The sequence below is a fragment of the Triticum aestivum genome, chromosome 3B (genome assembly GCF_018294505.1).
Source record: "Triticum aestivum cultivar Chinese Spring chromosome 3B, IWGSC CS RefSeq v2.1, whole genome shotgun sequence".
NCBI lineage: Eukaryota > Viridiplantae > Streptophyta > Magnoliopsida > Poales > Poaceae > Triticum > Triticum aestivum.
This window is the reverse complement of record NC_057801.1, coordinates 26,186,559-26,257,996: the sequence shown is the minus strand read 5'-3', so window position 1 is coordinate 26,257,996 and position 71,438 is coordinate 26,186,559. Positions and strand designations below refer to the sequence as shown.

The window sequence follows — 71,438 nt, the reverse complement described above, 5'->3', positions numbered from 1 at the left end:
CCGAAGCAAAATAAGACTAGTAGTGGCAAGAAAGTTGACAACATCTACGCCCACAACAAATTGTGTTCTACTCGTGCAAAGAGAACTACACATAGACCTAGCTCATGATGCCACTGTTGGGGAACGTTGCATAACATAAAAAATTTCCTACATTTCACCAAGATCAATCTATGAGTTCATCTAGCAACAAGAGAAAGGAGTGCATCTACATACCCTTGTAGATCGCGAGCGGAAGCGTTCAAGAGAAAGGGGTTGAAGGAGTCGTACTCGTGATCCAAATCACCGATGATCCTAGTGCTGAACGGGCAGCACCTCCGCGTTCAACACACGTACGGTTGAGGAAGACGTCTCCTCCTTCTTGATCCAGCAAGGGGGAAGGAGAGGTTAACGGAGATCCAGCAGCACGACGGCGTGGTGGTGGATGCAGCAGCAATCTCGGCAGAGCTTCGCCGAGCTTCTACGAGAGGGGGAGGTGTAGCAATGGGGATAGGGAGGCGCCAAGAGCATGGGTGTGTGGCTGCCCTTCCTCCCCCTTTATATAGGCCCCCTGGGGGCGCCGGCCCTAGGAGATGGGATCTCCAAGGGGGGGTGGCGGCCAAGGGGGTGGCTTGCCCCCCAAAGCAAGTGGAGGCGCCCCCCACCCCTAGGGTTTCCAACCCTAGGCGTAGGGGGGGCCCAAGGGGGGCGCACCAGCCCACCAGGGGCTGGTTCCCCTCCCACTTCAGCCCATGGGGCCCTCTGGAATAGGTAGCCGCACCCGGTGGACCCCCGGGACCCTTCCGGTGGTCCCGGTACAGTACCGGTGACCCCCAAAACTTTCCCGATGTCCGAAACTGCACTTCCTATATATAATTCTTCATCTCCGGACCATTTCGGAACTCCTCGTGACGTCCGGGATCTCACCCGGAACTCCGAACAACTTTCAGGTTACTGCATATTCATATCTCTACAACCCTAGCGTCACCGAACCTTAAGTGTATAGACCCTACGGGTTCGGGAGACATGCAGACATTACCGAGACGCATCTCCGGTCAATAACCAACAGCGGATCTGGATACCCATGTTGGCTCCCACATGCTCCTCGATGATCTCATCGGATGAACCACGATGTTGAGGATTCAATCAACCCCGTATACAATTCCCTTTGTTAATCGGTACGTTACTTGCCCGAGACTCGATCGTCGGTATCCCAATACCTCGTTTAATCTCGTTACCGGCATGTCACTTTACTCGTACCGTAATGCATGATCCCGTTTCCAGACACTTGGTCACATTGAGCTCATTATGATGATGCATTACCGAGTGGGCCTAGAGATACCTCTCCGTCATAGTGACAAATCCCAGTCTCGATTCATGCCAACCCAACAAACACTTTTGGAGATACCCGTAGTGCACCTTTATAGTCACCCAGTTACGTTGTGACGTTTGGCACACCCAAAGCACTCCTACGGTATCCAGGAGTTGCACAATCTCATGGTCTAAGGAAATGATACTTGACATTTGGAAAAGCTCTAGCTAAACGAACTACACGATCTTTGAGCTATGCTTAGGATTGGGTCTTGTCCATCACATCATTCTCCTAATGATGTGATCCCGTTATCAATGACATCCAATGCCCATAGTCAGGAAACCATGACTATCTGTTGATCAACGAGCTAGTCAACTAGAGGCTTACTAGGGACATGTTGTGGTCTATATATTCACACGTGTATTACGATTTCCGGATAACACAGTTATAGCATGAATAACAGACAATTATCATGAACAAAGAAATATAATAATAACCATTTTATTATTGCCTCTAGGGCATATTTCCAACAATGACATGTCGGATTTCATAGCTTGGAGCTTTACAAAGAATGGATTGTTCACAGTTCGTTCTGCTTATCTGGAGGAATGGAAAACGCAACATGGGAGGAAATTGCAACACTCAGATGGCATGGGAGGAATAAATGTCAATACTATTTGGAGCAAGATATGGAAATTATCTTGTCCAACAAAAGTGAAGATCTTTATTTGGCGTACCTTACATGGAACCCTCTTGTGTCGTGTTACACTTGCTAATAGACATATGAAAGTTTCGCTCACCTGCCCATCATGTTCGAACGGGACTGAAGATACTAAACACTTATTATTTTTGTGTCAAAAGGCAAAAGAGGTGTGGGAGAAACTGGGATTGCACAAAGCCATTAAATAAGCCTGCACGGTCGATCGTGCGGGAGAGGCAGTACTCGAATTTCTACTTTTTATGCCAGAACATGAACTATCTACAGTGGGCATACAGAATGTTCGCGAACTGATCGCTGTAACAGCCTGGTATTTATGGTGGGAAAGACGTTCGCTAGTCCATCATGGGAAGACCCAAGATGCATACCAAATTTCGATGGGAACCCGTGCTATAATGACAAACTATGTTATTGCCCAATCCTCCAAGGCAACAAATAAAATAGAGGGATGGACGAGACCCCCTCCAGGTTTTGTGAAATTAAACGTCGATGCTTCTTTCGATCAAGACATGCTTAGAGGCATAGCGGGAGATGTACCTAGAGATGATAAAGGAAGATTTATTGTTGGAGGGAATTGGAAGATGGATTGGTGTGCAGACGTTTTAACAGCGGAAGCCATGTCACTACGTTTTAGCTTATTACTTGCACAAAAGGCGAGAAGCAACCGACTTGTTGTTAACTCCGACAATATGGAAGTAATTAACACGATGAAGAATGGAGGACATACAGCGGGAGCGGCGGCAGCTGTGATTGATGATTGTTATTTTATGGCTTGTGATTTTTCATTAGTTAGATTTGAACATTGTAATAGGAAGGCAAATAAAGTTGCTCATGAAATTGCTAGAGTAGCTAAATTTTCTGAGACAAGGGATTGGTTTGAGGAACCTATGAACGATATTGTAAATTTTCTTATAGACGATGTAACCATTATTACTAATAAATAAAGATGATGTTTTATTTGAAAAAAAAGGTGCACCTTCTTTTCTGGAAGCTCATCTCCAAAGAATCTCCAGGTTAGGTGTGCTTGGCATGGGGTTACTTGAGTATTGGTGACCAACGGGAAGTTCTTCATGGGTGCGCATGAGTGATGACGAAACACACATGAAAGACTAGTTTTCTTCTATGGGGTCAGTCTAGATCCAACCAGGCGTTACACTCTGGGGCTCGGAACCTCGGCCCCCACCTGAAGCTTCACCTTTGGATCCCTCAACTTTGTTGCCGACGAGGCGGGTCGACTCTACACTGGTGCACCACCTGCCGGCCGAACTATCTTCTTTGAAGTCTGGAGTTTATCGTCGATTGATACAACAATGTACGTATCGCGTCCCTACGATACTCTAAGCATTCTAGCCGGATCCCAAGCATGGATCGGAACTCGCACCTGAAGCCCGTATTCTTGCTCCAGCCTCTTTGCCAGAGGACATCACGGACACAACATTAACCCACTTGTTCGATCTGACTTGCTTGCTCGTTATGGTGTTCATGACCTACCCGTTAAAAAATGACAACGAGTCTGGGGATTGCCTCCCTAACAATGACGCATCTGAGGGCTACTACAACTCGGCAAGATTCAACGAGGACTTCATCCGAAGGTGAGACCCCCCTCCCCCTGTGCAATCATCCTCGAACAAGTTCTTATGATGGCCCCAGGCGGAGTAGAGAACTAGGCTGGACCATGAACCCTAACGGTACCGCCAACAATAAAATTGGTGGAGATGCAGTTCTTGACCCCAAGGCCACCACTCACCGAAGCCGTGCTCTGCCTTCTAAGCACACCCTTGGTAGGCAAATAATGAACAACCAAAGCAATGGAATCGATGCGGAAGGCCACGATGGTCGTGCACCTACGGCTATAGAAAGAGAAGGAGGAAGCCTCTGCACAACAAACCCCTGATCTGAGAAACCTGGATCGTCCACCTCACCCTATGGAGAGGGGCGACCCCTCGGTGTTTCCATTAGCTAGCCAATGAACATCAGTCTGGTGCGGAAGTGACAGTGGGCCCTCTCCTTACCCATGTTGCACCGTGACTGCAGAGATGGCGGTGACCTCGATATCTCCAATCCTCATGTATGTAGAGACTCGAATTCGGCGTCCCAAAAGTTGCGGCATGAGTGGATCTGTCTGGAGGCGCGGATCTAGCAACCCGAGGTGGCTCGACGATCCTACATGGGGGGTGTTCCCATTATCCCTCATGCACATGGAGGCGCGGATCTGACAAACTAGAGGTGGCTCACATGTGCAGGCACAACCAAATCATTATGGAACAGAGGAAATCTATGAAGAGCCATCGAAATGGATATAGGAGTGGGCAAGTCTGCGCCGGGTTGAGCTTCATCAGTTGGCATAGCGACGACGTTCGGTGGCGGGTGGTCGGCACATTGATTGCCCTCGGTGTGTCGCCCCTCCTAGGAGCCTATGAGTGAAACCCCTAGCATCGGCTATGGGCACCTCACTAGTGTGGTGGCCTACACATGGATGCGGCGGAGGGCATGGGCTCGTGCTGCTCGTCCATCTCGCACGAGATGTGGACGGAAGTGGATGAGGACCCCCCCCCCCCCCCCCCCCCCCCCCCTCCGACACGCGTGGGTTAAAAACGGCGGTTATGGTGTTCATGGTCTACCCGTTAAAAATGATAACGAGTGTGGGGATTGCCTCCCTCACAATGACGCATCTGACGGCTACTACAACTCGGCTATTATAAAATGTGCATTATGTTTAGACAATTCAAACGCAAGTGATACAACTAGAAAAATAGAGCAAGAGAAGTCAACTACGCATAAGTAGGAGTATTATTTACCTTTTTTGCGGGAATAGTATTATTTACTTCAACAAGTCAAACACGCTTGGCTGATCCGGTACCCATCATTGTTTCGGTCAACTATGACTAATGAACAGCCTAGTTGTACTGATTATATTTTTTTTGAAAGAAAAATCCTCACCTTGTCGTGTTTGAAAGTGAGCTGCGCCACTGGCACATACGTTGTCAAGGGCGCCAGTTCATCTCAGGATTCAAATACTAACAGAGGGCCGGCCGGGTCTATTGATTGGGCTTGCAGGCGAGAATTGGGTCCAGTGACCTTGTAAATGTATATAACGGTAGTATAAATACTTAGGGGATGTTTGTTTCCAGGGACTTTTTGTGTAGGGACTAAAAAAAGTCCCTCTTAAAGACTTTTTTACCAAATGGGAGGAACTTTTTAGGGACTAAACTAGGCATTTGGGACTAAATGAAGAAGACTCTCAAGGAGTCTTTTTTGGAACTTTTTGGGACTTTTCCAACAATGCCCTCCATGCATTCATTAGCCCGGTATACCATGGTGTTGTTTGATTGTTATTTTTCTATATACTAGGGGCAATATGGTCATTTAATAACCTCTAGGAAGGGACTATGAACTTTTTAGTCCCTGGAAACAAACATGGAGGGACTTTTTAGGAACTAGGGACTTTTTAGTTAGGACTAGAAAAAAATCTTAGGACTTATGAACCAAACAGGGCCTTAGTTCCTAGCATCGTTCTACTAGCTCCTAGCTTCATTCTACTTGGTCAAAGAGAGACGGCCATTTGGCCGGCTTGTAATTTGATTGTTTTTTTTGGCTTGTAATTTCAACTAGATAGATGTGGAGGAGGTTGGGTGGATTTCCTCGGTGAACAAACCTAATTCTTCAGTTCGGCCATGAAATCGAGCTTTGTAGTCTAGTTTCAGCTTCAATTCGAGAGTAGCGTTGGCAGACATGGTCAGTGAACTGCGGTAGGACATTTGTTCTTCTTTTCTCAGACATGCATCCAACCGCATGTATTTTATTTTATCAGATTTGCTATTTCACATCTAGGTGTGAAATAGTTATCTCACATCTAAGTTATAAACCGTAGGATACATTGTTCAAGATTCGTGTTTTTTAAGGCGCGTTCGCGCAGCGCGCAGTTGACCTGAGATTCGTACCGGACAGTGAGTGTTTCCTGCAGCCATGTGCCTGGGCCATTTTGTCGTTTTCACCTATTGTCTGTTTGTTTCACTAGTATTTGTTCGCTGCAGCAGCTGAGTGCCTTTGCCTTTTATTTTTTTTCTCCGCAATTCTATCTTTGTGTATACATCTCCTGTGTTTTATTTCTTCACAGCCCTCGACCCCTCGTACGTTGTGCGGGCGTGGGCTGCAGTCACAATTTTTTTTTTGTTTTTTTCATCTATTTGTTTCAAATTTGCAAACTTTTAAAATACATGTTTTCTTAGTTTTTTTATTTTTAGTTTTTTGAAATTCAAGATTTTTTTCCATCGTTGTTTGTTGAGTGTCCACCACTCAATAGAGGGGTCCTTTTTTTCTTTGTTTGAGTTGCAAGTCTACCTTTAACATGCAATTGGGGCCCGATCTTCTTTTGTCACAGTTATAATCCTACCCCTCGACTTATGACTGAGCTTCGACAATTTTTTGTATCAGTTGCAAGTTCATCGTTGACACGCAACTAGGGCCCGATTTTTTTTGTCAGTTGCAAGTCCATCCTTGACTCGCAACTTAGTCTCAGTTTTTCTTTTTGTACTAGTTGCAAGTACACCCTCAACTCGCAACTAAGCCCAACATTTTTTGTCCTAACTGCAAGTCCACCCTCGACTTGTAACCGGGGCGCGATATTTTTTGTCCCACTTGCAAGTCAACCCTTGACTCGCAGCTAGGCCCTATCCTTTTATTTTGTCCCACTTGCAAGTCCATCCTCGACTTGCAATTGAGCCCAACATTTTGTGTCCTAGTTGCAAGTCCACCCTCGACTCGTAACTGAGCTCAACATGTTTTTTCTTAGTTGCAAGTTCATCCTCAACTCGCAACTGAGGTGCGGTCTTTTTTTGTCCCAGTTACAAGTCCACCCTTTACTCGCAGCTTAGCCCCACCTTTTTTTTGTTCAAGTTGCAAGTCCATCCTCGACTCGCAACTGAACCCAACAGTTTGTATCCTAGTTGCAAGTCCACCCTTGACTCGCAAATGGGGCGCGATCTTTTTTTTGCCCCAGTTAAGTCCACCCTTGACTCACAGCTGGGTCTCGACCTTTTTTTGTTCCAGTTGCAAGTACATCATCGACTCGTAACTAGGGCCCAATCTTTCTTTTTCAGTTGCAAGTCCACACTCGACTCGCAACTGGGGCCCGACCTTTTTTTGTCCCAGCTGCAATCCCATCCACAACCCACAACTAGAGACCAACCTTCTTTTTGTCCCAGTTGCAAGTCCATCATCAACTCGCAACTTCGTCGTGACTTTTTATGTCTCAATTGTAAGTCAACTCTCGACTCATAACTTGGGGTCTGGTCTTTTTTTGTCTGGGTAGCGACATAATGAGCATGTTACTTTTTCGTGTATGACTAACAAAAAACAACAAGAAAATTTGTTCTTGAAGAAATTGTTCGAATACCAAAATGTGTTCATATTTTTCAAAAAATGATCGGAATTACAAAGTTTATTCACATTTGAAAAATAACTTTTGAAATTTTAAAATTGTTTGTGTTTTCAAAAATATTCGGCATTCAAAATTGTTTATAATTTGCAAAGATGGTTTCAGAAAATATCAAGAATGTCTTCTAATCTCACCCTATACTATGCCCTTAATAAATTTCCCCCTTCCTAATCAACACTAGCTATTCGTTGTAGTGGTAGGAGCTGGTGTTCACTGCTGGTGTCGTGAGTTCGATGTGTGGGACACACAGTGTCGTTAATTTTTTTCGCGCTCAAGTCAGCCGGCCCAGTCGCATGACAACGGCTGTGCAACTTGCCAGATTGAAAAAAAACAACGACATGGCCTGGACATGCGCTGATTTGTGCTATGTCACCATTTAGATGTGAGATACTATCTCACATCTATTGTCACCATTTATATTAAGAAGGCGCTAAAAGCATCGTCAACCAAAGTCCCCAAATCTCCCATATACTTCCGGTATGACGCGGACAGTGCATGGATACGAGAGAGAGAAAAACTTATCCAACGAAAGGCACTTGTTTGGACGTTTGCAAACCTAGCCCATTTATGGGGAGAAAAACGGAATGTCCGAACACCCCGCCATGGGATCCGATCCACCCCAGACTATTTATTTTATTTTCACTTTCTATCTCCATCCCATCGATCGTTATCTAAAAATCAAGGCCCGTCCCCCGCGTCGCCTAGGAGGCGACTCGGGGGAACCCTAGCCCGCCGCGCCGCCACCCCCTCTCCCCGGCTCCCCCTGCCGCGCCGCCGCCGGAGGAAACTGCCGCGCGGCGGACGGCGGCGGCGGGGCTTCCCGCTCGTGCGCGCGGCGTCGTTCCCGACGGCGAGGGCTCCAGGTGGGGGAGGCTCGGCCTCCGGCGCTGCGGCCGTCGCGGCGCTCTCCGGCGGCCCTCTGCTCCGTCTCGCGCTCCTCCTCCGTCAGCACTTGCAGCGCCTCCTTGGCTGGCGGTTTTCTCGGCCGTCCGGCCGGTGCGGCGGCGCCGGCGAGTCCTGTACTCTCAGCGCGTCGGGGTGGGGTGGCAGCCCCCCTCCTGCTTCTGGTGGTGGGTGGAGTGGCGTGGCCTGGAGCTTGGCCGGCCGTGGCTGCGGCGTAGGCGTGCGGGTGCTTAGGCGCCAGATTTGGTCCGCGCCCGATCTGGCCCGCCGGCTTCTGTTGGCGGCGAGGTAGGTGGATCTGGCGTGGTGGTGACGCACCCTAGCGCCGCCGTCGCGCCTCCCCCTCGCCTCCCCTCCCTCTGCCGCCTCCTGAGGGCCTCCCAATGATGGTGGCGGCAGGATGGGCGCGGTGCAGCCGGCGGGCTGTGTCGGCGGGCTCGATCTGTCCCGATCCGTGCTGGCGCCGGTCCTTGGCGGCGGCCCCTCTCCCTTCCATGCATCCCTTCCCAGTCTCCGGTTCGGTTTGGATCTTGCCGGATCCACCTCCGGTGTGTTCTGGTGGAGCAGATCGGTGTCCGGGGGAAACCTTGGCTGCCTTAGGCTGACCGGCAGCGGCGACGCCGATTTTTGGCGCCGCTTTCTGTTGGGGAACGTAGCAGAAATTCAAAATTTTTCCTACGTAACACCAAGATCTATCTATGGAGAGACCAGCAACGAGTAGAAAGGGGAGTGCATCTACATATCCTTGTAGATCGCTAAGCGGAAGCGTTCAAGTGAACGGGGTTGATGGAGTCGTACTCGTCGTGATTCAGATCACCGATGATCCTAGTGCCGAACGGACGGCACCTCCGCGTTCAACACACGTACAGCTCGACGATGTCTCCCACGCCTTGATCCAGCAAGGAGAGACGGAGAGGTTGAGGAAGACTCCATCCAGCAGCAGCACAACGGCGTGGTGATGATGGAGGAGCGTGGCAATCCTGCAGGGCTTCGCCAAGCACCTACGGGAGAGAAGGAGGTGTCACGGGAGGGAGGGAGGCGCCAAGGGCTCAGGTATGGATGCCCTCCCTCCCCTCCACTATATATAGGGGCAGGGGAGAGGGGGGAGGCGCAGCCTTGCCCCCTCCTCCAAGGAAGGGGTGCGGCTAAGAGGGGGGGAGGAGTCCATCCTCCCCAAGGCACCTCGGAGGTGCCTTCCCCTTTAGGACTCTCCCCTTTTTCCTATATCTTGGCGCATGGGCCTCTAGGGACTGGTGCCCTTGGCCCATGTAGGCCAAGGCGCACCCCCTACAGCCCATGTGGCCCCCCGGGGCAGGTGGCCCCACCCGGTGGGCCCCCGGGACCCTTCCGGTGGTCCCGGTACAATACCGATGACCCCGAAACTTGTCCCGATGGCCGAAACAGGACTTCATATATATAAATCTTTACCTCCGAACCATTCCGGAACTCCTCGTGACGTCCGGGATCTCATCCGGGACTCCGAACAACATTCGGTAACCACATACAAACTTCCTTTATAACCCTAGCGTCATCAAACCTTAAGTGTGTAGACCCTACGGGTTCGGGAGACATGCAGACATGACCGAGATGTTCTCCGGTCAATAACCAACAGCGGGATCTGGATACCCATGTTGGCTCCCACATGTTCCACGATGATCTCATCGGATGAACCACGATGTCAAGGACTCAATCGATCCCGTATACAATTCCCTTTGTCTAGCGGTATGGTACTTGCCCGAGATTCGATCGTCGGTATACCGATACCTTGTTCAATCTCGTTACCGGCAAGTCTCTTTACTCGTTCCGTAACACATCATCCCGTGATCAACCCCTTGGTCACATTGTGCACATTATGATGATGTCCTACCGAGTGGGCCCAGAGATACCTCTCCATTTACACGGAGTGACAAATCCCAATTCGATTCGTGCCAACCCAACAGACACTTTCAGAGATACCCGTAGTGTACCTTTATAGCCACCCAGTTACGTTGTGACGTTTGGCACACCCAAAGCACTCCTACGGTATCCGGGAGTTGCACAATCTCATGGTCTAAGGAAATGATACTTGACATTAGAAAAGCTTTAGCATACGAACTACATGATCTTGTGCTAGGCTTAGGATTGGGTCTTGTCCATCACATCATTCTCCTAATGATGTGATCCCGTTATCAACGACATCCAATGTCCATGGTCAGGAAACCGTAACCATCTATTGATTAACGAGCTAGTCAACTAGAGGCTTACTAGGGACATTGTGTTGTCTATGTATCCACACATGTATCTGAGTTTCCTATCAATACAATTCTAGCATGGATAATAAACGATTATCATGAACAAGGAAATATAATAATAATCAATTTATTATTGCCTCTAGGGCATATTTCCAACAGTCTCCCACTTGCACTAGAGTCAATAATCTAGTTCACATCGATATGTGATTAACACTCAAGGTCACATCCCCATGTGACTAACACTCAAAGAGTTTACTAGAGTCAATAATCTAGTTCACATTTACCATGTGATTAACACTCGATGAGTTCTGGGTTTGATCATGTTATGCTTGTGAGAGAGGTTATAGTTAACGGGTCTGAACCTTTCAGATTCGTGTGTGCTTTACAAATCTCTATGTCATCTCCTAGATGCAGCTACCACGTTCTATTTGGAGCTATTCCAAATAACTTTTCTACTTGGAGCTATTCTAAATTGTTGCTCCATTATACGTATCCAGTATCTCTACTCAGAGCTATCCGGATAGGTGTTAAGCTTGCATCGACGTAACCCTTTACGACGAACTCTTTTACCACCTCCATAATTGAGAAAATTCCTTAGTCCACTAGTTACTAAGGATAACTTTGACCGCTGTCCTGTGATCCATTCTTGGATCATTCTTGTACCCCTTGACTGACTCATGGTAAAGCACACTTCAGGTGCGGTACACAGCATAGCATACTGTAGAGCCTATGTCTTAAGCATAGGGGACGACCTTCGTTCCTTTCTCTCTATTCTGCCATGGTCGAGCTTTAAGTCTTAACTTCATACCTTACAACTCAGGCAAGAACTCCTTCTTTGACTGATCCATCTTGAACACCTTCAAGATCACGTCAAGGCATGTGCTCATTTGAAAGTACTATTAAGCGTTTTGATCTATCCTTATAGATCTTGATGCTCAATGTTCAAGTAGCTTAATCCAGGTTTTCCATTGAAAACACTTTCCAAATAACCCTATATGCTTTCCAGAAATTCTACATCATTTCTGATCATTAATATGTCAACAACATATACTCATCAGAAATTCTATAGTGCTTCCACTCACTTCTTTGGAAATACAAGTTTCTCATAAACTTTGCATACACCCAAAATCTTTGATCATCATCAAAGCATACATTCCAACTCCGAGATGCTCACTCCAGTCCTCAGAAGGATTGCTGGAGCTTTGCATACTTATTAGCATATTTCAGGATAGACAAAACCTTCCGGTTGTATCACATAGAACCTTTCCTCAAGAATCGTCGAGGAAACAATGTTTTGACATCCTATCTGCAAGATTTCCTAAATAATGCAGTAATTGCTAATATAATTCCAACAGACTCTTAGCATCGCTACGAGTGAGAAAGTCTCATCGTAGTCAACTCCTTGAACTTGTCGAAAAACATCTTAACGACAAGTCGAGCTTTAATGGTGACACTTACCATCATTGTCTGTCTTCCTTTCAAAATCCATATGTACCTAACAGCCTTACGACCATCAAGTAGCTCTTCCAAAGTCTACACTTTGTTTTCATATATTGGATCCTCTCTCGGGTTTTATGGCCTTGAGCCATTTATCGGAATCCGGGCCCACCATCGCTTCTCCATAGCTCGTAGGTTCATTGTTGTCTAGCAACATGACTTCCAAGACAGGATTACGTACCACTCTGAAGTAGTACGCATCCTTGTCATCCCACGAGGTTTGGTAGTGACTCGATCCGAAGTTTCATGATCACTATCATAAGCTTCCACTTCAGTTGGTGTACGTGCCACATGAACAACTTCCTGTGCCCTGCTACACACTTGTTGAAGTGACGGTTCAATAACCTCATCAAGTCTCCACCATCCTCCCACTCAACTCTTTCGAGAGAAACCTTTCCTTGAGAAAGGACCCGATTCTATAAACAATCCCTTATTGCTTTTGGATCTGAGACAGGAGGTATACCCAACTGTTTTGGGTGTCCTATGAAGATGCATTTTATCCGCTTTGGGTTCGAGCTTAATCCTGAAACTTTTTCACATAAGCGTCGCAGCCCCAAACCTTTAAGAAACGACAACTTAGGTTTCTCTAAACCATAATTCATACGATGTCATCTCAACGGAATTATGTGGTGCCCTATTTAAAGTGAATGTGGTTGTCTTTAACGCCTAACCCATGAACGATAGTGGTAACTCGATAAGAGACATCATGGTATGCACCATATCCAATAGGGTGCAACTATGATGTTTGGACACACCATCACACTATGGTGTTCCAGGCTGTATCAGTTGTGAAACTATTTCCACAATGTCTTAATTCTGTGCCAAACTTGTAATTCAGATATTCATCTCTATGATCATATCATAGATATTTTATCCTCTTGTCACGACGATCTTTCAACTTCACCCTGAAATTACTTGAACCTTTCAATAATTCAGACTCATGATTCATCAAGCAAATGTACTCAACATCCACTCAAATTATCTGTGAAGTAAGAACATAACGATATTCACTGCATGCCTCAGCACTCATTGGACTGCACACATCAAAATGTGTTACTTCCAACAAGTTGCTATCTTGTTCCATCTTACTGAAAACGAGGCTTTTCAGTCATCTTGCCCATGTGGTATGATTTGCATGTCCCAAGTGATTCAAAATCAAGTGAGTCAAAACGGTCCATTTGCATGGAGTTTCTTCATGCATATACACCAACAGACATGGTTCGCATGTCTCAAACTTTTCAAAAACGAGTGAGCCCAAAGATCCATCAATATGGAGCTTCTTCATGCGTTTTATACCGATATGACTTACGTGGCAGTGCCACAAGTAGGTGGTATTATCATTACTATCTTTTGGCATGAACATGTGTATCACTACGATCGAGATTTAATAAACCATTCATTTTAGGTGTAAGACCATTGAAGGTATTATTCAAATAAACAGAGTAACCATTATTCTCCTTAAATGAATAACCGTATTGCGATAGACGTAATCCAATCATGTCTATGCTCAACGCAAACACCAAATAACAATTATTTAGGTTTAACACCAATCTCTTTGGTAGAGGGAGCGTGCGATGCTTGATCATATCAAGCTTGGAAAAATTTCCAACACATATCGTCAGCTCACCTTTAGCTAGTCTCCGTTTATTCCGTAGCCTTTTGTTTTGAGTTACTAACACTTAGCAACCGAACCGGTATCTAATACCCTGGTGCTACTAGGAGTACTAGCAAAGTACACATTAACACAATGTATATCCAATATACTTCTATCGACCTTGCCAGCCTTCTTATCTACCAAGTATCTAGGGTAATTCTGCTCTAGTGGTTGTTCCCCTTATTACAGAAGCACTTAGTCTCGGGTTTGGGTTTTACCTTGGGTTTCTTCACTAGAGCAGCAGCTGATTTGCCGTTTCATGAAGTATCCCTTCTTGCCCTTGCCCTTCTTGAAACTAGTGGTTTCACCAACCATCAGCAATTGATGCTCCTTCTTGATTTCTACTTTCGCGGTGTCAAACATCGCGAATACCTCAAGGATCATCATATCTATCCCTGATATGTTATAGTTCATCACGAAGCTCTAACAGCTTGGTGGCAATGACTTTGGAGAACCATCACTGTCTTATCTGGAAGATCAACTCCCACTCGATTCAAATGATTGTTGTACTCAGACAATCTGAGCACAAGCTCAACAATTGAGCTTTCTCCTTAGTTTGCAGGTTAAGAAAGTCATCGGAGGTCTTATACCTCTTGACATGGGCACGAGCCTGAAATCCCAATTTCAGCCCTCAAAACATCTCATATGTTTCGCGACGTTTCAAAAATGTCTTTGGTGCCTCAACTCTAAACCGTTTAACTGAACTATCATGTAGTTATCAAAACGTGTATGTCAGATGTTCGCAACAACCACAGACAACGTTCGAGGTTCAGCACACTGAGCGGTGCATTAAGGACATAAGCCTTCTATGAAGCAATGAGGACAATCCTCAGTTTACGGACCTAGTCCGCATAATTGCTACTATCAACTTTCAACTAATTTTTCTCTAGGAACATATCTAAACAGTAGAACTATAGCGTGAGCTACGACATAATTTGCAAAAACCTTTTGACTATGTTCAGGATAATTAAGTTCATCTTATGAACTCCCACTCAGATAGACATCCCTTTAGTCATCTAAGTGATTACATAATCCGAGTCAAACTAGGCCGTGTCCAATCATCACGTGAGACGGACTAGTCATCATCGGTGAACATCTTCATGTTGATCGTATCTTCTATACGACTCATGTTCGACCTTTCGGTCTTCTGTGTTCCGAGGCCATGTCTGTACATGCTAGGCTCGTCAAGTTAACCCTAAGTGTTTCGCGTGTGTAAATCTGTCTTACACCCGTTGTATGTGAACGTTAGAATCTAACACCCGATCATCACGTGGTGCTTCGAAACACGAACTGTCGCAACGGTGCACAGTTAGGGGAGAACACTTCTTGAAATTGTTGTAAGGGATCATCTTATTTACTACCGTCGTTCTAAGCAAATAAGATGTATAAACATGATAAACATCACATGCAATCAAATAGTGACATGATATGGCCATCATCACTTTGCTCCTTTTGATCTCCATCTTCGGGGCTCCATGATCATCATCGTCACCGGCATGACACCATGATCTCCATCATCATGATCTCCATCATCGTGTCTTCATGAAGTTGCCTCGCCAACTATTACTTCTACTACTATGGCTAACGGTTAGCAATAAAGTAAAGTAATTACATGACGTTTAAGTTGACACGCAGGTCACAAATAAATAAAGACAACTCCTATGGCTCCTTCCGGTTGTCATACTCATCGACATGCAAGTCGTGATTCCTATTACAAGAACATGATCAATCTCATACATCACATATATCATTCATCACATCCTTTTTGGCCATATCACATCACATAGCATACCCTGCAAAAACAAGTTAGACGTCCTCTAATTGTTGTTGCATGTTTTACGTGGCTGCTATGGGTTTCTAGCAAGAACGTTTCTTACCTACGCAAGACCACAACGTGATATGCCAATTGCTATTTACCCTTCATAAGGACCCTTTTCATCGAATCCGTTCCGACTAAAGTGGGAGAGACTGGCACCCGCTAGCCACCTTATGCACCAAGTGCCTGTCAATCGGTGGAACCTGTCTCACGTAAGAGTACGTGTAAGGTCGGTCCGAGCCGCTTCATCCCACAATACCGTCGAAACAAGATTGAACTAGTAACGGTAAGCATATTGAACAACATCAACGCCCACAACTACTTTGTGTTCTACTCGTGCAAAGAATCTACGCGATAGACCTAGCTCATGATGCCACTGTTGGGGAACGTAGCAGAAATTCAAATTTTTTCCTACGTAACACCAAGATCTATCTATGGAGAGACCAGCAACGAGTAGAAAGGGGAGTGCATCTACATACCCTTGTAGATCGCTAAGCGGAAGCATTCAAGTGAACGGGGTTGATGGAGTCGTACTCGTCGTGATTCAGATCACCGATGATCCTAGTGCCGAACGGACGGCACCTCCGCGTTCAACACACGTACAGCTCGACGATGTCTCCCATGCCTTGATCCAGCAAGGAGAGACGGAGAGGTTGAGGAAGACTCCATCCAGCAGCAGCACAACGGCGTGGTGATGATGGAGGAGCGTGGCAATCCTGCAGGGCTTCGCCAAGCACCTACGGAAGAGGAGGAGGTGTCACGGGAGGGAGGGAGGCGCCAAGGGCTCAGGTATGGATGCCCTCCCTCCCCTCCACTATATATAGGGGCAGGGGAGAGGGGGGAGGCGCAGCCTTGCCCCCTCCTCCAAGGAAGGGGTGCGGCTAAGAGGGGGGGAGGAGTCCATCCTCCCCAAGGCACCTCGGAGGTGCCTTCCCCTTTAGGACTCTCCCCTTTTTCCTATATCTTGGCGCATGGGCCTCTAGGGACTGGTGCCCTTGGCCCATGTAGGCCAAGGCGCACCCCCTACAGCCCATGTGGCCCCCGGGGCAGGTGGCCCCACCCGGTGGGCCCCCGGGACCCTTCCGGTGGTCCCGGTACAATACCGATGACCCCGAAACTTGTCCCGATGGCCGAAACAGGACTTCATATATATAAATCTTTACCTCCGGACCATTCCGGAACTCCTCGTGACGTCCGGGATCTCATCCGGGACTCCAAACAACATTCGGTAACCACATACAAACTTCCTTTATAACCCTAGCGTCATCAAACCTTAAGTGTGTAGACCCTACGGGTTCGGGAGACATGCAGACATGACCGAGATGTTCTCCGGTCAATAACCAACAGCGGGATCTGGATACCCATGTTGGCTCCCACATGTTCCACGATGATCTCATCGGATGAACCACGATGTCAAGGACTCAATCGATCCCGTATACAATTCCCTTTGTCTAGCGGTATGGTACTTGCCCGAGATTCGATCGTCGGTATACCGATACCTTGTTCAATCTCGTTACCGGCAAGTCTCTTTACTCGTTCCGTAACACATCATCCCGTGATCAACCCCTTGGTCACATTGTGCACATTATGATGATGTCCTACCGAGTGGGCCCAGAGATACCTCTCCATTTACACGGAGTGACAAATCCCAATCTCGATTCGTGCCAACCCAACAGACACTTTCAGAGATACCCGTAGTGTACCTTTATAGCCACCCAGTTACGTTGTGACGTTTGGCACACCTAAAGCACTCCTACGGTATCCGGGAGTTGCACAATCTCATGGTCTAAGGAAATGATACTTGACATTAGAAAAGCTTTAGCATACGAACTACATGATCTTGTGCTAGGCTTAGGATTGGGTCTTGTCCATCACATCATTCTCCTAATGATGTGGTCCCGTTATCAACGACATCCAATGTCCATGGTCAGGAAACCGTAACCATCTATTGATTAACGAGCTAGTCAACTAGAGGCTTACTAGGGACATTGTGTTGTCTATGTATCCACACATGTATCTGAGTTTCCTATCAATACAATTCTAGCATGGATAATAAACGATTATCATGAACAAGGAAATATAATAATAATCAATTTATTATTGCCTCTAGGGCATATTTCCAACACTTTCCTCCTTGGGGGCGTTGCTGAGGGCACCATCTCTCCTCTCCAACCCATGTCCGGGTGAAAGCCCAAGATCCGTTGCGGATCGGGCGTCGGCGGCGTCCTGTGCACCGTAACCTTCCTGGAGGCGACGCCAAGGACATTGGGATCGGATGGAAGGGTCTGCAGGTGAGGGGTGGGGGTGTGCTGCCTCCCTTCGGTGGAGCGGTGTTTCGTTCTACATATTCTTGACGGCGGCTCTTGGCGGCATGGAGCAGCGGAGGCTTGGCGTCAGATGTGTGGTGACAGACACGCGTAGGAGGTCGACGCTGTCTGGCGTCGTGGTGGCGTCGGCGGCAGCGAGACCGGGCAAGGCCGTTACAACAGTACGGCTCTGAAGATGGATATGTGGTAGGTGGTTGTGGCGGCCTCATACCCGGCGGGCGGCCTGGTTGAGGAGCACGCCGGACTGGTGGGTGCCCATACCCGGTAGGCGTTCAGGTTGGGACCTCAGGTCTTAGATGTTAGGTTTGGCTGCGAGGTCTGTTTGGTATTAGGCCCAGACCATCAGCGCCCCTTCATCAGTTAGATAGGAGTAGCGACAGAGGTTGCGAAGATGGTGGCTTTGGTCTTACTGTTGTACGACTTTGTAAGGTTTTGGGCTAATAATTAATAAAGTGGCTGTATGCATCGACCAGATGCAGAGGCCGGGGGTATTCCTCCTTTTCGAAGAAAAATCTCCATCCCATCGATCATATCTAGCCCATCATATGCGTGGGTCCAAATAATTTGAAGGAATACGGTCGCATGCACGGACAAATGAGGAGTCGGAGTGGACACGAAAACATTGTCTGGAATTGTCCGTGGTCAAATAGGTGTTAAATTAGGCCAATCCAGTTGAAGATGCTCAAGAAGCAACAACTTCAAGGATTTGCAATATTTTTTTTTCAAAAAAGGGGACTCCCCGGCCTCTGCATCAGAAAGATGCATACGGCCACTTAAATAAATAAAATAGGTTCAACAATGTCATAGAGTCTTGAAACAAAATAAAGGCGAGCTCACATAGAGCCTCGACGCCAAAACAAGAAAAGGCCATAAAGCCACAACCGGCTGGCAAAATAAAGATAGGAAAACTAATTGCCTATCATATTACATGACCGTCATCCAAACCGGTTGAAGATATCCCGCGCTAGCATCTCCCACCGGACAGATCCAGTAACCAAACTCTTCTTGGCCTCCGTCGGAGTAAGTAAGGACCACATACGGATCAGCGCCGTAGCACGAAATACAACCTGCAAAAAATGAATAGTAGTTATTTTGTTAAAAGCCAAATCATTTCTGCAGTTCCAAATTGCCCATAACAACGCACAAACTCCTACGCGAATATGTCTAGCTGTATCGGACTCTATCCCATCCAGCCATGTTCCAAATAACGACCCGACCGAACTCGGAGGAGTAATGTTAAAGGCAATTTGCACGGTGCGCCACAGAATTCTCGCCAACGGACACTCAAAGAAGAGATGCTTAATGGTCTCGTCCTGGTCACAGAAACTACACCTAGTAATCCTGTTCAAGGATTTGCAATATGGACACGTAGGCCAAGAGAAGAGAAAATAAGGAATATAGCCAGGACTAATAACCCCTCAACAACTGACCCAATACCACAACGGCATGAAACTCGCCTTGTCCAACTCCCAACCATGAACGGCCAACCGTGTGAAACTGCAGTGCAACTGTTTAGTGAGGTTCTTCGTGCAAGGTGTCCGTCACGTCGTTAAGCTACGAGTGTGAAGCTCCATGTCTAGACGGTTTAACTTGTTGGCATTTTTATACGGTTTTCTGCCAATTAACTTTTTGTTGATGGTGATTGTTTCCCCATTTCGGACAGGAATACAGTAAGTACATCTGAAATGGTTGCTCATGGGAAAGGCAGAAACGGTTCTAAGATCGTAGCAGGGAAACCCATTCATGATCGAGCCATAATGCAAAGAACGGGCTCATGTTCAGGTTCAGGTTCAGACTTTATGGGGGTTACTGAAGGCTTCAGAGCAGAATATGATGGCGCTGATGGCTGCTGCTGCGCCTTTGGTTTCGGTTTAAGACAACATAAAAGGAGAATGTACATCTAATTTATATGTAGGGACAGCATGATAATCACTTGAAATATATCAAAAAAAAAAGACCACTTGAAATGACCAGCAAGGCAACAAGCATTACATTTCAGAATTTGATTATTGTGGGATGTGGATACTGATCTACTCCCTTCGTTCGGAATTACTTGTCGCAGAAATAGATGTATCTAGACGTATTTTAGGTCTAGATACATCCATTTCCGAGACAAGTAATTCCGAACGGAGGGAGTAGTACGTAGTACAAAAAGCAACATGCATAGAAACCAGTCTTAGAGTTAAAGAGTTGGTAGTAGCTCACTGGTGCCACAACAAAAGCTGCACGTCTACAAAACATCTCAGCAACATGTTATATGGACTGTAGGTGCTTGATGGTCTGGAGCCAATTCCGTAATTCGGATAAGAACACATTCTAAATGTCTATTTGTTGGAAAACTGTTCCCACAACCTTTTGTAAATGGCAAGCATAACAGTGATGGCGTGAAAGCTCGGTCCTTGAATTTCGGTGAAGTGGGAGCAGAATCCAGTGCGGAGGGGCTGCAGATGAGGTGGTGGTTCGCGCGCGCGAACAGAATCCAGGACGCGCTTCTCCGGTGGCAGGCGTGCGTCAAAGAGTTGACGTTCATCATGGCGCACGCGAACTCGCATTTAGATTTGGGTGTCATCATTCAGTTACTTATTTTCTTTGCTACGTTGATATCTTCGCCAGGAGAAAGGAATAAATTCTATTCCATGACATGCTCGGCTCCCCAGAAAGAGTGAAAGACAAGTTGCAACATAGCAGGTTGTTAACCCACGACCAGCAACATACTAGCTTGTACTGATTATTGTTAACAGAAAGTGGAGTAAGACTAACTGCACCACGGTATTATAATGGCCACAAATGGAAGGGTTGAACTACTAATATAGCAAATGGCATGCACATCAATCTCAGTCAGGTCTCGTGTAACCTTCCAGGCATCATGAAAGTTTACTCGATATAACAGAACAGGTACCACATTACAATACATAAGTTAAGCTAGATATCCAGGTTGCTGAAACATAAATATTACTCCCTCCGTCCCAAAATAAGTGTCTCAACTTTGTACTAGCTCTAGTACAAATTTGTACTAAGCTCAAGACACTTACTTTAAGACGGAGGGAGTAGATCATAGGCCTTCAATAAGTAAATCAGTTGAGGCCTGAACTGACACCGGCCAAAAGTGCAACATTACTAAACATATTCAAATCGCATCAATGGGAGATCGTCCTTCATAAGAATGGATCAGGGACATGCGCACGATCCAGGTAAATAAAACGTAGGAGCCCTCATGCTGCCAAGATTAATTGAGGGACATTGAACCCTTAATAACTAGGAACAGTACAGCATCTGATCTACTTCGGCTGCTGGAAACTGAACCCTGCGTGAACCATAGAGAACACAATGAGCACATGAAAGTGCAGACTAAGACATGAGAAGGTACGGTCTATAGCAACTGGCACTGAAGTCAAGCAAATACTACATAATTAAGAAATTGTTTTGGAAGAGTGGGCCAACATACAACTTGATACTGGAAAGATGAGCTATTAAATGATCCATTTCACCTAAATAGTGAACAAATACGTCACATTGTTTATTTGCCTATTTTCCTTTTTTCACTTGCTTTGTCCTAATCCCATTTTCAGTAAAAATATGAAACTTCCTTTGGCCAAATAACATTTTCAATAAAATATATGTAACATAGATATCATACAACATTTTAAAAGACTTTTTAAATCTCTCAATTTACTAAATAGTTTAAAGTACATTAGGTTTACTTTTTGATTTTAATGACACATATGCAGACTACATAAACATCAGCAAATTTTAGTATTAGTTACTTACTGAAAGAACTCCAAGAATCATGTTTGATGCTAATTTGCGCAGAAGTTACTCCATGAATACCAAGGGTGTTCACAATTTGATTAATCCATTCATCCTCCTCGTTACAATGGATTTCAACTACCTTCAGATGCTTTGACACCAAGAAATATTCTGCTGGGTTGTAGCTTCCACTTGGTCCAGTGTCCAAATCCTGTCGAAAACATATGATTTTACTTAAATGAATCAGTTGTGCAGCCTTGCAGCAACAAAAGCTATCATATATGAAAAAACGTATACCTCGCGAGATGGAAGTTGAAGGGTAAGCTTTTCAAGAACTGGTGTGTGCTGAAGAAAGTAAAGTAGTCCAGCGAAGTTTGCACTCAGACACCAACCATTGAGCAAGACAGTTTTTAGCTTGCTAAACACAGGGCTCCATCTCAAGTCCTTTCTGAAAATCTTAACAAAGTGCATAGAATTTTAAAACAGCAAAAGTTATTACTTCTGAATACATGATTCAATAATGCTGATTTGAATAAGATTTCTTGAGTTTTTATTTCAAGTAATCAATTCTGAGCAGATAGAGAGCTACACAAACCAGATATTACAAGTTTTTGGTCTACTAAACAAACAAATATATATTAAGCTATACCTCTAAAGTGTTACATAAAATATGGCTTGCAAAATTATCTTAGTCATATGCTTATTATGTATAGTACGAGGTGAGGAGCATCAACTATCAATAAATTATAATGTACTGCCATCTTCACAACCCAATTATTGCAGATGTCACATGATGACTAAAAATAGTATATTTGTAAAAAACTTACAATTGGACATTAAGAACAAGTTCAACACTTAACATATGTGTTAGAAAAGGAGCAAACATACTGCAGAATATTCACTTATCAGCTCTAAATTCGTAGCGCCTGCTAAACCTTGAAGAAGTAAACAACGATCATCTTCACCATAGCATCCGTCACATGACCCATCACCACAATCCCCAAGGTACTCATTATGACAAGCATCTTCACAATCCATGCTAATCCTGATAAATGATGTCACCAACGATGGCAGGCTCTCAAGCAACGGAGTCCAGTCCAGACAGTCAGCTAGTTCAAAGGTAAGCAGGCCTGGAGCAGAAAGGCAATTCCGTTCTATATCCGTGGAATAAAGTCTTGAGTCTATGAGTTTCAGATGTCGTAAAGATTTGGGCAAGTTATCCCCAATGTTGATAAAACAATCACCTCTAGTACCTCACAGCTGAAAAGATCTAGAGGGCTTTCGTCAAATGCCAGATGATAAAGCTCTAGCATTGTCAAGTGCTTGGAGATGACACTGCTGTTGGGTAGCTCCAAATGAGAAGAACGCCAGTCTAGAACTCGAAGCACCGGCACTCGGCACAGGATAGCATACTGGACCCACGATTCAACATCATGGTGTGCCTCATCTTCTGCGCCCTTCTCCGGATAGGAAAAGATGTCACATTCATGAAGAGGGGATGTTCTGTCACGGTGCTCAAGCAGTCTATTAACAAAATTATTGAAAACCTGGGCACTCTCAAACTCAGAAGCATCAAGGCGCAAGGCCGGCACAGACTTCCATAGCGCGCGCCAGCGGGGCGAGCACGGACGTCCTCACGGCGTCCCGTGAGGGCAGGAACGACAGCAGAAGCTCGAGCACGGGTTCCGGGAGGTCCTCGAAGCAGTCCTTGCCGCAAGCCATGGCCGCTTTCTTGATTTTACCGGCTTCGGCCCCCTCAGCCATTTCGTCGAACGGGTGGCTCGCGCCGCAGCTGCGGAGGTGGGGGGCAGTCACAGAACGAGCAAGATCAGCATCAAACAAGCCAGGCGGAAGCGATGGACGAGAAGCTCCCAAGATCCACAAGGCGCGCGTACCTCTGTCTGGTCGCCGCGCGGAAGGCCGTCAGTGAGTGCTCCGAGCAGGCGAGCAAGAGGAGAAGAGGGAGCCCTCCCCCTACTGTTCTTGGTTGAAGGGGGGAGGAAGGCCACTACGGAGAGACAGCCTATAGTCCTCGCGGATCGATCGATGTGTGCGCACGCGCATCCTCCATTAGCGCGATCGGAGAGGAGACGAGCATAGCGAGGCCATCGAGAGCAGTCATACCAAGAAGAAGAACACACGTCATATTTTTTTTTCTCTTCAATTTTTTTTGAGCGATTTTTTTTACGCTATACCAAAGCTGCGGAAACACCAAATGGGCTGAAAGCCGCACCCCGCGTAACGAGCGCGCGCAGCTTTTGGCCCGTCAACTGATGACAGTGGGAAGTAGTCCGTCCGTCGGCTTTTTTCCCTCTATAACTAGTTAGGGTTTCCTATTCCTCCGGAGGCGACGGCGCCGCCGATGAGGTTTTGCCCTTCCCTGCCGTCGATCTCCCACGGCCTCGCTTGTTTTCCACTGCTATTCGTGGCGGCACCTGGCGGGCCTTCTCGGGCAACGACGGGCTTAGGGTTCCACCACAAAAACCCGGTTGATCTACATCGGGTTAGGAGTTTCAGTATGGCTTCAGGCGACGCATCAGGATCAGCGGATATCAGTGATGTGGACAGGATGATGAAGGAGTTGGGATTGCGTGAAGAGGATCTGGATGACGTTGTTTTCGATGAGAAAGATGCTCCACCGGCAGCTGCAAGGTGGATAGCGCTGGCTAGGGTTCACTCCCAAAAAACCTATAGTCAGACATGGTTTTTCAGAAACACGCGCTCTGCTTGGGACCTAGAGCAGGAGGTAAAGTTCAAACCGCTGGAAGAAAACCTTTACACCATCCAGTTTTCATGTTTGGGTGATTGGGAAAGAGTGATGCAAGATGGACCTTGGAACTTCCGAGGCGATGCGGTGATCATCAAGGAGTATGATGGGGTGACCAAGCCATCAACTGTTATTTTGGACACCATAGAGATATGGATCCAGATGGGAGGACCAAGCCCTGTCATCTACACTCATTTGGTTCCAGCCCTAGCGGCCAAGGTGGGAGAAGTGCTCTTTAGCGAACCCCCATCACATGATTTCACGGGTAACTTTCACCGTGTATGGGTTCGGATCAATGTTACAAAGCCGCTAAAGAATGCGGTGTCAATGGTGCGGGACTCGAAACGTCAGATTTAAAGAGTGGAGTACGAAAAACTCCCAGATTGGTGCGCTGTGTGCGGCATGTTGGGGCACCTTTTCAAGGAACACGGCACTGGGATTCATCCTCCATCGGCCTTGGTTTTTAAGGAGCTCAGAGCAGATTGGTACATGAGGACGGGATGGGGCCCAGGCAGGGGCCGAGGCCGAAGAGGAGGCCGCCGTGGAGGGAGCAGAGGTGCTGGTAACATCTCTAGAAGGGAAGATATAGAAGAAGATAGAGAAGAGGACTTGGAGGATAATCTGACTGATGCCGATATGGGAGAAATTAACAGGAAAAGGGATAGCAGCAAAGTGTTGGGAGGTCTTGGAGGCAAGGCGACGACTGGTAATGATCTGCATGATAGCCAGCTTGTGATAATCCCCCATGAATCTGCCATGGTCAGTCCACCACCAAAAAGGGAACCAAAGAGATCAAGGTCAAGTGCTGAAACTTGTGAGAACCTGATAACAATAGCAAAATACTTAGCGGGCCCACTAGAGGGGTGCCGCTGGGATCAATGAGTATCATAAGTTGGAACTGTCGTGGTGCTAGCAAACCCGCGACAGTTCATGAGCTTCGTTGTCTAACAAGGCGTTTTGCCCCCTCTATATTATGTATCCTTGAAACCCAGATAGAGGGAGTGAGAGTAGAAAATTTGGTTGGCACATTAGGTTTCAATAAAAGCTTTGCAGTTAGTAGTTCTGGTAGGAGTGGTGGACTTGGTGTATTTTGGAAAGATTCAATAAAAGCTAGAGTTATTGGTTATTCGTAGTATCATATAGACATGGAGATTGAGGATCTGGTAACTACTCCCTTTCGAGTCACCTTCGTTTATGGTGAGGCCCAAGTCCCGAAATGATATAAAACGTGGGACATGTTAAGGATCATTGTGAATGTAAGTTCGCTACCATGGGTAGCTATGGGAGATTTTAATGAAGTGCTACACGCCCACGAGCATGATGGAGTTGGTAACCGTAGCCAGGTGCAGATGGATGCATTTAGAGATGCACTAGACACCTGTGGTCTCTCGGATATAGGATACAAGGGGAACCCGCGGACTTTCGAGAAGAAGGTGGCAGGAGGGACTTTCACTCGGGTTAGGTTGGATAGATGTGTGGCCTCGGCTGATTGGGCGCTGGCAATGCCACAAGCTGAATTGCGTCATGAAACAACTGCTTCTTCTGATCATGCCCCCTTGGTTCTCAGTTTGATCGACGTGCATGCATGCACAAGTGGACCCCGACCATTTAAATATGAAGTAATGTGGGAATCGCATGAGAATCTTGCGGCAACAGTGGCGCACGGTTGGGGGCAGAACCAGGAGGGAACAGTGCAAGGGATTAAAGAAAAATTAGGGTCGCTTTCAGAGGATCTATCTGCATGGGATCGCAATGTTTTTGGGAATGTCAGGCGCGAGATCCGAAACCTGCAGAACCAACTGGCGATTTTGCGCTCAACCCCAGGGAGAATCGAACCCTCACATGCAGAGGTGAAAATATGTGACCGGCTTGTGGAGCTTTTCAACAGGGAGGAAATACTCTGGCGCCAAAGGGCACGTGTCGAGTGGCTGATACATGGCGACAAAAACACCTACTTCTTTCATCTAAGGGCAAGTAGAAGGAGAAAGAAGAACCAGATCAAGGCTCTTAGTTTGCCAGATGGGAGGGTGACTGAGGATGTTTCCGAGATGGAGGAACATGCTACAAATTTTACAGCTCCTTGTATTCATCGGAAGGAACACATGATATGCATCGGGTGCTAGACTCAGTACCCCAAAAGGTAACACCAGCTATGAACCAGATCCTTGAAGCAGAATATACAAAGGAGAAAGTCAAAGTGGCGCTTTTTCAGATGTTTCCCACAAAGGCGCCAAGCCCGGATGGTTTTCTAGCACAATTTTTCCAGCGACATTGGGATATTTGTGGGTCAGAGGTGACAGATATTGTTCTTCGCATTACAAATGGGATTGAGTCAGCAGAGTGCATAAATAATACCATCTTGGTCCTCATACCGAAGGTAAAGAACCCTACTTCGCTGACACAGTTTAGACCAATTTCTCTTTGTAATGTGCTCTACAAAATAGCGTCCAAGGTCATATCAAACAGGCTCAAGTTGGTGCTTCCTGATATCATTTCAGAGGAACAATCAGCATTTGTTCCGGGCAGGTTGATAACAGACAATATAATCACCGCTTATGAGTGCCTTCATTTTATGAAGCGTAATAGATCAAAGAGAAACAGTCATTGTGCGCTCAAACTGGACATGATGAAGGCATATGACAGAGTTGAGTGGGACTATCTCCAAGGAATAATGTTGAAATTGGGATTTACAGAACGATGGGTCAACATAGTCATGAGTATGATACGTTCTGTGAAATTCTCAGCTCTCTTTAATGGCAAAAAGTTAGATGAGTTCAGTCCTTCTCGTGGAATTCAACAGGGAGATCCTATTTCTCCATACCTATTCTTGATTGCAGCAGAGGGCCTTTCGTGCCTCCTAAAAACTATTGACGAGTCATCCAACATAGGTGGGATTCAGGTGGCGACTTCGGCACCACCAGTTAACCACTTATTATTCGCTGATGACAGCCTGCTGTTTTTCAAGGCCAGTGCAGATGGGGCGAATGAGGTAAACCGGTTGTTGAACACATACTGTCAGGCTTTGGGACAGAGGATTAACCATGAGAAGTCATCCATTTTCTTTAGTAAAAAGTGTCCTGAAAGTACAAAACAGGAGGTAAAAGCTTTGCTCTAAGTCCCAAATGAATCCCTAAGTGCTAAATATCTAGGGATGCCATCTGATGTGGGATCCTCTAAGAATGGTGCATTCCAGTATTTGAAGGATTATTTGTGGAGTAAAGTGTAGGGCTGGATTGAAAAAATGATGTCAACGGCAGGCAAGGAAGTGTTAGTCAAGTCAGTTGCACAAGCGGTTCCTGTTTTCTCTATGTCATGTTTCAAGTTTCCCAGGGGATTGTGTGAACATCTAAATATGCTAATCAGGAAGTTTTGGTGGGGCAGCAAAGATGGAAAACGCAAACCCAACTGGGTCTCGTGGGAGGCGATGACACAACCAAAGCATATGGGAGGTTTGGGATTCAAGGATTTCGAATTGTTTAACTTGGCACTCTTGGCAAAGCAGGCTTGGAGGATCCTTGTGTATCCGGAGTCATTAAGTGCCCGAATTCTCAAAAGCATCTATTTTCCTGAGTCATCCATCCTTTCAGCCGAGCTAGGCAGCCACCCGAGCCAGGTATGGCGATCTATGGTGGAAGGACGCGACGTTTTGAAACAAGGATTGATCAGGACTATTGGTAATGGCAACATGACCAATATATGGAATGAGAACTGGATCCCAAGGAAGGAGATGATGCGGCCTTTTGGAGCCAGAACAGATAATCCGCCACAGATGGTAGCCGAACTCATTGATGCCACCTCAGCTATGTGGAACATAGCAAGGTTGCAGGAAGTTTGCCTCCCGATTGATATAACAACGATCTTGGAGATACTGGTATGCACTAGCAATATTCCAGATACATGGACATGGTTCTTCGAGAAGAACGGTTGTTTCTCCGTAAGATCGGCTTACAGGATGATGGTAGAAACAAAATACAGAAGAGGAGCGTGGCTGGATGGGACAGCGGGATCTTCTAGCTCAGATAGAGAGGCTGATTCATGAAAGAAGTTGTGGAAGATCCGTGTGCCAGGCAAGATCAGAATGTTTCTCTGGAGGTTGGCCAAGCAATCCATTCCTACCGAGGATGTCTGAGCGCACAGAAATATGGCTACCTCAAGTGCATGTGGGCTTTGCGGAGCCCCAGATTCTTGGCGACACTCTCTTCTGGAGTGCTCGATGTCCCGTTGTATTTGGGCATTGGTTGATGGAGAGCTAGCTGAACATCTCTGTGCGACGACGGAACCGCATGCAAAACAGTGGTTGTTTGCCATGATTGATTCTTTATCCCATGGAGCTTTTATCCGTTTATCTGTGACACTTTGGGCTATATGGTGGGCAAGAAGGAAGGCAATTCACGAACAAATATTCCAAAGTCCGGCCGCAACTCACCAGTTCATCTCCAGGTTCATCCTTGAGCTCGACCTTTTACCAGTTCAAAGGGAGAAGGCACAGGCTGCAGCAAAACCTAAAGTGGTAAAGGCAAAAGCACCCCCTCCAGGGTATGCAAAAATACATGTAGATGCTGCAGTTTCGAAAGTGCAAAAAAGGGGAGCATCGGCGGCAGTATGTCGAGACAGTACAGGGGACTTCCTTGGCAGCTCTGCGTTGGTAGTCAATGGGATCATTGATGTGGCTACTTTGGAGGCACTGGCATGCAGAGAGGGCCTTGCACTAGCAATGGATCTTCATCTTCAGAGCTTCATCATCGCATCCGATTCCAAGCAGGTCGTATGCGATATTCAGGGTGGAAGAAGCGTAAGATATGGAGCTATTATCACAGAAATAAAGCTTTAAATTTTAATTGTAATTTCATGTTTGAAAGTAGAGCGGCAAATCACGACGCCGATAGATTAGCCAAGTTTGCTCAATCGCTGGATCAAGGGCGGCATTTGTGGATGTCAGTCCCGCACGATCCGTTTTGTATCCCACAAACTGTGGAGTTTGAATGAGTAAAGCTTGGTTTTTACCCGCAACATGTTTTTTGCCATGTTTTTTAGTGCTACATGTCAACTGTCCATTGTTAGTAGGTGGCAACTCTTAAAGTTTTCCAAATCATGATAATTGTAGTTGTCCAACATGGCAATAGCTGCAGTTGCCCAAAAATGGCACCCACACTTGACCTAAGATGACAACTGCAGTTGAGCAACCATGGCAACTGTAGTTGTCCAACATGACAACTGTAGTTCAGCAACATGGCAACTGAAGAGGGTCCGGACCATGGCAATCGCGGCGGGATGTGTGGTTACTGACACGCGGGGCGTGTGACTCGCAGGCGGGGAGGGGCGACGGCCGAGACGGGTCGTGCGGGCTGCGTGCTCGCTCGCCCGGACGTGCTCGTGCGGGGCGATCGCGCTGCACCGGACGTGCGGGCTGTGGCTGCGCGCGCCCAGACACGGTCGTGTGGGTGGGGTCGTCTCCGTGCCACACAGGACGTGCGGCACAACCACTCGATACACCACACGTGTGGCAGTTATCGGGGTCCTTTTTTTTAATAGAGAGAAGCCAGGGCATTAGCAGGCCGTGACATTTTTGGACATAATACTCACAAGTATTTGCTGTGGAATCTGCAAACTTCAATCTGAAAAACAGTTGTTTATAATATCACATCTGACATATACATCAAACACTTGCATCTTGTATTTTCTGCTAGTGCACAATGATCTAAATCATCTGGCTCAAATTATGAAGAACAGAAGACACATGTATATACAGTTATACACCAAGACCAAGGTGTGTCGCAGGGACTGACCACGAAATCCTAATACTAGTAGTCATCTGTGCAATCGTAATACACCACCTTCAACTTGCTCTTTAGGGGCAGTCGAGCGCGAGGTCTTTGCGAAATCTCCGACTGAAATCATTACAGAAAAGGTCCATGACGAGAAATTTCTTTTTTTTTGCGTATGAAAAAAAAAGAAATTTCTCGTCATGGAGTGTCTTCTTGAGGGTGAGCCTGGCTGCATATACGTGACAAAAAAAACAATGTCTTGAAAATGCTACTTGACACAGTTTTTTTATTTTTTTTGCCACGCCTTCCAAGAATGTGATCTCATGATGAAAATTTGCCAAAGTACACCACAAAAAAATCAGATTTTTTTTTGAACTCTTTTGATTTTTTTATGAATTTACTGTTCATCCGGGCTCAAATGAGCTCGAGCTCAAAAGGATACTTTCCTTAGTTAACTCTCTTCTGCACCCAATAGCAGAGCGAGCAAGAAAAATATGAATGCAGCCAGATTATTGTCTTCTTGTTTGGAACAAGAGATTCTTGTCTGCCAGTTCCGACAATTTACCAACAGAACATAACTTCCAGTGTTCAATACTCAACAAAAATACACCGAAGTGTGCTCGGAACAAGACCAGAGTTGAAAATCGCAAAAGAAAGGACGGGCGCAGAAGAGCTCGGGCGACTGGCTCACTGGCATGATGACAGGGTCGGGGGAGTAGCCGGATACGGCCTAGAGGTGGAGGGCAAAGCCGACATCAGGGTTGGCGATGACCGACATGAGAAGTAGGAGACAGCCTGAAGGATCCTAATTCAACCATTTAAACATGACCTTTTGCGAGTCACATGCATAGCCCCCCTTCCATTTGTTTGCAGAAGAATACAACATGTTCCAAGAAATTGAATTGTGTCGCCATTCAATTCTTCCTTTTCTCATCTTTTTCTTACGCTAATATCTTCCCAGGAAAGGAATAATTCTATTCCATGACATGCTTGACCCACCAAGAAAGTCCGACAAGTTTCAACACACCAGGTTGTTACTCCAAAAGCAAGCCACAACCAGCAACATAGCTTGCATTGACCATTGTTAACAGAAAATGTAGACTAATGCTACCTTGGTGTTATAATGGAAGTGTTGAACTACTTATGTATAGCTAATGGCATGCACATCAATCTCAGTCAGGTCTCGTGTAACTGAATGAACACAATTAGGAAAAATAAAACATGGTTAGCAAGTGCGGAAAACCAAAGATGTGTAAGCGAAGCAACGAACTAGATGTGTTTTATGTCATCACCACTACCACCGCCACCACCACCACAACAACAACAACAAAACTGAAACGTCAGGGCGTCATGGAAGCTACTGACTATAAAAGAACAGGGACAATGATTTATAAGTTCAACTAGATGCACAGGTTTCTAAAACAAATAAATAGAACATAGGCCTTCAAAATGTAAACCAGTTGAGGCCTGACAAGGAGTTCAGTAAATGGGTAAACGTGCAACATGACTTCATATGAATGGAAAAGGGACAAGCGCACGGTCCAGATAGCCAAAACACAGCAACCTGATGCTACCAAGATTAATTCAGGCACATGGAAGTCTGAATAATCAGGAATAGCAAACCATCTGATTTAGTCATCCAGCTCCCTCCACTCGAAACTGAAGTCTGCACAAATAATAAAACACACAGTGAGCACGTGAAGTGCAGATTAAAACACGAGAAGGTACGATCAGATAGCAAGCGGCACTGAAGTGCAGCTAATACTGTATAAGAAATTGTTTTGGAAGATTGGGTGAACATACAACTTGATCTCGTTATGCAAATATGGGAAGGATGTGCTATTAAATGATTAATTTCACCTAAATAGTGAAAATACCTCAAATTGTTATGTGCTTATTTCAACTTTTCCACTTACTTTGGCCTAATGGAATTTTCAGTAGCATATGTAAAGTGGAGATGATATAACATTCTAATTGAGTTTTTTCATTCCTAAACATACAAACAGTTCAACGTCTACTTTTCAAAATTTAAATATAATTTAAGGTTCAGTATTTGATTCCACTAACACATGCAGACTACATAAACATTGGTGAATTGTAAAATAGCTACTTACAGGGATACTAAAAAGGTTTGATGTTGATTTGTGCAGGAGTCACTCCATGAGTACAAAGGATCTTCACAATTTGACAAATCATTTTATCTTCCCTGCAACAATGGATTTCAACTACCTTGAGATGCTTCGACACCAAGAAATATTCTGATGGGTTGTAGCTTTCACTTGATTCAATGTCAAACTTCTGTCACAAACATAACATTTTACACAAATGGATCAGCTGTACAGGGTACCTTCAAGTATAAAGCTATCATATATGAAAAAACATATACCCTGTGATTTTGAAGATGAAGGGCGAGCTTTTCTAAATTTGGCGAGTGCTGAAGAAAGTGAAGTAGTCCAGTGAAGTTTGCAGTCAGACACCATTCATTGAGCAACACAGTTTTTAGCTTGCTAAACACAGGGCGCCATTTTAAGTCCTTTCTGAAAATCTTAACAAAATGTAGATAATTAAAAAACAATTAAAGTTATAACTTTAGGAGACATGAGTCAATAATGATGAGTTGAATAAGACCTCTTGAGCTTTGATCTCAAGTAACTAATTATGAGCAGATAGAGAGAAACACGAACCAGATTTTACAAGTCTTTGGTTTGCTCAAACAAGGAATGTATATTAACCCATACTGTCTAAAGTGTTGCATAAACTAAAATGGCTATCAACCATCAATAAACTGTAATGAACTCTCATCTTCAAAACCCTATTCTAGGAGATGTCTGCATAGAAAGATGATGACAAGAAAGAGTGGATTCATGAAAAACATTTAACTGGATATTAGGAACAAGTTTGACATTCATACTTTGATTATTCATTGATATTTGATACAAGGATGATGTTGGATGGCAATCAAAACAAGGCGTTAGTAAAAGATAAAACATACCATAGAATATTTGCTTATCAGCGTTAAATTCGTAGCGCCCGACAGACCTTCAAGAAGCACAGAGCAATCATCTTCTACATAGCATCCTTCACATGGCTCAACACCGCAATTCCCAAGGTACTTAAAATTATCACAATTATCTTTGCATTCAAAGCCAATAATGATAGATGATGTTGCCAATAATGGCATGCTCTCAAGAATCGGAGTCCACTCTTCACAGTGCTGTAGTTCAAACGTGACCAGACCTGGAGCAGAAAGACAATTCCGTGGCGTATGCATGGAAAGAAGGATTGAATGTACGATTTTCAGATGTCGTAAAGATTTGGGTAAGATACCCCCAGGGTTGAGACAACAACCATCTATATGTAGAACCTCTAGTGCCTGACAGCTCAAAAGATCTAGAGGGCTTTCCTCAAAGTCCACACCATAAAGCTCTAGCTTTGTCAAGTGCTCGGAGATGACGCTGTCGTTGGATAGCCCCAAATTACAATGATGATCACCCCACATCAGAACTCGAAGCACCGACACTTGGCATGAGACAGCATACTGTACCCACGATTCAACATCACGGTGTGTCTCGTCTTCTTCACCATCCAGATATGAATGGACATGGCATTCACGAAGAGGTGAGGTCTGATCACGGCACTCGAGCACCATATTCACAAAATTGTTGAAGTTCTCAGCACATCCGAACTTGGAAGAAGGACGGAAGCGCAGGACCGGCACCGACTTCCAGAGGTCGCGCCAGCGGCGAGCGAGCACGGACGTCCTCACGACATCTCGCGCGTCCAGGAACAACAGCAGCAGCTCGAGCACATGCTCCGGGAGGTCCTCGAAGCGGTCCTTGCCGCCGGCCGCAGCCACCTTCTTGCTGCCAGCCATTCCGTCGAACAGGTGGCTCGCGCCGCGGCTGCCGAGGAGATGAACGCGTAGTAAGCAAGATCGCCATCAGCTAAGAAGATGAAAAAGATGACCTCACGTACCTCTAGCCGCCGGGCCTCGTCGACGGCACACCGTGGTTCAGTGAGTTCGCACGGAACCACTCGACCGGGCACGAGCGCACAGAGTTACAGAAGGGAGCCCTCCCTAGGCCATCTCCGTTCTCGGCTTGAGGGCAGAGGAAGGCGACGGAGAGGCAGTTTATAACACAAGGTCTAGTCCTCAGTCCCCACGCATTCCTCCATTAATGCAGTCGCCTCGAGCAACGCGAAGGGATTGGAAGACGAGACGACGAGCAGCGGAAGGAGAGAGCATTCATACGTTTTTTTTAGGCAAAGAGAGCATTCATACGTGAGAACACAGCTACTAAGAGCAAGTATAATAAGTCATAATCAGCAGGCTATAAGACTTGCCATGTCATAAAAATCCTAGGTGGAAGAGAAAGAAGTGAGGAGAGAAAGCAGAACCGGCGCTTGAGTAGTCGCCCGCCTGTACGCAAGATACGAGGCACAGTAGCTCGCTTGCAGCCTGAGCTGCTAGCTGTAAACTGGCGCTCTGCCTTTCCCCCCAATCCCAGCATGCAAATATTAATTGTTAAATCCAATCCATCAGCCAACCTATAGCTATCCTATTATATGGTCTTGGCTTTATGAAGACTATAGATGACATGGACATGGCTTTAGAGCCGGCTGCTGCCTTTTTTATTAACCATGCTCTAAGCCCAACGTAAGAACGTGCATGTCGAGAAAAGCCAGTGAGCGCCTGACAAAGCAAATATTTTCTTCCAACTCTTCGATGTGCATTGGGCCTCCGGACCATATACTCTTGGGATAAATAATAAATTCAAACTTCTAAAAAATCAAATAAATAACAAACAAACTCGCAAAATTCTATGAAATGCCCAGTCCTCATGAATCGCCCATTAATGTGTTGCCTCGAGCAACGGATCGGAAACGAGACGGCGAGCATTCATACGTTTTTCTTTTTCTTTTTTTGAGAATGCGAGAGCATTCATACGTGAAAACGTGCATGTCAAAGAAAAACAGACCCGGCCTGCTGCTGAGAACAGTGAGCACCCGACAAAGCAAATCTTTTCTTCCAACTCTTCAATTTTTTTTGGCGTTTTGGGCCTCGGGGCCATATACTCCTGTGATGAATGGTATACTCAAAATAAATAACAAAGAAACTTACAAAATTCTATGTGCATGTTCTTGTTAGTGTTCAAATCATGTTTGACAATTTTCCTGTGCAATGAAATAGCTCTGTTGCACGACGGAAAAAAAAAGTTCACTGCTCTAAAAATGACATAAAAATGTCACTCAACCTTTTTTCTCACATTATTTCAGGATTTATTTCAGGATTTCCGGCGATGCCTTTCAGTGGGAGGAGACGTTCCCGTCGACTTCGAGGCGCATATAGTGACTTCGTAAATCTCAAGACGATATGCCCGCTCAGTCTATCGAAGGTGCTCATAGTAGGATGTGCGTGTGTGTCCATAGGGGTGAGTGTATGCGCGTATGTATGATCAGTTGAGCACTTGCGTCTGTACTGTGTTAAAAAAACATTTTTTTTGCGCATGTCGAAATTGTTGAACTTTTCCCCCAAAATGTTTGCATATAACATTTGGACATGGGCACGAACCAACCTATGATTGGATGGTTAGAGGGACTGTGATATCCACAGCCCACCAGGGTTCAAGTCCTGGTGCTCGCATTTATTATTCCTAGATTTATTTACAACCAGCGGCGAAGCCCACCCATGTTTCTTTACGGCAGCCAACGCTCTCTTGCTAAGAGAACCTCTTACACACCGATGAATCCAAAACGAGAGGTTTTCATCAGCGCCGACTGTGGAAACAAGGTATGATAGAAAATCTCCCCCCTTAGCAATTTGACATACAAATCTCATTGCTGACATTATGTATACATACATGCAAAAGGGAGTCTCTTGCCTTACATGGATATGTGTCGATCTCGTAATGAATCACGTAGCAAGTTGCTCCAGTACTATGATGGATCACTGAGACAACAACTAGATGAGATGCAACTCAAAAATGGTGAGATGTAAGCCCAAAACAATTAGCAGTTATTGATTAGCCTTCAGCTATTATGTTTTCTTAGTAATATGTACCCGCCTCAGTAGCATCATATCCTCTAGTTTAGGCAATTAGTAACAGTTAACCTTAAACTATTATGTTTTCTTAGTAATGTATGTGTACCTGGATCAGTAACAAAATTTCTTCTTGCGGGAGCCATTGCAGAGGTCGATGATGTTCTTATTCAATGTATAAAAAGAACTATATCCTAAAAATTACTAAATAAAAAATAGTCTACAACAAGTGAGCCTAAACGATATTAATTAAAAAGTTAGCCTACAAGTTCTAAATAATCTAGCTCAAATTATGAGCGGCGTAAATATACATCAGATTTTGAATAATAGTTGTGTATCCTCGCATCATATTTAGAACTGCCATTGATAAAATTCTAATACACCAGCTTCAACTTGCTCTTAGGGGCAGTCGAGTGTGAGGTCTTTGCAAAATCTCTGACTGAAATCATCATAAAAAAGGTCCATCATGAGAGATTTCAGTAAAGCCAGTAGCATGGACGCTTACATTAGACTCTAGAGTGTCTCTTAAGGGTGAGCCTGGCCCTGGCTGCATAGACAGCAGCAGCAGTACCATCAATGGCACATTTGCATTAGTTAACTCTCTTCTGCACCCAATAGCAGAGCAAGAAAAATATAACAAAGTGTGCTCTGCTGCCTGTGAACAAGACCCAAGCTGAAAATCTCAAAAGAAAGGATCCTACTTCAACCATTCAAACGTAACCTTTTTCAGGTCCCATGCATCTCGCCTTTCCATTAGCCTGCAGAAGAAGAATACAACTGTGCCTTTACAAGAAATCAAATTGTGCCATCATTCAATTACTTAGTTTCTCATCTCTTTTGCTACGTTGATATCTTACCCTGAAAGTCAGCCAAGTTGCAACATAGCAGGTTGTTACTCCAAAAGCAAGACACGACCAGCAACATAACTTTTAGGAGTAACAGATTGAAGCCATACTAAATGCAGTTGGGTATTATAGAGGCCACAAATTGAAGTGTTGAACTACTTATATATAGCTGATGGCATGCAGATCTATCTCATTCAGGTCTCGAAGAACCGATCTAGCAGAATGACAAACAAGCATGCTTAGCAAGTGCAGAGTGCCAAACATGTGACGTGAAGAAACCAACTAATAACAACAAAAAGACTAAAGCAGTATTCCTGGCGTCATAAATGTTTTACTCCATATAACAGAACAGGTACCATTTTACACAAGTTAAGCTAGACATACAGGTTGCTTTGCTGAAACATATAAATAGATCATAGGCCTTCAACAGGTAAATCAGTTGAGGCCCGACACCGACCAAAAGTGCAACATTACTGCAGCGACATTTGAACCTATTCAAATTGCGTCCCGATGGGCGTTCATCCTGCACATGAATGGATCAGGGACAAGCGCACGATCCAGATAGATTACACGTAGCAACCTCATGCTGGGAACATTAATTCAGGGACATCGAAGCCTGAATAACCAGGAACAGTAGACCATCTGATCTACTTCGTCTGCTGGAAACTGAACCCTGCGACAACCATAGAGAGCACAATGAGAAAATGAAAGTGCAGACTAAAACATGAGAAGGTCTACAGCAACCGGCACTAATGTCAAGCAAACATTGCATAAGAAATTGTTTTGGAACAGTGGGCCAACATACAAATTGATCTCACTATACAGATACTGGAAAGATGAGCCATTAAATGATCCATTTCAACTAAACAGTGAACAAATATCTCACATTGTTTATTTGCCTATTTTCCTTTTTTCACTTGCTTTGGCCTAATCCCATTTTCAGTAAAAATATGTCACTCGCTTTGGCCAAATCACATTTTCAATAAAATATGTAAAGTGGATATCATACAACATTCTAGTAGACTTTTTAATCTCTCAATTTACCAAATAGTTTAATGTCCATCAGGTTTACTTTTTGATTCTGATGACACATGCAGACTACATAAACATCAGCAAATTGTAGTATTAGTTACTTACTGAAAGAATTCCGAGAATCATGTTTGATGCTAATTTGCGCAGAAGTTACTCCATGAATACCAAGGATGTTCACAATTTGACAAATCCATTCATCCTCCCTGTTCCGTACAGAAGTTACTCCATGAGTGCCAAGGATGTTCACAATTTGACAAGTCCATTCATCCTCCTTGCTACAATGGATTTCAACTACCTTGAGATGCTTTGACACCAAGAAATATTCCGCTGGGCTGTAGCTTCCATTTGATCCAATGTCAAAATCCTGTCCAAAACATATGATTTTACTTAGATGAATCAGCTGTACATGTTAGCTTCAGCGACAAAAGCTATCATATATGAAAAAACATATACCTTGCAAGATGGAAGTTGAAGGGTAAGCTTTTCTAGAATTGGTGCGTGCTGAAGAAAGTAAAGTAGTCCAGTGAAGTTTGCAGTCAAACACCATTCATTGAGCAACACTGTTTTTAGCTTGCTAAACATAGGGCACCATTTCAAGTCTTTTCTGAAAATCTTAACAACGAAACAGAGAATTAAAAAAATTAAAGTTAGAACTTGAGAAGACATGATTCAGTAACACTGAGTTGAATAAGATTTCTTGGGTTCTTATTTCAAGTAATCAACAGTGAGCAGATAGAGATACACAATACGATTTTACAAGTATATATTGAGCCATACCGTATAAATTGTCGTGTAAACTAAAATGGCTTGCAAAATTATCTTAATCATATGCTTCTGTATAGCACGAGGTCAGAAGTATCAACTATCAATATACATGGAAAATGTACTGACATCTTCACAGGCCAGGTATAGAAGGTGTCCGCATAAGAACATGATGACTAAAAAGAATGGATTCGTGGAAAACATGCAACTGGAAATTAGGGACAAGTTTAACATCATAGAGGGATGCAAAATGTTGGATGGCAAGAAACACAAGGAGTTAGAGAAAGAGCAAACATACCACAGAATATTGACTTATCAGCTCTAAATTTGTAGCGCCCGCCAAACCTTCAAGAAGTAGACAATGATCCTCTTCACCATAGCATCCTTGACATGACTCATCACCACAATCCGCAAGGTACTTAATATGAGTACAAGCATCTTTACACTGCATGTTAATCCTGATAAATGATGTCACCAATGATGGCAGGCTCTCAAGAAGCGGAGTCCACTCCATACAGTCAGCTAGTTCAAAGGTAAGCATACCTGGAGCAGAAAGGCAATTCCGTGGTGTTTGCATGGAATAAAGATCCGAAACTCTGATTTTCAGATGCCGTAAAGATTTGGGTAAGTTATCCCCAATGTTGATAAAACAACAACTTATCTCTAACACCTCTAGTGCCTCACAGCTGATAAGATCTAGACGGCTTGCGCCAAATGCCAGATTATACAGCTCTAGCCTTGTCAAGTCCTTGGAGATGACACTGCTGTTGGATATCTCCAAACGAGGATAATCAGCATCCTCGTTTCGAACTCGAAGCACCGACACACGACACGAGACAGCATACTGGACCCACGATTGAACATCATGGTGTGCCTCGTCTTCTTCGCCCTCCGGATAGGGAAAGATCTCACATTCATGGAGAGGGGATGTTCTGTCACGGTGCTCAAGCAGCTTATTGACGAAATTGCTGAAAACATGGGCACTCTCAACTCAAAACCGTCAAGGCGCAAGGCTGGCACGGACTTCCATAGGGTGCGCCAGCGGCGAGCGAGCACGGACGTCCTGCGAGGGCAGGAACGACAGCAGCAGCTCGAGCACATGTTCCGGCAGGTCCTCGAAGCGGTCCTTGCTGCCAGGCATTCCGTCGAACAGGTGGCTGGCGCAGCAGCTACATGGGAGGCGACGGACAGGGAATGGGTGAGATCAGAGCCGGCCAGCGGAGGAGATGGAGAAGAAGCAAAGATTCACACCGCACATACCTCTAGCCGCCGCGCAGTTGGTTGGATCCGAAGAACTGGATCGCCTAGGCCGTCTCCGTTCTCGGCTGGAGGACGAACAGAGGGCCGCCAGTATCGCATTCCTCCGTTAATGCGTCGCCTCGAGAAACGGGACAAGACGAGACGAGACTTGGATTGGAAGGCGAGACGAGAGCATCCACATGGATAGCATTCACTCCGATAGACATGTGAACATCTACGTATATTTTTAAAATCATGAACATCTATTCTTTCAACTTGAACTAATTTATAAAAAATCCTTTTGCAATAAATACATCAATATAGGGGTCATGAATACTTTTTGTTTCTCAAAGACACGGACATTTATTTTGAAATACAAGAACAATTTTATTGCGTACGTGTATAAATATAGTACTATGACGTATACTTGATGAACAGTGTCAATCGGTAGCAAGAATGCCACAGTTTTTGAATGATTCCAGTGCTTTGGTGCCTTGGGCCTGTTTCCACCACTGACACCAAGTCTTGTGATCATTGACCACGATGTTTTTATCCTTCCCTTCCATAAAAATGTCAAACTACCATAGGCCGAATGTTCCAAATTGAACCAATTGAACATGACTTTTTCGAGTGACATGCATTGCCCCTTTCCAATTAGTTTGCCGGGCCTCGTCGACGGCATGCCGTGCTCGGCGAGTTCGCTCTGAAGCACTCGACTGGTTACTTGTTCGCGCACGAGCAGAATTATGCAGAAGGGAGCCCTCCCTTGGCCATCTCCATTATAGGTTGGAGAGCAGAGGGACGCGACAGAGAGGTAGTTTATACCCCATCGCCTAGTGCCCAGTCCCCACGGATCATCCATTAACGTGTCGCCTCGAGGACTGGGTCGAAGCAAATGCTCATGAGAAGCATGATGGGAGGAGGAATGGGAGCTGCCATGGGAGGAATGGGGGATGGAATTGGAGGAGGAATGGAAGGTGGAATGGGCGGGTACATGAATATGATGGGTGGTGCCATGAATGGTGCATTTGGTGGCATGGATGGTGGCTTAGGGCATCTCCAGCCGCGCCCCCAGGAAGGCCTCCTCAGGCGTTTTTTTCGCGCCGGCGCCGAAAAAACGGCCCAGTCGTGCCCCCAGGAGTCCGATTTTCGCCGGCTTGGGCCGAAAACAGCGTCGGCGGACCCAGCCCGAACCCGGCGCGCTGGGGGGCGCCCGGGGGCGCCGGGCGAACTGTTTTGGCACGAAAAAGCCGCGGGCCCGCCGCGTCAGCGACACGGCTCTCTTCTCGGCCCTTCGTCGTCCTCATCGCCTCATTTCCCGCGGCGAATCAATGCCAAAGCTGCCGCGCCGGTCAGCCTGCACCATTGATGCCTCACGGGCGGCGCAGTGAAGACCGGACGACGCGCGTCCCTCGCCCTCCCTCACCCGCCACGCGTACACACGGTGACACGCGCGCCTTGGCCTATATATGAAGTGCCCCGGCGCACTCGGCGACTCACACTCTCCCGCCGCCGTCGTTCCTCCCTCTCCTCTCCTCTCTTTCGCTGTCCCCAGTTCACACCCATGGCCGAGCGCTTCCCAGGCGACGGCGCGGCGGTGAACGGCTTCGGCCGCCGCCATCTTCATGAAGACGAGGCTCGCCTCCTTTACGAGGCCGAGTACCCGGTCTCGCCGGACATGCGGGTGCCCGGGACGTGGAGGATCAGCGTGGGCGGCGTGCCGGTGCCCCCGGTACCGACCGGCGCGGCGCGGCGTGCGGAGATCGCACGCATCCGCTCGAACCTGCCGCGTGCGGCGAGGGAGGGGCCATGGTACGCCCCCGGCAGCCCGCTCTGGAAACCTTACTTCCGCCGCCGTCAGGCCGAGCAGCTCGAGGCCACCAACGGCGTCGTGCCCTCCGGCAGGCTCAACGCCGCCGGCCGGCGTCTGTAGTGGGGCGTGCCCGGGCGCATGTTGGAGGCCGTCCTCGAGTACATCGAGGGCGGCAACACGCCGCGCCTCGAGTACCCCACTCCCCCTTCCTTCTCACGCCGCCGGGGAAGCTCCTGGAACCCAAGGCGCATGGAGACCGGGGGGTCCTCCTCCTCGTCCGGCGGCTCGCCCTGCCTCCGCCCCGTCAAGCCGGAGCCCCAGGACACGCCGGCCAGCGCGCGCACCCGCAGCTCCGGCGGCGCCAACGCCTCTCCACCCACCGGCCGCTTCGTCCTCGCCGAGCCCAAGACGGAGCCCGTCCTCCCCGCGAAGTACGAGGAGATAGCCCGGCGCGGCTTCTCCGACGAGGACGCCATGCGGTGGGCGCGGGACGACTACCTCCGCGACGAGATGGTCCGGCAGCGCCGGGCCCTGGAGGAGATCGCCGCCCGCAAGCGTGGGCGCAAGGACGAGCAAGGCGTCGTTGTCCTCGACAGCGACAACGACGACGACGACGCCCCCGAACCGTCCAACCCGCCGCGCCAACCGGGGGAGGGATGCAGCAGGGACGGCGGAGGCGGCGACGATGACGACGACGATGATGACGACGACGGCGGTGACTACACGTCGTTCTACCGCCTCCTCGGCATGTAGAACCGCGTGGGCGGGCGGCGAGGGAGACGGCGGGGGTAGCCCGCGGTAGTTTTTTTTTCTTTTTTTTGTAAAATATGTTTAAGTTTGAACGAACTCGCCGATGTTTGCGTTAAATTTGAGTCGTTTTTGCGACGTGTTTTACTTTTTTGACTAACCGTGAGTGCCGCGACTGGGGGCATCACGCCCCCAGTGCGCGGTTTAGCGCCGGTGCGCCCCCAGGGGGCGATTTTTTGCCCCTCCTGGGGGGCCAACGGCTGGAGGTGCCCTTAGAGCATCTCCACTAGGCTCCCCAAGAAGCCCCCCAGAGGCACTTTTTCAGTGCCGGCGTGCGAAAAACTCCCCACTCGCGCCCCCACGACCTTAAAAAACGCCGGATTTGGCCAAAAACAGAGCTAGCGGTACCAGGGCGATCCCATGCCATCGAGGGGCTGTTGGGGGCGGAAAGAGAAGATTTTGCATGTCAATGGCCCACTGTCAGCCTCCCACTCGTCTCTTCATACTTTTCCTCCTGGTCCCCATCCACGTGCTTTCCCCACATACTCGCCCCTCCTGCTGGTCGTGGCCGCCTCCTCGCCGCACGCCAGCCTCTGCCTCCTCACCGTCGCCCTCTGCTCACACAACTCCACCGTGCCGCCCTACTCACAGCGCGCCGCCGTCGCCGCCCTGCTCGTCGCGCGCCGGGCCGGGCTCGAGGAGCGGTGGCGCTGGCCGGAGCTGGCGAGGCGGGGGCGTGGCCGGAGCGCGCGTGGCCGGGGCGCAGGAGGAGCGCGCGGGGTAGTCAGAGTAGCGGCTGAAGAGGCTGCGCGCACGCTCGCTCGCTCTTGGTCGGCGTGAAGTAGGCGTCCCGCTTCGAGCTCCCCGGCTGCGACGTCGCCGAGAAGAACTGCAGGCTCTCGTACAGCTCTGTCACGAGGTCCGCTGGCAGGCGCAGCTGGTTCAGGGCCTCCGCCGCGCCCATGCCCACCGACGACGGGCTGGGCACGGACTGCTGCGCCGTCGTCGAGTCCCTGGACGGCAAGTCCGTCATTGTCGCGTAGCTCCGGTTGTTCGGCTCTTCGCGTCATCCATGTACCTCTCCTTGCTCATCCTCTCGCTGCCCGGTGTCTTTGAGCCTGCTCGTACTTGACGGACGGTGTGGCATGGGCGTGCTGTTAGCGAACGACACGACGTGGGCGTGGCCGGAGCGACGCGGACGTGGCCTGGGCGGCGCGCGCGTGGACTGGGCAGGTGTCCGGGTGGGGCGACGACTGGAAAAATCCTCACCCCCAAAGCAAAAATTTCGCCGGGGCCTCCCCAGGAGGGCAAAAAAAGCCTCCTGAGGGGCACAACGGCTGGAGATGCTCTTAGGCGGCAACATGAGCGGCATGGGAGGCTGCTTCGGCGGCAACATGATGAGTGGCATGGGAGGTGGCTTCGGCGACAACATGTTGAGTGGCATGGGAGGTGAGTTTGGCGGCAACATGATGAGTGGCATGTGGGGTGGCTTCATTGGCAACATGAGCGGCACGGGAGGTGCCAATGAAGGTGCTTCCGGTAGAGTTCGCAACAACAAGACTTCAACGCAAGAAAACATCGACAAAGATGCCATTGATGATGATCATACCACCATCCATAATGGCACTAGTGACAACGGAGAGGACGCAAATTGAGTGATGTCTATGTGTATTTTTATTTGTTGGACCAACAATTTCGTTAGAGACAATTGACCTTTGTTTGTAGGATTTAAAACTATGGTTGACGATGCATTTTGTTGCTAGAATTATGAAAATTAAATGTGCAAATGCGGCTGTGCAGTGGTTGAACAGCAGCCGCGCCGATTTTACATCTCTAGTTTGCATCTTTTGTTTTTTTTTTGCGGGAAGTCATAGGGATTTTATTCCAAGATAATAGAGTTACAATCCTCAGCGACTAAATCACTGGCACACGGAGGAGCTTGCCCCAGCCAGCATGCTGTGCTATCTCCACACCGTCCAAAGTTCGCTAAGCAATCTGCAACCCTATTTTGATAACGAGAAATTTTTACAGGAACAAAAACCCTATCACTTAAGAGAAATTTAATCTCCTGGATCATATGACCAAAAGCTGATCTATCCATAGATGCATCAAATATAGCATTAAGTGCGGACGCACAGTCTGATTGTATGATGATCGTTGAATTGGAGTGCTCCACTGTCAGTTTAATTCCTTCTAATATAGCCTGTAGCTCCGCTTCAAAGGCATCGTTGCAATGGAATAACTTTTGGTACGCAGCAAAGATTACATCACCGCTTGCGTTCCTCAAGATCATACCCGATCCAGCCGAGCCATCTGTAGCTTGAAATGAACCGTCCACTGACAGCGCCACCACACCTATCTCAGGGGGTGGCCAAGGCTCACGATGCATGGGATTTGTACTGCCCTCTTTCTCGACAACAGTTTCAATGAACACAGGAGACTTGCCCTTGATTATCTCTTCCACCCCACGTGAAATCTGACTAAACGTATTATAGTAGCTGAGAAGAAATGAGCATGATACCTCTGGTGGTGGTATGGGCTTACCATGTACCAGCTCATTCCGGAGGTGCCAAACTCTCCATAAGACCATGATAACTCTGCTCCTGATAGACTCATGTGTTTCTGCAAGGAGGTGAAACAGCCATTCCTTCCCTGTCCATTTTATTAATGATCTATTCGGCAGAGGCCAATGATTCAGCATTAAGTCCCATAGATTAGCAGCATTTGGGCAGGATATGAGTGCATGAAAAGATGATTCCTGCTCCCGATCACATAGTCTGCAATACCCACTCAGCTCGAAATGCCTTCTTCTCTTTTCAGCATCCGTTGGTAGGGCGCCTGAGGCCACTTGCCAAGCAAAGTTCTTGAGTTTTGGTGGAACCGCAGCGTTCCACACTAAACGCCATAGAGATCTATCTCCTGATGGGTGATTGATGGAGGAACCTGGACAAAACTGTTCGTAATGGTCCGCCATCGCCACATGATAAGCACTTTTAACTGTCAGCCTGCCAGATTTCTCCCAAGGCCAAGAAATAAAGTCCTCTCGTTGCCTCATAGAAGTTCTGATTTTGAGGATGGAGTCCACATCCGGCTGCTAAAAGTGTCGTTGTACTAGATCCACCTTCCAGTTACTCCGATCATCTATGAAATCACTTACTATGTTAAGGCGACAGTTTCTCTTGGGAGTAATGGGTGTATATGGCGGTCCACGTGGAATCCATGGATCCCTCCACACGCGAATATCAGCACCATTGCCAACACGCCATAACATGCCTTTCTTCACTAGTTCCAGGCCATACTCTATTCCTTTCCATACTGCCGATGAGTTTCCCGAAAACACTGTATCGACCAAGCTACCATTGGGAAAGTATTTAGCTCGAAGGAGCCTAGCACATAGAGAATCCGGTGTCATCAGGAGACGCCAAGCTTGCTTAGCAAGCAACGCCTGGTTATAAGCCCTCATATCTCTGAAAACGAGACCTCCTTTCGACTTGGGTAAAATTAGCTTATCCCAAGCAGTCCATGCCATTTTCCGCCTGCCATTCTCCACCCCCCCACCAATATTGTCTCATCATTTTTGTTAGATCATCGCACACAAAGAAAGGGAGTTTAAAAATGCTCATGACATAAACTAGGATGGCTTGTGCGACAGACTTGATTAAAACTTCTTTGCTGGCTTGTGATGAATACCTTTCGCTCCAGTCAATTAACCTCTTGCTCAATCTGGATTGCATCTTCTGTTGGAGTAGCTGTTTTACATCTTCGTTTTGTATTGTCTGTTAGAGTTGGCACTTTCTTTAAGATGCAAAAAGCATATTTTTAAAGATGTAATTTTTTAACATCTCCTACTTGCATCTTCAAAATTGGCATCTTCTATTGGAGATGCTTTAAATAGTTTATCTATTCTTTGAGGAAGGCTTCGGCGAAGATTCCCATAGCCACGCCAGTTCACAGGCATACAGTGCAGCCTCATCAAAGCGGCCAGAGACGAAGGCCATCTGACATCTGTTCGCACAGCCACGCCCGTCACATACATGCACTGTAACCTCATGAAAGCGGCCTGGCTTCCTTTCAAGCATGGCAGAACGAACGACGAAATCGACAAAACTGACCAAAGTTGAAAATTCAGCACAAAATGAGCCGTTTATTTTTGAAATCTGGATTAGGGTGCCATGGTCTGTATTATTCTGTAGCAGGCTACGGCGCCATGCAACGTAAACATGGCGTGCTGTGGGTGGGCGCCATGAAAAACTGTCAATTTTGTTCATTTTGTGCTAAACTTTTAACAAAACCATGAAAAAGGATCTCTCAACTTTTTTTTACAAAACCGATTCATTTTGTGCTAAACTTTTAACTGTAGGATAGTTTTGTCCATTTTCACCAGAAGAACTGCCAATTTTTCTTTACTAGGTGAGTAAAGCGGTCCGACTAGGGCAGCAGCAGGCAGCAACACACCACGTTCCTCCATTATGGCCTGACCGGCAGCTTGCTCTGCTCAAGCTCATCGCCATTAATTCCTCCATCAAAGACCACCAACCACTGCTGTGGACGCATCTCACATTCATGCACATACTACAGGGTCTCATTTCTCCTAGTATTGACTAGGCGTCTAGGTAGTAGTAGTACTAGGAGCTCACAGTGTCGCAGCGCTCCTCCATTATTGCCACCTCGCTCTCTGCCCCCAGGCTCAGCACCATTCCTCCATCCAACACAACCAAAACCAACAATGGCGATTGTTTAGCGGCTTCTTCTCGACTCTCGGGAGACCGGAGAAGGGACGGAGATGGCGGGGGTTGGCGCCGGGACGGGGGCGTTGAGCTCCCTCCTCGGCAAGCTCACCACATTGCTCAGCGACGAGTACAAGCTGCTCAAGGGCGTACGCAAGGACATCGCGTTCCTCGAGCGCGAGCTCCGCCGGATGCAGATCTTGGTGAACATCCTGGCGGACATGGAGAAGCTCGACAAGCTGGCCAAGGACTGGAAGGGCACCATGCGGGACCTCAGCTACGACATGGAAGACTGTATCGACCGCTTCATGGTCCGTCTCGGCAAGGGAGACGCCAAGCGTGGGTTCATGAAGAGGACCGTGCGCCGGCTCAACACTATTTTTGCTCGCCATGGCATCGGGACCCAGATCAAGGAGCTCAAGGCCCGTGTTGTGGAGGAGAGCGAGCGGCGGCAGAGGTTAAATCTCGACAACTTTGTTACAAGTACACCGAGGACCGTGGAGATAGATCCCCGGCTAGCCGCGTTCTATGAGGAGGCCGAGGGGTTGGTGGCGATGGATGTCCCCATGAACAAGGTTATGGCCTGGTTGATGGAGGATAGCCTGGAGCTGAAGGTGGTGGCCATTTTTGGAGGTGGGGGGTTGGGGAAGACGACCCTTGCCATGGAGCTAAATCGCAAGATCAAAGGGTACTTTGAGTGCCGAGCTTCTGTGTCAGTGTCGCGCACCCTTGATCTTGAAAGATGTCCTATTTCAAATCGACCCAGATGCATTTAGAGAATGCAAGAACAATGGTTGGGACAAAGAGCAACTTATCCCTGAAATTGCACGGATATTGACAAGAAAGAGGTATGCATGGTTTTAGTTTCTTCATCCATACAAGCATCAATTTCTATAACCAGTAAAATGCCGCAAACAATTTCTTAGATGAAATAAGTCTCTCACTTCCTCACCTAAATAAACTCCCTGGTTGGCATAGACAAAGTGTCACGTATACACAAAAGAGTTAGCTAAATATTACAAGTTCAGTTTTCGCAAAAAATAAAAAATAAAAAAAATTACAAGTTCAGAAAGCAAACACGAAGATTAATATTAAAAATTCACAAATAGAAAGACGAAGTTTCATACACAAAAGAGTTCGCTAAATATTACAAGTGCCACTACTTTCCCGAACACGTACGTATATACTACTAGTACAGAGTAAGTCAAGAAACTACTCTTCTTTGTCAATGTTACCATAAAGCTACACTTTCAAAACTTCAAGCAAAAGTATAATATTTATCAGAAAAAGGAAAACTATTAGAGCATGAGATACAAGACTTGAACAAACTTTATTTACTTCAAAGACAAAATAAATAATCTTTATTTCAGTGTATTTTTGTTATTCTTGTTTGTATGGTTGTACACTTCCGTTTTACAGATTTTATGAGCTATGAGTTTAACATTTACTAAATTGAAGCAAACAACACTACATTATTTTTTATCCATGGGTCAATTAGTTGCTCATGCCAAAAAAAATCATGTCGAGTGACCTGAAGGATTAACTTTTTCTGAATTTTACTATTTCTAGGTGGAATTTCTTGACATATCTAAAAATTGTTGATTTCCATGTTTATGTATCAACATATATAAATCAATAAGTTCTCTTTGAGAATAATGATAATGCCAAATGGATGAAAAGTGGCAGCAGCATTTTCTCCCAGAGGACGTAGTTTCTAATGTTCGCATATTTTTTCTTTAATAAGATATCATAATGCCTAATTACATTGAACAACCATATATTTTGTCTTTCATTAGTTGTTTGTCAGTTAATAGAGTTTCCTTTGATAAAGGTAGAAAACAAGTAAACAATGTAAACTAAAATATACTCCATCCATTCCTAAATATAATGTGTATAGATACAAGCCCACATACCAATGCATGTGTTGGCGATATGTGGCGAGAAAGCCCCAGTTGACTTGTTCCAAGTCCCATGTGCCAATGCGTCAATAAATTAGAAAATTTCCTTGCAAACAAATTAAATTAGAAAATTAGAGGGAAACTAGGCCACCCTCCCGCTATCTGGATGTCACATCTGATGTTTACGAGAGCAAATAAACAAGGGAGGGAGGCTATGTTTTTGATGGGTTGGTTGAGGGCTACTTTCGTTCAGAATTGGGTTAGGCTCAAACTACACACTACAATATGAAATTTCCCTAGAAAACTAATACGCACTATATTTAGGAACGAAGGGAGTATAAGAATCGACAATTAGTGAGTCCATCATGTGTTAACGTAGACCTGCACTGTCACATGCTGTCGAGTGAGTGTGCTTATATGGCATATTCAGACGTGATTGTTTTTCTTTTTTGATAAATGGCACTTTATTAAACTCATAAGTTAGCATCACACTGAGCTTGAACCTGGTTCTGTATAATTAGGATGCACATAGTGATGGATTATGGATGGGCTTAGGCCCATACAAGACACTAATCCCTAGTTAATCTTGAGGTCCATGTATGAGATGGCAGATGGTGGGAAGTTTAGTCCCACCTTGCTAGTGGAGAAGAGTTGAGACCCCTTTATAAGGGTTGCTCTACCACTTGCCATTGGGAGCTTCGGAAGAGGAGTGGTACACGGGCGAGACGCGGGAATGAGCGTGCTAGTATACTTAAGTATCTCTATGAGATGCCGAAAGTGCTATTGTGAGCTCGAGCTCACAGGCACCCTTTGCTACAGTACAAACAAAAAAATATTTAAAAAGTTTAAAAAAATCTGAATTTTTTTGGCAACAAACATTGACATATTTTTCACATGCGTACAAATTTTCATGACAAAATGACATTCATGCAGGTCTCAGCAAAAAAAACAAAATTGATGCTTCAAAATGCTTCCAAAAACAGTTTTTTTGGAGCATGATTTTTTTTTCTGACACCTCCACAAATGTCATTTCATCACGAAAATTGGCACGCATGTAGAAAAAACATCAAAGTTTCTTGACAAAAAAATTCAGATTTTTTTGAATTTTTTTACTATTTTTTCGGATTTTACTGTTCATCCGGGATCACTGGTGCCCGGGATCAATTCCTCCGCGTCCTATGAGATGCATACTTTTTATGCCATGCTTACTGCATATTCGTGGATTAGATTAATCGAGAAAGTGCTAATATTTCCAACACATAGCAGCACAAAAAAAAGGCACAATACAAATATACGTGACAAACTCATAGCAACGCCTAGGCAGTGGAGGGCCGATCCGTCGACCACACTGCCATTCACATGGGATAAACATATCCCTCACGGCATGCTCCAACTGTGTACATAGACCTCCGTAAATAGGATGAAAAGATGACAACAACCGAGCAAATGTGTACACCGGCAAATGACCTACAAAGAAGGAGAATTATTACCATTAAAACTAGATAATTTCTACATAGTCAAATCGACCAAATAACAACAATCACTCCCATCCTAATAAGAATTTTATACTTGTGATCTATTCAACGTAACCAGTTGCCAAATATGTTTGCAACACTACATGGCGGGTACAACTTAGAAGCCACACGGATGACTAATAATCATATAGAATGTGCAAACTTGCACTGCAAACTTAAGTGATTAATTGTCTCATCATGGTGACAAAACCCACACGATGAATTTCCATGCCAATTGCGCTTTCGTAGGTTAACCTTGGTAAGGATTACACCTTTGCAAAGGTGCCACATGATTTATTTTTTTTATTTTTAGCGGCACGTACATTTCCAGGATATTTTTCTATTACTGAGTGGTACGTCTGAGTTAAGGGTGCTCTGTGCATAGAATCCATGAGGATTTACCATTCTTATGTAGATTCCACTGAAATGCGTCAGCCCCTTGCCTCAACTGAACAAAATGCCAACCACCCAATAAGAGTGTTCCATGCTGCAAGCATGGGTCCAACTAAATCTCCCCTCGGACGTCAGATTTGGTGGATATGTCTCCAATACCACTACGATTGTTCACTCTGTGCATTTTAAAACCGAATCGAAAAACCATACCGAAAATAAACCGAACCGAACCGAATTCACGGTTTTTATGGTTTCTGGTTTCAATATGGTATACAATTTTCATACCGTTTTGAATTTTGGTTTTTATGGTATATACCGAAAAACCTAATGGTTAACCGAGTAGATCGAAATAAAAAAAATATTTCTTGAGGCAAACAACGATACAAGTAGTCATTTTTCTTGTATAAGAGTAAAATTTCCTGCAAAGAACATCCATTTTTTCTTGTAACGTAGTAATTTTTCTCTTGCAAAAATGCTAACCATGTCGTCCATAACCTTTCAAGGCATGAATTGAGGCATGCATATATACTTATATAAAGTTATATACCGTTTGTATTTAAAAAGTATGTGTTTGAATTTATAAGTTTGTAAAATATAGTATGTCATTTTCAAATTCGCGTCAACTTTGGTTATTATTGTATATACCGAAACCATACCGAAATATTTGGTATATACCGAAACCGAACCGTATTTTAATATCATACCATATAAACCGAAGTATTAATATCGTACAAACCGGAAAATCGTATAAACCGAACCATGCAAACCGAATAAACCTAACGCACCGATTGAACGATTGTATCACTCTTGTGACAGACAATATTGTAAAGATATGAATATTGTTCTTGGAGACTGGTTTTCCCTGGCCACTTATCCTCCCAAAATTTGATTTCCGAGCCGTTCTTGATAGTAAATGATCCAAAGCAGAAGAAATGTTTCTTCATCGCTACTAGACTAGCCCAAAAGTGCAAGTCCCCTGATTTCCAATATACCCGGGACAATGCCTTTGAGCCTATATACTTTTGCTCAGGAGAATTTGCCAAACTCCATCCTCGATAAGAAGTTTAAAAAGCAATTTACCAAGGAGGGGTGAATTTTTAACCTCTAGATCGCGAATACTAAGACCTCCTGATCTTTTGGACGACGGATAACGTCCCATCTAGCCAGCCTATATTTCTTTTTCTCACTGTCGCCTTGCCAAAAGAATCTCGACTAGCAATAATCCAATCTATGCAGAATTCTTTTTGGTAGTTGGAAGAATGATACTATTTACAATCCATATTACTTGTTACTGAATTAATGAACACCAGTCTCCCGCCGACAGAAAGCAATTTTCCTTGCCAATTGCTTTTCGCCTTTTCTTGAGACACTTCTCCACGTGTTCCCTTTCGGCATTTGTTAGTCTAGATAGCGGCCGCGTTTTGTGCTTCTCCAAAATAAAACATTAACTCTTATGAAACTTAATCGTAAGCCCCAATAACTGCTTGAACGTTGACATAATTAATTTCAAGTTATTATTCTTTTTGAGTATTTAACAAAAAACTACCACAATTCGTGGAACCATGCCGATAAACTACCACTATACAAATCTGTGCGGAAACCTACCATTTCTGTTCTAATCTTTGCCTAAAAACTACCAAGTCAGAAAAGTGGCCGGTTCGACTCGTTTAAGCGTGATTATGACAGGGCTGGCCCACATGTAAGCATTGACATGATAATAATAGCCAACCCCGCTAGATTGACCGTTATGTGACCGTTATGACAGATGGGACCCATGTGTTCACTGGGACATTTCTACAAACACCTTGTATGCGTAGTGTCGCCTGGCCGGCGGTGGGCGAGCTGTCGCCGCACCGCCGAGCAAGCTAGCCGTCGCGCTGGCTGGACTCCGCGTCGCCGGGCGAGCTCGACGGCGACCGCCGCGCTCGAAGCTGGCCTCCGCGCGAGCTTCCATTCCGGGCGGGCTGGCCATGGCTGCGCGCTGGCCTCCGCGACCTGGCCATGGCTGCCGCCGCGCTTGAAGCTGGCATTTGCGCCTCCGGCCGAGCTGTCCTGGGTCGTGGCGGCGGACAGATCCGTGGTCATCTGCGACGACCGCGCGCGCCATGGCCAAGGCCGGGAGTTCTGCGGCTGGTCCTTCCGCCCTTCACGCCCGACTGCATGTTCGGCCGCGATTTTACATCGAGGAAATTGGAGCTTGCTAGCTCGATTCGTCCTAAGTAAAAGTCGATTGGAGCCTGGCTATTAGAGCTAGCTAGATCAATTTGCCTGCCATTGAAAGCCACCCGAGATCTCCGTGGGGAATTTTAGAGGAAGATAGGGAATTTTAGAGGAAGAAGAAAGAACTGATGTGTGGGCCCCACATGTTAACGGTCAAAGTAATGGGGTTGACTTTTTCAGCCCCGACAGGTGGGCCCAACATGTTATAATCACGCTTAAACAATCTGAATCGGCCACTTTTCTGACTTGCTAGTTTTTAGACAAAGATTAAAACAAAAATGGTAGTTTTCTGCACAAATTTGTAAAGTGGTAGTTTGTAGGCACGATTCCACGAATTGTGATAGTTTTTTTGTTAAATACTCTTCTTTTTGAGGTAATGGTCCATAAAGAAACTCGTGGCCTCTGCATATTGAAGGATAAATAGTCCACCATCCACTAGATGTGGGACTACCTCCTCAATTTGACTGCCAATCTTGGTGCGCTCAATCATGATGGCCAACATATCTGCCATCATGCTGATTAATATGTGCAGACGTGATGAACTGTTTAAGAGCTTTATGACAGGCAACTTCTATCTACCATCACGATCACTTCCTATAATCTCTATTAACCGGCGGATATTCTTGTGTACGTTAAAAGTTTAACAAATAGTACATCCCACCCTGCATATGTATATTGTGTATAAGTGCTTATCTCCACCCTGAGTATCGCTCGAGTGTATATATGCTAGCATCCAGATTCTATATAGAGGTAAAGCCCAAGCGATGTGGCACAATCACGTCTATTTTCTAGCTCACGACTAGAGTTAATCATATCTTAGATTGGTTGTTTTGATAGATTGCCTTTGTTATTTCTAGGATTTGATCTCATAACATGTAAATAATATACTATAATACTATACTACACTAGAAGGAATATATAAATTAAAAAGAACCACTCTGAAAGAAAAATGCTCAAATAAGCAACTTTTGATGACACATGTCCTTTGGATCAATAGAATTGCAATTTATGCCAAAACTAGATTCACTCTCTATGGCTTGTCCAGTAGTCGCAAGCAATGCATTTCAAGAAAACATTTGTTTGCGTGAGTGATGCAAACATGAATGAATTGGTTTCCTGTTACTCAAGTCAAAGAAAATTTTGACATACTTGTTGAAGAGTGATATTTTCAACTAGCGATCGGTGTGAAGTGCACACTACAATATTTAGATATTTACTAGATGATGTCTTGACTTCAAAAAATACTTATCCATTATTACAAAGTGATATGCAAATTGGTGGAAAGCATTTATATCGGTGTGAAGTGCACGTTAAAATATTTGGTTATTTACTACTCCCTCCGTCTCATAATATAAGAGCGTTTTTGACATGGGCCGAGGGCGTAGATGATGTCTTAACTTCAAAAAATACTTATCGCAGTTAGATAATTACAAAGTGATATGCAAATTGGTGGAAAGCATTTATATTTGTATTTGAATGTGCTTTTCTGAATAATACATAGTTGATGATATGTTGGTTTTTCCAGACACATCTAGTTATGTGCTTGCAAAAGTAAATGTAAATTTAGTGTGGAACATGATATTTGTGTTTGAGCTTAATACTGAAACTGCAAACAGGTACTTCATTATTATTGATGATGTTTGGAAAGAGGAAGACTGGAAAATTATCAAAGCAGCTTTTACTAACAATTGTAATGGTAGCAGAATAATTGCTACCACACGCATCACCAATGTAGCTAGGTCATGTTGTTCCAACTCTGGTGATCAGCTTTATCAAATGCCAGTTCTGAATGATGTTGATTCTAGGAGATTATTCTTAAAGAGAATTTTCCAACACAACAACCCCTGCCCTCCCAAGCTAAAAACAGTTTCAGACAAGATTTTGAAAAAATGTGGTGGTCTGCCATTGGCTATAATCACAATTGCGAGTTTGCTAGCCAATAAACCTCATAATGCAGATGAATGGGAGAAACTGGAAGATTCCATTGGTAATGGTCTTTCATATGAGAATGATGGTGGTGGAACAGGGATGAAAGATATATTGCTACTTAGTTATTGGGACCTTCCGCACCACCTGAAGACTTGTTTATTATACTTGTGCATATATCCAGAAGACCAGCGTATCAATTGTGCAGATTTGAAATGGAAATGGATTGCGGAAGGATTTATTGCTGCACCATGGGGAAACCTGTGTCAAGAAGCAGAGAACTATTTCAATGAACTTGTCAATAGAAATATGATCCAGCCGGTTGATGTTGGCCGTGATGGCCTTGTACACTATTGCCAGGTTCATGATATGGTCCTTGACCTCATAATATCTCTGTCGGAAGAAGAAAACTTTGCCACTGTTTTGAACAGACGTGTCTGCAATTCTTTGCCAAGCAAGATTCGTCGGCTGTCCATGCAATCTACTGGGAAAGGAAACAAAGGGGCAATCCATGCAGTCACAACAAGCAAGTTGCATGTTCGCTCACTAAATGTGTTTGGAGAAACGGAGCCGGTACCCCCACTTGTGGACTTCCATTCCTTGCGAGTGTTGGATTTTGATAGCTGCAATTGGCTGGAAAAGGAGCACATAAAAAATATTGGAAGTTGTTCCCAGCTTAGGTATTTGCGAATTAGCGGCACACAAATCACTGAGCTTCCTGGAGAAATAGGGAAGCTGCAGTTCTTAGAAACTCTGGATCTGCAGGGCTGTGGTGACCTTATAACACTGCCATCAACGATGGTTCAGCTACAGAAACTGGCGCGCCTACTTATTCACCACCACATTTGGTTGCCTGCCGGTGTGATTGGGAGCCTGCACGCCTTGGAGGAAATATCACATATCTATCGAGTTGACAACCCAGTGAAATTTGCGGAGGAGCTCAGGCACCTAACAAAACTGAGAAAGCTCTCTATGAATTGTTATCCAGATATTTGCAGTGATTATCTAGAAAGATATTTGGAAGTTTTGCAATCATCTCTAAGTGAATTGTGCAAATTCAACCTTCGATATCTTCATACCAGTGAGGAAATAGGAGATTATCTGCTGGGGGGTCGAAGACTCAGGTTCCCACACCTCCATCTTGTAAAATCGGTTTTTACACATGAGACTCGTTTTGAAAGGATTCCCATGGGAATGGCTTCCATAAATGATCTCGTCCATTTAGACATAGAAGTTAAGTGGTTTGATGAGAAAGGTCTCCATCTTCTCATGGGCATGCCTTGTCTGACCCACCTCCAGTTAAGTGTGATCGCTGCAGAGGATTCGACATGGGGACCCTATTTTCCGGGATACGGATTTACACCGGTGACTGTCGGTAGTAACGGATTCAAGTTTCTAAAGGTGTTCTGCTTCACATTGAAGGATTACACAGGAATTGGAATAACATTTGCACCAGGTGCTATGCCAGCACTCGGGAGGCTCCATCTTTGCTGGAAAGCACGGGATGTTATGCACAAAGATCCTGGCGCTGGCATGGGCATCGAGCATCTTTCAGGCCTTGCGCACCTCCAGGTGGTAACTGATTGTTCGTATGCAACTGTGGCCGAGGTGGAGGCTGTGGAGGGAAAAGCGACCCCCTTGCATCCCAACCGCCACACTCTTCAAGTCCATCTCCATAGAAAAAACAAGAAAGGTATGTTCAAGGATGACAAGGAGAGGGACAGGGAGCGGGACCACTACGATTACGTCCAGTATATTGGCAACATGTAAGAGGTAAACATCGCATGCTTAGTTAAAACGCTATTTGTCGGAAGTTGTAATAAGCTATTGCCCGGATCATGTGAGCTATCTTGTCCTTTACTGTGGATCATTTGTTGTCCTGTAAAATATTCCTGGATCATTTTAGCTATTTCCTAAACCCGCAACTGCAGTTTTTCTTTGACCGCTTCTGCTGCTAGTTCACCATCCGGATATGCATAGATATGTCATGCATGAAGAGGCGAGGTTCGGCCACGGTGCTCAAGCAGCTTGTTACCGAAATTGTTGAATGCCTGGACGCTCCCGAACTGAGAAGGATGAAAGCGCAGGGCTGGCAAGGACTTCCATAGCGTGCGCCAGCGGCGAGCGCGCGAGCACGGACGACCTCACGGCATCTCGCGCTGGCAGTGGCAGGAACGACAGCAACAGCTTGAGCCATTCGTCGGACAGGCAAATCTTGTAAGTCATCCATACGAGTAAATCTTGTAAGTCATCCAAACACATGCCCCGTGGGCTTCTCATCCCTCGCTCCCTCGCTCCCCTGCCGCCACCCGCGAGGCGTCGGGGAGGGTTCCCGATCCCGGCCGTCGCACCCCCCTCCTCCTCCCTCCTCCGCCCTCGCCGCCGCCAAGGGGCGCGGCCTGGCGAAGCCCGGTCATCGCCGGCGGCTGCGGGGCTCCTTCGTCCCTCGCCCCGTAGGGTTTGGCGCGGGCCAGATCTAGCGGCTGGGCGCGGCGCTCGATACCGGGCGCGGCGGCGCCCCGGAGCAGGCCGGCGATGGTGGCGTTCGACGGGCGGCGGGCTGCATGGTGGTGGCGTCGGCGGCGGTGCCCCCGGCAGCGCTTCGGTGTCGCGTGTCGCGGTTGACCGGGCCGCGGGCGGCCCTCTCGCCGTGGTGCTTTGGTGGGGGGCGCGGCAGCGGTGGTGGTGGGCTGCCCCCACCCAGTCGGGCCCTCGCGGCTGGGTGGCGGCGCTCGACTCGGGTGGATCCCCCGGTGGCGTCTTCAGGTGGCGTTGGAGGCGGCCCCGCAACCCTCCCTCTTCGGCTTCGGGCGACGGCCGATGCCTCCTGATACTCTGGCCCTTTGAAACGGGGGCGGAACTCGGTTCCGGGAGGAAGTTGGAGCCGACATGGGTGTCGGTCGTAGCCATGGGCCACTTCTCTGCCTTCCCCTTCCACCGATCAATGTGGTCGCGGCTCTCCTCGAGGCAGCTTGGCCGGCGGTGGATCTGGAGGTGGTTGGGGTCGTGGAGGGCAGAGGAAGACAAGGGACCCGTCCAGCCCGATGCCGCCGGCCGCTCAGTGCCAAACTCGCGAGGCAACTCGAGTCAATTCACTCGTGCCGCGTTGACTTGGCCCGGGATGGAGACGTCCCTGCAGGTGTTCTTCAGCAGGGTGGTTTGCAGCTTGTCGTGCTGCCTTCTTGTAGTTATCTATATCAAACTGCAACGGAGCTGGCTTCAGACTTTAAGCTCAAACTGAATGAACCTGCAGGAGATGAGAGCAGAGGGGAGGATCTCATCTCAGACGGTGGAACTACCTCACCTCACAAGTCTGCATCGCTGTCGCCGTCGCCCCGCACGCGCACCCCGCACGCGGATGGATCACTACCTCTAGCATATATAGAGATGATATGGTCTTGGAAGAAGAAGGCGTGATGGAGAGTACCATGGTGCCACGGATCCGTGACGTGGCGCAAAGATGATGCTAGCTACCAAGGCAACCAATGGATGGAACTGGGGGAGGGACGAGGAGGAGGAGGCAGCCAATAAATGTAACGGGAGGAGGCGGAGTGACATTAGGGGGTGCGTTTAATTAAGGTTGCCCGATTCCGATGAGGAGGGATGCGTACGAAACAATTAGTGTAGGAAGGCTCGTTAAGTTTCGGGCTAGTACTAACAAATAAGAAATCAGTTGGTGGTTTCCATTTGTTGTGAATGAATCACGTTCACGTGAGATTAGTTTCCATTTGTTGTGAATGAATCACGTTCATGTGAGATCTCCTCTCCCTTTACATCTTCCTTCTTTTTTTAATTGTTTGGATTGCTTACTCTATATGTCATGTGGTAGATGGTATCACATGAGATTGTTTGGATTGCTTACTCCATATCTATCCTTGCATGCATGCAACACGACCCCGAGAGGACGAATACCATTGCCATGCATTCTAGACCTAATTTACCTACTAATTAACAAGCTTGCTTCATATGACTCCTACCTAGTAAATTTTATTTATAATGCTATTAGTGCATAGATTATAGACAAACTTTAATTGCTTTCTATCTTTTATTCCTATCTATCTGCCTATTCACAACTGCCAGCCAAATAATTGCTTTCTAACAAAGATAACAGATGGAATCTTGAAGATCACAGTTGCTTTTCCACATCAGCATGATAGATGGATAGCTAGGTGTCTATATATTCTTTTCATGCACCAGTTATCATTATATAAACAAACACTGAGTAAATGATTGAGCGAGTTGAAATTCATTCATTCATTCATGGAGTAGCCATTTGATTCATTCATCCAATCCAATCCATTGGCATGCACTGACCAAAATTACAAATCCAAATTTTACAACGATACATATGTATGTAGCAGTAGCACTACCTCTCTGAGACGAGACCTTTCAACATATATCACACCATTCCAACTAAATTTTACAAACACCCGAGACACGACACCCAAGGGAGAAAACAAACATGAAAATGCCTATATGTTATCTTAGGAGATTCGCTCGCCTCGCCCTTCTTGTATTTCAATCCATCTAGACCGAGGGAGTTCTACCTGTTGATTGCTGAGATACGTCGATCAAGCGAGTTCCCCCCGCCTTCAACCAATAGGGCCACCTCCTCGCATGCACATCTGGACAAGTCCCAACCATTTGCTTCCAAGCCATGTCGTATTCAGTCAGATGCATTGGTTGCTCACCATCATCCATCCATTCAATAACACGCAACCTGACGGCCATAGCAACAAGGAGAAAGAATCAGTGACCAGAGCAACTTCACACAAGCTAAATCTTCTATAGTGAGTGATAAAAAAGGAAACTAGAAAATCTCACACAAAGGTTTAGCTGATACTATTATAAGGAGACGGAAAAAACAACAACATGCTTTGATCAGCCAGTCGTTTAAAACAAGAGGGACCCTGCCTTCAATTGTACATAAGCTAGACAAACTAACGATGGAATCCAAAGTGTTGGCAGCATTATCTTTGCCAAGCTGGTGGCATAGCTTTGCCACAAAAGTACTACCAGCATGAACTTCACAAGCAAAATGTTTTATAGTGACTGATTCAGAAAAACACTAGATAATCTAACACCAAGTGCAGGCTTATACTGCCACGAGACGACAAAAAACAACAGCATGCTCTGCTCAGAACCAAAAAGGAGGGAAAATCATCCGTTGAGCTAGGGAAAATCTAGTTTTGCTCTCGAACTAATGTACATCTACGTGGCTCATGTAAATCTAATCAACATTAATATTTCAGAATAAATCCATTGAGCTAGGTGCATTCCTGTTGGCTACTTGGTTGGTTCGTACGTTACATGTTGCATGACCTTGGATAACTCAACGTAGCACCTTCCAGGATCATCCACAACGAGATGCCCTGAAGGTTCACCAGCAAGGAGAGACATTTCTCTCAGGAAATAAACAAAGCCCGACATATATTACATTCCAGCAAACAAGACAATAGTCGTTGTTCCATTTCAGAAAATAAAGAAGTAAGGATAAATGCGACAGCAGGTCACTACATCAACGTCGGGGGTGGGGGAGGAGACTCACCTATGCAAGTTTTAACCGACGCCGGTCATCACCACCGCCGTGGTTGCGGCATGGAGAGCGAAATCACAGAAAGCGCCACTGTTCCCGTACACCTTCGCCGTCATCTTGTATACGATGGGGCCAACCCTCAGGCGGGCCCAGTGCTCGACGAAGTTGCTCATCGATCTCAATCACTGCAGCAAACATACATGTTTTTTTTCCATCAAAGGGCCAACACCATGTATAAGTTCATGTAGTGGTGATTATCATGAAATAAAATGCTTAACCATACCATACTACACAAGTCAGTGAGATGAGAGGTGTGGTGGTGGGTGACAAACTAACTAGCACTAGTGTCTACTAGAAAGCATTTTGTCACCTGCTTATTTTTTACTGGAAACTTAAGGACAAACAATAAACTTTAAGACTCCCAGGTTTAGGTACATTATGTTGAGTTGGCAGGTACTCCCTCCATCCCATAATGTAAGACGTTTTTGACACTATGTCTTACATTATGGGACATAGTAGTAATAAACATTTTGAAGGATCCTAGGTAAGATGCACAGCAGAAAGCTGTCATGTTGCACAAGGTCCAATCATAGCAGCAGTTGGATGCTACAGGAGCTACAACATACATCTCGGCTCAATCTATCAGCACTAGCAAAACTTCAAAAATCCTTGAGATTTGTCAAGCGTGGGACAAAGAATGAATGAAAAGAAAATCAGGGGTGGCCTGTGCTCATGATCCTTGCATAACTAAAACATCATTAACGGCTGGATCAATAACGGGATTAATATTGCTAATGATCGGCGTGATACGGACATGGGTGATGCTAGTGATGTCAAGAAATCAATAAGACGAAATATTTACGCTCCTAATTATTTTCAGTTGAGTGAAGATAATGAGGCAGACAAAGCTTTGGACAGTATTTGTACGCAAGATGATGCTTTACAAAATATGTGGCGTCCTGATCAAGAGAGGATTAAAGCAGAGTCAATAGTTGGTGTTGTGCCAAAATATGAAATACTAGTAGATGCTACAGTATTAGCAAAGGAAGAGAGGAAGTCCCAGGCATGTACGTTTGATCAAGGTGAGCGGGAATTTGGTTGTTTCTTTGGGTTGTCACGTCCAGAACTTGGACCGGCTATGCATGTACAAGAGATATTTTTTAATGAGACTAATCAAAGAATCCTAATTAGCTACTATTTCTCACGATCAAGACCGCCGGAGCAAGATGCGTACGTCAACACGTTTCAATGGTGGAAATTACTTTGCGTGAGAGATATCAGATGGGGGCCACCAAATAAATTGTGTTTAGTTATTTTGGTATTTAATCTGTACTGGTTACCTGCTAAAATAAAGCACGTGATCAGATTTCTTTTTTTAGTTGTTAGGTCGACAGTTAGAGACGTAGAGAAGATTTTGCACGGTCAAACTTCTCAGGCAAGTTAGCTATACTAGTATATATAGTCCTTGAGCGCTCTTGTAAAAGCAGGTTATTTTTGGATAAAATAGACACGATGTGTTTTTAAGGGTAGACACCCGTATCAAGTTTTAGAGGGATCTTTAGAAAACCTCTGTGTTGCGATTTCTTTGTAGAAATTGTTTTTGCGCGTGAGTACCTTCGTCGAGATTGGTTTTCTCGTGCTGGGCCGCAAGGTTCAAACCCTCTACTTCGTGTACATCGCGTGCGCGGGCAAGAGGTTGCTATTGGTGGTGGTGGAGTGTCGTGAAAGATCGGGCCGCAACAATCGATCGGATCTCACTACGAGGTTCGGTCTCACATCAAGTGGTATTCAGAGCAAAGGTTGTTCACGGTACAATTTTCTTCTTCGAGTCACTATTGAAATTTTTTTATCATGAGGAAAGATTGTAGCTCACAAATGATGATGTCGATGGAGAAGGATCCATTGCGTGCCTTGCCTTGGTACCAATGCTTCACGCGTGTGCTCGTCGAGACAGCGAGTTGTGCAACGTTGATAAATTGTTATTCCAGTATGAATTTGGTGAGTCAGACTATGGTTGATGTTTTGAACCTGCCTTTGGCAGAACATCCAGAACCATATGAGCTTTGATGGAAGGATCAGTTTGTCAAGATTGTGCATCGCGTCGAGGTACAGTTCAGTTTATGTGGATATGGTGATCTAGTCATGTGTGATGTGCTTCCTATGCACATGCATACATGTTCGATAATGCTAGGAAAACCATGGACGGATAAAAGACAATTGACATATCATTCTGTTGGAGAATTTTCTTTTGTACGTGGGAAAAAATACATACCACTTGATTCATACACATCGGAGAACCCATGAATTGGAAATAACCAAAAAACTTCTACATAAGTAGAACAAGGACGAAGCTTCGGTTGAAACATTGGCAATTTGCTCTCAACTAAACAAGCAATGTAAATCATTGCCAAGTCGCAAATACATACAACTTCTCAAAGCCACAATCTTTAGCCAATTGAAATCCTACATCACTAGCTAGTACTCCCTCCGTCCCAAAATAAGTGTCTTGAGCTTAGTACAAATTTGCACTAGAGCTAGTATAAAGTTGAGACACTTATTTTGGGACAAAGGGAGTAGCTACTAAACTTTGGAAGAAAATCACATAGTTTAGTAAAGATTAAATCCAGTTAAACATGAAATCAACTAGAAAATCAAAAATCTGTTGAAAATGTATAAGCTTGAATGCTCAAGACTGAAGACTTGCAAATTTATTGCAAACGGAAACTAATTATCACAAGTTGCTCTTTTCCAAAACATATGATGGGAACTTAAATTCAGCATATGAGCAATCGCATATCTTGGTGATGACTAATGAACAAAACAACCCTCTCCACTGGAAATTACAAAGACCACTGGAACTTGTAAAGAGCAATGTGTATTGTCAATCAAACAAGCTATGTTGGATTCTATATTGCCAAACAAGAAAACACCATTCATGTAACTCAGAGAACATTCATATCTAAATAGTACCTCACATTATTCGACAGGATGGTAATGCCTTTGACATGTTAAGGCAAAAGAAGTAGTGCTGCTATTACAAAATTACTATACATACAGGTTGATGTTTTCTCATACCTGTGAAATATATTCTTTACTTCAAACTGATGAATTCATCCAGTGCTCTCTTCACAAGCTCATAAATCATCAAATAGCCCTTCTGGACCATTAATATTCTCCCCCCAGCAAGTACCTGGGTGAAGATATCAAATCAGTAACACACAAAAGTACCATTGAAATAGATAGTATTCTGCAGCTACAGTAAAACAATCCTTCCTGAATGGCTGCAAGTAGTACTACTTCATAGAATCAACTGAGAAAACAAAACCAATGTGTTACAATTCAGGTACACGTTTTTCAGTTCGGAAATAAAGTTTCGTTGTTGGAAAGTGGAACCAAGCTAGCCAATATAATCTGATTCCAATACATTATTTGCAGTTGAGAATACTGGAAGCAAACAAAACAGTGCCAATTTACAGGATACGCACGAAAGAGGAAGGTTCTGATTAACAAACAATTCAAACTGCATATAGGTTTTCAAACGGCCCAAACCCAAATTGGCTCTAATTCTATCAGGTAACTAATATGACTGAACAAAGTGATTCGCATTCAAAATCACATCACCGACCAATGCAATCCAAAATACAATCCACGGCACTGACCACTTTGTCATGCTCGCAGCCGAACACACCAACAGAAGTCCATAGGACAAACAATCATCTGTGCCTCGAGCTCATCAAGTCACAATACAGTAAAACTATCCTTACTGGATGTAGTACCAGCAGTAGTACCAAAAGTCCCCTTCTATTCCTGAGCTCATTTGAGCTCGCGGTGAAGAGTAAATTCCCAAAAAAACAAAAAAATCTGTAATTTTTTGGTGCAACATTCGACAAATGTTCTCAGTGCTTTTTTCATCCCGAAATCACATTTGTGGAAGTCTTGGTACAAAAATCAGCACTCCAAAATGCTTTCAAAAAATAACACTCTGGGAGCATCTTTTTGTTTTTTTACCACGGCTTCCAGAAATGTCCTCTTATAATAATTTTTTGCAAGCACACAAAACATTTGTCAAAGTTTGCAACAACAAAATTCAGAATTTTTCGAGTTTTTTTACTATTTTTTCGATTTTACTGTTCACTAGAGAGCATTTGAGCTTGGGAGTAGATACTCCGCGTCCCAGTAGTATTACAAATGTTTACAAACAAACTAACAAAAAGAATAGATGTATTGCACGTCTACAAACTTTACAAATCTAAAAAGGCCAACAATTTAAGCAGAGTACATCCTGAAGAAAACGCCTTTCATAGGTGAAGTATGAATTCAGCAGGAAGTTTTCTTAACTTGGCATTGCACTTTCAAACAATAAGCCAAAAGGTCACTAGAAGAAGGCTGCATAATAAAGACTCGAATTACCTCCTCAATCCTTGTGTCGTAGGTACTTGTCCGCCCTTGCAACTCCATAGTCAAGGCCCAGGCAGCGAAATCGGGGGCCGGCTAGGTTGGGAGCGACGAGCTTCTAGTGGCCGAGTTAGGCAGCGATGTGGAGCTTCTAAAGGGCAGGAGCTGCCAAACCCATGGGCAGCGAGGAGGAGGGCGGCAACAAAAGCGTGTGGCCTGCAGTCCAGCACGCCTTCCTGACGACGCACCTCTGATTCAGGCTCATCAAGTGTGTTGTATCAAGAGGCCGGAGAAGAAGCACATGAGACAAGCGGAGTAACTGCAGGCAATTAAGTGTGGACATACATATCAATTGTTCTTGGTTGGAGGATGAACAAACAACACCTCCCAGGGTAAGAAAATGACTAGATTTGGTAGATACCTTTGCTTGAGGGCTGGGTCGTGGATCTTGGGCCATATCCCGCGGTTGCTCCAACCAAGTCACAAAGCCTACCTTGCAAGACTCTCTACTTCTCTCGCATCCTAAAAATCAATCAGGTAACTAAGTCATAAAGTCAAAGATCATTGTTCTCTTTTGGTGCAACGACTTGTTAGTTACTGACCTCGTATTCGACAAGGAAATCCCTAACCAGACAAACATCAATGTCCTACTTGCTTTTTTTACATCAATGCCCTGCTTGCTAGTGACATGGGAGTGCATCCTCCGAAGAACACCGTTGGCCACCAGAAAAGAGACACACTGCTCACAGAGCTCCATCTTCTTCTCCTGCGCAATCAAGGGGGACTTGTTCTCTATTTTGTGGGCCAGAGTCGCCTTCTCGAGGTTCAGAATGTCCACCTGCAAGCCAGGAACAAAAAGAGACATTGCTTGTTGAGGCAACTACCATCATCTACCGGTAAAGACAAAACAAGAGAAGGAAATCGACCCACTACTCTAACTCCATGTGCAACAATTAAAACTACAGATACACAGTGGCTTCAACTATGTATCTCAATAGGTTTTAGGAATATATATTAAGAAACCAGAGTATGGATAACTTGCCTGCCTCCTACACCTTTTGAAAGTTAGAAATACAGAACATGTATGTCCAAAATATTGTCAGCATGCCTAAGACCGACCTAACATGGCCACTTTTCCACTGATCAACAAGAAAGAAAACCTCAACTTTACATAGCCGGTGGATGTAACAATATGATGGGAACTTAAATTCAGCATATAAACAATCACATATCTTGATGATGACTATTGTCAACCAAACAAGCAATGTTCGATTCCAAAGAGACCATCAGACCAACCAATTCTATATTGCCAAACATGAAAACACCATTCATGTAACTCAGAAAAGAACATTCATATCTAAAATAGTACCTCACATTATTGTGAGTTTGCGACAGGATGGTAATGCCTTTGACAGGTTAAGGTGAAGGAATTCAAGGAAGTAGTTCTGCTATTACAAATTTACTATACATGCAGGTTAATGTTTTCGCATACCTGTGAAATATATATTCTTTAAGCTTCAAACTGATGAATTCATCCAGTGCTCTCTTCACAAGCTCATAAATCATCAAATGGCCCTTCTGGACCGTTAATCTTCTCCTCCCAGCAAGTTCCTGGGTGAAGATACTAAATCAGAAACACACAAAGGTACCATTGAAATACGTAGTATTCTGCAGCACAAACTGAAGGTATGACCAACATTTGCTACAGTAGAACCATCCTTTCTGAATGACTGAAAGTAGTACTACTTCATACAATCAAACGGATAAAACAAAACCAATGTGATACAACTCAGGTACACGTTTTTCAGTTCAGCAATAAAGTTCCGTAGTTGGAAAATGGAACAAAGCTAACTAATGTAATCTGATTCCAATACATTACTTGTTCCAATACATTATTTGCAGTTGGGAATGCTGGAAGCAAAGAAAACAGTGCCAATTTACGGGCTAAGCACAAAATAGGGAGGTTTCGATTAACCAACAATTCAAACTGCATCTAGGTTTTCAGATAGCCCAAACCCAAATTGGCTCTAATTCAATCAGGTAACTAATATGACTGAACGAAGTGATTCACATTAAAAATCAGATAACTGACCAATGCAATGCAAAATACAGTCCACTGCACTGACCATTGTCATGCGCGCAGCTGAACACACCTAACAGAAGTCCACAGAACAAACAATCATCAGTGCCTCAAGCTCATCAAGTCACAATAAAGGAAAATTATCCTTACTGGATGTAGTAGCAGCAGTAGTACTACAAATTATTACAAACAAACTGATAAAAAGAATAGATGAACTGCACGTCTGCAACCTTTACAAATCTAAAAAGGTCGGCAATTTAAGCAGAGTGCGTCCTAAAGAAAACACCTTATTCCTTGTGTCATAATAAGACAAGAATTACCACCTTATTCCTTGTGTCATAGGTTCGTGTTGTCGACTTGGTACTTGTCCGCCCCTGCAACTCCAGAGTCAAGGCCCAGGCAGCGAAATCAAGGGCCGGATAGGTTGAGAGCCACGAGCTTCTAGCGGCCGAGTCAGGCAGCGAGGCGGAGCTTCTAAAGGGCGATGTCAGAGCTGTGGGCAGCGAGGTGGCAACAAGGGTACGTGGCCTGCAGTCCAGTACGGCTTCCTCGTGTCGCACCTCTGACTCGGGCTCATCAAGTGTGTTGTATCAGTAGGCCGGAGAAGAAGCACACGAGACAAACAGCGTAACTGCAGGCAATTAAGTGTGGATATATATACATATGAATTGTTCTTGGTCGGAGGATGAACATCACCTCCTAGGGTAAGAAAATGACTAGATTTGGTAGATAGATACCTTTGCTTGAGGGCTGGATCGTGGATCTTGGGGCATAACCTATGGTTGCTCCGCTTCTCTCGCAGCCTGAAAATCAATCGGGCGACTAAGTCATAAAATCAAAGATCATTGTTTTCTTTTGGTGCAACAACTTATTAGTTACTGACCTTGTATTCGATGACGAATCATTAACCAGACTGTCACCAATGTGCTGCTTGCCAGTGACATGGGAGTGCATCCTCTCAAGAACATCGTTGGCCAACAGAAAAGACACACTGCTCAAAGAGCTCCATCTTCTTCTCCTGCGCGATCAAGGGGACCTTGTTCTCTATTTGGTGGGTCAGAGCCGCCTTCTCGAGGTTCAGAATGTCCACCTGCAAGCCAGGAACCAAAAAAAACCTTGGTTGTTGAGGCAACTACCATCGTCTATCGGTGAAGACAAGACAAGAGAAGGAAATCAACCCAATACACTCCATGTACAACTATTAAAACTACAGAGTACAGACACTTGGTGGCTTCACTATGTATCTCAATAGGTATATATTAAGAAACCAGAGTACAGATAACTTATCTGCCTCCTACACCTTTTGGAAGTTAGAAATACAGAACACCGTCAATATAAACCAAACATGGCCACTGGCTCACTGCTGTGAGTGTGAATGTGATTGAACCAAACCAACCTTAAGGGAGAATTCTTAGGTGAGTGCCCGTTCTTTATAGCTGTAGCCTCTTGCTTGCTCACAGGTTGGCCCCAATTCGCTCCTTGGATTGCAGTATGGTACTCCACTGATCTCCCATCTGTTACAATACAACAGGGAAGAGTTTGTTACTTGTGGTTCCATCTAGTTGTGCTTCATCATGCTTAAAAAAGTGAATGTTATAAAATGGCCATGGCCGAATTTAAAACAGAGAGCAAGTTGAAGTGCTAAAAGCTCAAATCCCTGAACTAGCAACAGGGAAGAATTTGTTACTCCCTACGTCCCATAATATAAGAGTGTTTTCGACACTAGTGTAGTGTCGAAAACGCTCTTATAATATGGGACGGAAGGAGTACTTGTGTTTTCATATGGTTGTGCTTTCATCGTGCTTACAAAAAATAAATGTTATAAAATGGCCATAACTGAATGAAAACAAACACATTAAAGTGTTAAATTTTTAATCCCCTTAACTAGGTAGAGATGTTCTGAATTTCATAAGGCTTTTATCTTGAATTACAAAGTACAACAGTTTTTTAATTCTCTGCACATGCTAATTTGTTTAAACCAAATTTATCTTGTAGAAAGAGCAGCAAAGGAGCATGTACAATCAAACTAAAGCAGACAAATCCTGGCCGGTAATTCAAACGCTGCAGTATGACGGTGATTGTTCAGACTTATGAGGGGAGGCACCTAACTAGAAGCCACGGTGTTGCCAGTTTAAATTGAAGTTAATGAGTCAGAACTCCAGTAGCTTGCCCCTCTGTATTTTAAAGAGAGGAGACAATACTACAACCCACCAGATCCTTGTGTTTCTAGCTCCAAGTAGTAATCATTAATAACAGAACTCACGGTATTTACCACTATTACATTCAGTTCATGTCCTAGCAATCAACAATACTACTCTATTCCTCGTATTTCTGGTCAATCAACAACCCTAATAATTTTAGATCAAATTCTACCTATTGTACTGGGATTACCTCTATCATTAACACAGTGCAAACGGTACAAAAGATTACCTCTATCATCCGTGTCACATGAAAAAAAAAGATAATTTAACGAACAAATGGATTGTTCCTTTTTCTCTTGTGGGAACCTGATATATCCGCAGTGCTTACTAGAGTTGGGGTCAGGGAGGAGTACCCACACATGCATGTTTAGGGAACATACACTACGGATCCAACTAGTAACCTTCTTGATACTAAACTCTATTTATTCATAAGCAAAAAACTGAACCTTTAAACTTTGTTCCTATGTGTAAGAATCTGCTCTGGGTAGGTGGAAGAACAAATCATATTTGTCCTTCCTCATAACGACCATCTTCATAAACCCAGAAATGTGTATCACGTGGACAATGAACATTTGCAACCTGCAACCTAAGGATGATGCAAATTATGTGAGAAAAGAGCTCTTCTAAGCCACATAGCTTGCCTCTGTAGGTAAAAGAAGTCTTTAAATTGTGGCCATCTAGTCCTAGCTACAGCAGGGCACTTCCATTCATGAATAATAAATACTCCCTCCATAAAGAAATATAAGAGTGTTTACTCTTATATTCCAATAAGGAGGGAGTATTTAATAGAGCGCTCAACAGAACGATAAAACCGTTATGTTTATGGGGAAATCCTAATCTCTCATGAACTGGGTAGTCTTACAAGACATATGGCATTTGCCGTGCCACATGAAAAAATGAAAATTTAACAAATAAACTGATTGTTCCTCTTGTTTTTCTCTTGTGGGAACCTGATATATCCGCAGCCACTACGGATCCAACTAGTAACCTTGTTGATACTACACTATTTATTCTTAAGCGAAAAAAAGGAAGGGATTGATTAAGTGGTTTTGTTTCAGATCAACAACATGTCAAAAATATTACTCTACCAACGGTACAATCCTCGGGTAGGTTGTAGAAAACTCTCATCTGAGAGAGGAAGAACTGAGGAGGGAGAGAGAGAGAGAGGACCTTCTATCGCGTCGGCAATAGCAGGGTTAGAGCAGCCACTCGCATCGTCGTCCTCCTCTCCCAGCTGAAGATTCTCCATGAAAAGCAGATGGGAGTATCATATGGCGTCAACCACATGGCTACATGTATAACGAAAGGAAAGGCAAGTGTGTCAATAGAGCGGAAGCAACTAATGGCCACCACACCCCATAATCTCTCTCTCTCTCTCTCTCTCTCTCTCTCTCTCTCTCTCTCTGTGTGTGTGTGTGTGTGTGTGTGTGTCTCTTCATTTTCTGTTTCTAAAATAAATAGAAAATGGTTGTGAAATCTTAGGCATAGCCGAATGAAAGCAGATTCGCAAAATCACTTGAACTTGCATACACTACACATACAGAGTCCAATTTTTAACATGTTTAGTTACAAAGATGGAAACTGCACTAGTGATTTCACAGCCACCAACGTGAGTTGAGTTGATTTGCTAATTAATGAACGACAAGCACAACAACCATGTAGGAAATGAAAGGTACATGCTACTGCATAGGGTAATTTTCCCGAATACATAATTTATTCAGTCTGAAACTTGATGTGCTGCAAAGGATTGTGCTTATAACATTTGTTCAGGAAGACAAGTAAGTTGGATTGCAGGACCTCTCCTCTTATCCTCTCTGAAGAAATAATTACTTCTTGCAACCGGGTTTAAGGAGACGAGCAGAGGGTAAGGGAAAGAAGAGAAGTGCTTACATTTGTCCATGGCGTCGGAGCAGTGGTGTC

The 71,438-nt window shown here is 45.2% G+C and overlaps 4 protein-coding genes and 1 pseudogene across 6 annotated transcripts; 2 read left to right on the top strand and 3 right to left on the bottom strand.

Moving 5' to 3' along the window:
- Positions 1 to 20,758: 20,758 nt before the first annotated feature.
- On the bottom strand, positions 20,759 to 23,804 carry LOC123064482 (uncharacterized). The gene is made up of 5 exons (XM_044487959.1): positions 23,514 to 23,804; positions 22,507 to 23,410; positions 21,916 to 22,074; positions 21,640 to 21,829; positions 20,759 to 21,175 (listed from the first exon to the last, which is right to left on the bottom strand). Exons 2-5 carry the CDS (start codon positions 22,654 to 22,656, stop codon positions 21,150 to 21,152), a joined length of 525 nt encoding a protein of 174 aa, XP_044343894.1. The 5' UTR covers positions 22,657 to 23,410; positions 23,514 to 23,804; the 3' UTR covers positions 20,759 to 21,149.
- Positions 23,805 to 32,196: 8,392 nt separating this feature from the next.
- Positions 32,197 to 34,386, bottom strand: LOC123067201 (putative F-box/FBD/LRR-repeat protein At1g78760). Its single transcript, XM_044490104.1, has 4 exons — positions 34,126 to 34,386; positions 33,143 to 34,052; positions 32,380 to 32,448; positions 32,197 to 32,226 (listed from the first exon to the last, which is right to left on the bottom strand). Exons 2-4 carry the CDS (start codon positions 34,022 to 34,024, stop codon positions 32,197 to 32,199), a joined length of 981 nt encoding a protein of 326 aa, XP_044346039.1. The 5' UTR covers positions 34,025 to 34,052; positions 34,126 to 34,386.
- A 2,590-nt stretch (positions 34,387 to 36,976) lies between these two features.
- On the bottom strand, positions 36,977 to 40,285 carry LOC123064481 (uncharacterized). 3 transcript variants are annotated; one of them, XR_006430712.1, is made up of 7 exons: positions 40,090 to 40,285; positions 39,373 to 39,998; positions 39,128 to 39,287; positions 38,521 to 38,679; positions 38,363 to 38,431; positions 38,173 to 38,270; positions 36,977 to 37,708 (listed from the first exon to the last, which is right to left on the bottom strand). XR_006430712.1 is itself a non-coding variant. In XM_044487958.1 (6 exons), the coding sequence occupies exons 3-6, from the start codon at positions 39,278 to 39,280 to the stop codon at positions 37,683 to 37,685; spliced, it is 597 nt and encodes a 198-aa protein (XP_044343893.1). In that variant the 5' UTR covers positions 39,281 to 39,287; positions 39,373 to 39,998; positions 40,090 to 40,285; the 3' UTR covers positions 36,977 to 37,682. The 3 variants fall into 3 exon arrangements, 1 of the variants encoding a protein (XP_044343893.1); XR_006430713.1 differs by having other exon boundaries at positions 38,173 to 38,431; positions 39,128 to 39,274; XM_044487958.1 differs by having other exon boundaries at positions 38,173 to 38,431.
- A 6,889-nt stretch (positions 40,286 to 47,174) lies between these two features.
- LOC123068357 (disease resistance protein PIK6-NP-like) lies at positions 47,175 to 57,226 on the top strand (annotated as a pseudogene).
- Positions 57,227 to 57,541: 315 nt separating this feature from the next.
- LOC123068358 (uncharacterized) lies at positions 57,542 to 58,947 on the top strand. The gene is made up of 2 exons (XM_044490932.1): positions 57,542 to 58,445; positions 58,560 to 58,947. The coding sequence occupies exons 1-2, from the start codon at positions 57,567 to 57,569 to the stop codon at positions 58,680 to 58,682; spliced, it is 1,002 nt and encodes a 333-aa protein (XP_044346867.1). The 5' UTR covers positions 57,542 to 57,566; the 3' UTR covers positions 58,683 to 58,947.
- Positions 58,948 to 71,438: the final 12,491 nt, after the last annotated feature.

Excerpts from the sequence above, each read along its gene's own strand:
- LOC123064481 (XM_044487958.1), bottom strand. The coding sequence starts at position 39,280 with ATGCAGTGTAAAGATGCTTGTACTCATATTAAGTACCTTGCGGATTGT. Across the intron at positions 38,680-39,127 it reads TGATAAGTCAATATTCTGTG|ATTTTCAGAAAAGACTTGAA; the intron begins GTATGTTTGCTC and ends TTCGTTGTTAAG. Across the intron at positions 38,432-38,520 it reads TTCAACTTCCATCTTGCAAG|GATTTTGACATTGGATCAAA; the intron begins GTATATGTTTTT and ends TGTTTTGGACAG.
- LOC123064482 (XM_044487959.1), bottom strand. The coding sequence starts at position 22,656 with ATGGATTGTGAAGATGCTTGTCATAATGAGTACCTTGGGGATTGTGGT. Across the intron at positions 22,075-22,506 it reads TGATAAGTGAATATTCTGCA|ATTTTCAGAAAGGACTTGAG; the intron begins GTATGTTTGCTC and ends CACTTTGTTAAG. Across the intron at positions 21,830-21,915 it reads TTCAACTTCCATCTCGCGAG|GATTTGGACACTGGACCAAG; the intron begins GTATACGTTTTT and ends TGTTTTCGACAG.
- LOC123067201 (XM_044490104.1), bottom strand. The coding sequence starts at position 34,024 with ATGGCTGGCAGCAAGAAGGTGGCTGCGGCCGGCGGCAAGGACCGCTTC. Across the intron at positions 32,449-33,142 it reads TGATAAGCAAATATTCTATG|AAGTTTGACATTGAATCAAG; the intron begins GTATGTTTTATC and ends TGTTTGTGACAG. Across the intron at positions 32,227-32,379 it reads TGGTGTCGAAGCATCTCAAG|TCTGCATGTGTTAGTGGAAT; the intron begins GTAGTTGAAATC and ends ATGTTTATGTAG.
- LOC123068358 (XM_044490932.1), top strand. The coding sequence starts at position 57,567 with ATGCCCCGTGGGCTTCTCATCCCTCGCTCCCTCGCTCCCCTGCCGCCA. Across the intron at positions 58,446-58,559 it reads GGATGGAGACGTCCCTGCAG|GAGATGAGAGCAGAGGGGAG; the intron begins GTGTTCTTCAGC and ends ATGAACCTGCAG.